The sequence below is a fragment of the Cryptomeria japonica genome, chromosome 5, assembly GCF_030272615.1.
Source record: "Cryptomeria japonica chromosome 5, Sugi_1.0, whole genome shotgun sequence".
Lineage (NCBI taxonomy): Eukaryota > Viridiplantae > Streptophyta > Pinopsida > Cupressales > Cupressaceae > Cryptomeria > Cryptomeria japonica.
Window position 1 is genome coordinate 587,416,593 of NC_081409.1, and position 72,089 is coordinate 587,488,681.

The following is a 72,089-nucleotide window of genomic DNA, read 5'->3' on the forward strand; positions in this document are numbered from 1 at the left end:
TTCCTTTTCCTTGTAGGATATTTTTCTAGAGAGATCATGGTTCTCTTCCTCTAACTAAGAGGCATAGTGTCCTCTTCTTCTTCAATATCCTCTTCCTTAACTACTGGCTTTGTGGACCTCTTTTTTATCATAAACTTTTTTCTTTCTACCTCTTCATTTGTGTTTCTACTGTCTACTTTCTCAATGTCAAGCTTTGGACTAGATTTCTCTATTTTTGCATTTTGTTTAGGTATTTGACCTTTCTTCTCACTTGAAACTACTCTCACTGGGATTCCAGAGGAACCATTGTTCACCAAAGGAGAGGAAAAAACTAACCTAGTTCTCCTCTATGTCTACTTTCCAAAGGCTTCTTCCTTTACAGGAAAATTTATCTTTTTGTATAAGTTCCCATTCTCTTTGCATGTCTGGTCTAAGCCCTCTTTTGGAGTATCTTGTTCATTAATTCAGCTATAATCTCGAATCTCTTAGCTTGTGGATCCACTGAAAACTACAACAATGTCTAAATATTCTTCTCCACATAAGTTTCTCTAGAAACTCAAAAGCTAACTTAGGTAACCAAACAATCCTTGGCTCTACCCCTTCTATGTAGAAATGGTCCTTGTTGACTAGATAAGTGATCTCATTTTTATATTTCATTACCAATCCAGTTAGAATCCTCTCTCTTTCCTACAACTTGTCTTGAAAATTATTGAACCAACTAGAATAGGCAATATTCTATCCTTTGGTATCATTATTAAAATTTCTAATATGATTGTTTATTTGTGCAGCTATAGGAGAGAATTTATTCCATACTTTACTCTTGACACCTAGGAGCTCATTCAAAAACATTAAAGATAAGAAAATTATTAGGAACCCATACCTGAATGAATACTTTCTTTTCTTTGTCTTGTCTAGATTATGTAGAAGTTATTGTCTCAGAAGCTCACAAAGATCAAACTTATCTCATACAACCACCATTTGATAAACAAAATGTATTGCAATTGTGATGGTATAACCTCACAGTTATAGTAATAAATATTGTATTTCAAAACCTTGGTTACATAGCAGACACTTAGATCAATGATGTCCTCAATAGTCATAGACCTTCTATCAAATTTTACACCAATAAGCTTAGACACAACATCATTCTTCTTCAACTTCAAAATAGGAAGTGTGCTAGAGATGAAAAACCATGTCAAAACCCTAATGACATCCTTTGTAATCTTGTGCGAGTGATCCAAAAACATAACATCTGCATGAATTCAGTACAAGATGATCCAAATTCATGCATGCTCATAGTTGAAATCAGGGAAAATCCTCTTAAATGTTCAAATGTAACTCTAGAATATGCTTATATTACAAATTGAATGTCATGAGGTCATATTCCACTAGTTGCTTCCACAAATCACTAACTTTACAGGACTAACCTTCATTAAGTGTGCATGGATATAAACCCTAATGTTCTTTGTATACATCACATCAAGCGACATTTTGAACGAAGCACCTTCCTTATCTCTCTCTATTGCCACAAAAGGACAGGGTTTGAATTGTAATAATGGATTCAAAGAAAAGTTGACAATAATTGATGTAACCATTTCGATCACACAAACTGAAATTGATAACTTAGAGTTGTAGAGAAACCTTAAATCACACTGTCACGATGGTTTACACTTGAAGTTTATTTTGCACATAGTAGTTCTCGAATTCACAAGATCATAGATGGTAAAATTAAATTCAAAAATCAATTTATACGTTAACTCCACCAACTTAGGTTTTTCCCTTAAATTCAATTTACCATTATACTAAAAAGCCAATACTTTATTTTCCAAAATTCTCAAACATCTCCATAGATCACCACAAATATATGGAATGCTTCAAAAATATCTTCCTAACTTCCTCTATACTAAAAACAATCCAACCTCCAAATCGCAAGGGGGCTCATAAGATTTTCAATTAGCTCTCCCCCTTAGACAATGCTCTTTATCTAGTTTCTAGATGAATCATCTGCACCACTAGTAGGTATAGATCAATTCAATGGCTTTCCATCTACATTCATCAGATTTTTCACCCATATCTTCTATATCTTTTTTATTTCTATCATTAATGTCAAACTTATTTTCCAAAGTAGAGGTTTTCTCTTTCTTTCCTTTGTAGAACCTAACAATGTGTCCCAATTTATTGTAATTATAATATGTTGGACCTTGTTGTAGACCATTTCCATTTCATGTGAGATTAGAGTTGCAATCAACAACCTTGTGCCCATATTTGTTCCATAAATAACAATATCCATTGAATCATTACACAATTTTACCACAATTTGTATTATATATCAATTCCTTACCATCCTACTTCTTCACCTAGTTTCCTTATGTCCAAATTTATTAAAAGTGTAGCATTGACTATTAAATGGTTGAGATCTAATCTAAGTTCTACAATCAATATCTCTATATCCAAACTTATTGTATTAAAAATAATTACATCCATTAAAGGATGATGAATACCTGGTTTGATTAGGAGGAGGCTTCCTACAATTCTTCTTGTACTAGACATGAATGAAACCCTTTTGATATTAACTTGTCTTCTTAGATTCATCCTTGACCTTTTCATTTCCTTTGTCATCTTACTAGGAGTCTTAGAACATTATCCTTTGTCAAATCTAAGTCCACCTTTATCTTTAGATGGTTTCTAAGCACTTAGATTTTCATTAAGCATATCATTGTTGCTTTTAAGCTTCAAGATCTTATTAATTTTTTATTTTTCTTCTTTAACTCTTTCCTTAATATAATCACATCTTTTTCAAGCTTGATACATTCTCCCAATTTGTTATGTAGCTTTATTTCAAGAACATCAATGGTCTTTTTCCCTTTAGCAATTTTTATTTTTAGTTAGCCAACATGTTCTTCTAATTTCTTGGATCTTTTATGATAAACTCCAGAATAAATAAAGAACATCTTAATTCCCCTTTAAGATCTACAATCACATAAATATCCCACTCACATTGTTCCATAGCATCCAACTATTTATTAAAAGATAGTGTTCAAATCTAGGAGCTACCTCAATTATTAGACTAATTCTTCAAGAACCTTGATTTGATACTGATTGTTGAATAACTTTGGATGTTGAGAGTAAGGGGGTGAATCAATTTTTAGAATCAAGGAACACTAAGAGGGGGGGGTGTGAATTAGTGTTTTGTAATTTTTAACTTTATCAAGCTGATCCTTCAAGTACTTAATGCAATTCAACAAAAGAGAAATGCAGACACATAAAGTAAATATCCACAACACCATAACACCAAGATTTTATATGTGGAAAACCCGGTCAAGGGAAAAACCATGATGGGAACCTACCCACAATATAATGATACCCTCTTAGAAGTATATGAAATATTATAATGGGGAATGTACATGCATTCAGGCGCACTGCCTAGAGCTCACTACTCAAAAACAATAACAATAAGGGCTACAACCCTAGGGAAGGCTCACCACCTTACAAAAGGAATTACAAATGATTACAAGAGAATTTGAACCACTAAATAGCATCTAAAAATTCTTGGGTATAGTTCTTGTTAAGAACAATGTCCACTGATTACACACTCTATTTGATACTGCTTTGTTTAACTATTTTACAATATTCTGGAGCACAAATCCTTCACTCGTGCATGTGAAAGTGTGCACAAACATTTTTCATACAACCACTGATATCTAAAATGATCATATCCATCGGTCTTTTATATCCGCAACAAGAAATTAGGTCTTCTACATGTCAGCTTCAAGAATACTTTTTAAATAATAAAACATGTATACCAAGTTGGTTCAATTCAAACTCCAATGAATATGCATACCACAAATAATTGTCCACATGCCACAAAAATTGTCTAACAACACACCACAATCACATAACTGAGCACCAAAATCAATCCACGTAATCCACACAATGATTATTTACATAATATTGTTAAACTGCTCTATCAAACCAAAAACCAACACACTAGATCATCTAACTCAACCAAGAGTCAACACTAGAGGCCACAAACCTAGAATATGGTAGATAACACATCCATAATGATTCCCTGAGATCTACAACACAAGATATAAAATTATATTGTAAGTACAGATCGATCACCTTGTTCTCTCAAATACTCTATTTTCCAGTCTATCGGACTTAAACCAAAATCAATCACTCTTTTGGTATGAAAAAAATGAGCTATGTAGATGGGTGCATTAGCATTAGCTTCCATTAATAACAACATTTGTTCATCAATGCAGTGCCTTTTGCCAAGAATCTTCGCCTTTGACATTGATGGCAAAACTTAGTGAAAAATGACTATTGGAACCAAAACCAAAACATTATACACTGCAACCAAAAATCTAACAACTAAACTCCAAAAGTCAAAAAATCCCACTAAGATCAACATTTTTCACTATCATACACTCCCCCTTTAACATCAATGGAAAAGATGGGGTTCCAAAAATCAAAGGTCTCATCAAAAGTCTATGTACAATCCTAGATATATACACACAGACTATGTATATTTATATGAACTTAAACAAATCACCAAAAGTATTCTTCAACAAGGCATAGTTATTGTCCTAATTCTTCTTCATTCCTTCCAAAATGGATACATGACCACTAAATTACAAATCTTGTACCTCAACTATTTGTAGATCTATTGGATCAGATGTGCTGCATCATTAGCTTCACTCAAGGTACTCATTGTCTCCATTTTAGGTACAATAAGACAACTAAGTTCACTTACTCTGCTAATCGTCTTGTCCTTCCCATGTATCAGATTCTTGATTTTGGTAAGTATTGGAATCACTTGACTCTCCTGAGTACTCATTGATGCTACTGATAGAGGATCAAAGGATTGTGATATGGTCGCCAATTTGTCTTCATTGTCCTTGATCTCCTTATAAAAAATTGTCAACAAACTTAGATAATGACAAGCATGACTTATACACATTTTTGGCTTCAGTCAAAATTTCCTTAATAGTCTTAATGCATGTAATCAACAATTTTCTATCACTTACAATTACATTTTTAAGCATATCAAACCTTTTGATGCCAAACTCCTTTAGGACTAAGGCTTCTACTAATTTTTCAAGTTCTTCAAAATGTGTATTTACAACGCTAATCAAGGATTTCAATTGTCCAAATGTAGACTTAGATAGATCCTTTACAAAGGACGGCACCAATTTCTCCAAAATTCTAGATGTCTATCTCAATAGTTCATTGTTCTCAAGGTGAGATTTCAAAATCTCCTCTCTTACCTTAGCCTATGCAAAAGATTCAAACTTCAACTTTTAGATTCAAGAGAGAGAGGCCAAATTTACTGGCCCCTATGAGAGTTCAGGATCATCCAACACCTCTTTATCCTTTTTTAATAACTTCTTTACTACACCAATGGTGTCTCTTGCCTTAGTGACTTTAGTCTCTTTAGCATCATTATCCTTAGATGAAATGTTGGTCATCAGAGGCTGTATGGGAGGATTTTGTGTATCCTCAACTTTTCTTTCCTTAACTGCATCACCTTCTTCCTTATCCTTCTCATCTTGCAATCTTTTATTTGAATTATTTTCTTCTAGAACAGAGGAATCATTTACATTAGTCTATGTGTCCTATGCTTGATCTTTTTGCACTTCCAGAACTAATGACGCAACATCATAATTATTTTTTTGCAAAATTGGTTTAAGGACTTTCTCTATATCCTTTATTACCTCATCAGTTAGACCTATCACAAGCTTATTGACTCTAGCTTTGCTTCTAAAGAGTGGCTTAGCTTCTTAAAGTATTGTATTCATTTCCACAACAACTATTACCTCAAATAAATTCACAATTAGAGACTCTCTTAACCTTTCATCTTCTTTATTTGTAGTTTGTCTTCTCATTTCTAAAATGTCATACAAACGTTTGGGAATTTCTAACATTATTTTAATTAAAGCCTTACTATACACATTCAATTACTTAATAGTAGCTTCCTCTAAAGTCCTTTTTCCCTTATCATCAAAGTTGTCATACCATTTAGACATTGGCTTGAAATTTTCATGCTTAACAACCTCATCCACAATTTCATCTAATGACATAGGGGCTTAACTGTGAATCTTACTTGCTTAATTACTTTGTCTATTCTAGAGGCTTTTGGTTTCATGCTAGGCTTGACTCCACCAGATGGATTCTCCTTATAAAATTTAGTAGCCTTAGCTGCTTTGACCTTTACCTCCTTACTTGCATCATTGGATTTTGTCTCCTCATCATCCTCCACATTGATTTGCTCCTTAGCCACCTGTATTTTTTGCCTTTTGGCTGGCTTGTTGGATGGCTCCCCTACTGGCTTGTTTGTGCTCACTGGTTTTGGACCAAATGGAGGTGCTACTCTTTTGGGTTGCATTGGCTTGGAAAAAGTTCCTAGACCACTTTTCTTGGTTTCTTCAACATGTGCAGTCCTTTCCCTTGCCTTTTGGACCTCTTCTTTGGTGCTCCCAATTCTTTCAGCATATGCTTCAACTTCTTTCTAGACCTTTCTTACGATCTCTAGCTTCTTGAATTGTGATTGGAGCTACATGTATTTCTCTGCAAAGGTTCCAAACCTTTCTTCAGATGGATCTATAGGAGTGCTTAGAAGATGTTGAACATATAGATCAAGGATATCACCTTCTACCTCATACCCCATCGACATTATCCATATAGTTCTTGGTTCCATCGCTTCCTTCAGGCATTGATCAATATCAACCATAAAGTATATGGCATCCTTATACTTCTCAACAATATCATTAGGGATCCTTTCCCTTGATTGCATAATGCCTTGGAAGTTCTTGAAATATCCCCAAAATACTTTCTTCTATTTTTTCATGTCTCCTAGACTCATAATATAGTTTTGGGTTTGGGCACCCATTGAAGCGTCTGATGACCATTGTACATTGCTAATCCCTGGAACTTCATTCATGAAGTAGAAAAATAGGCATAGAATGAGTGTACTATATTTGAAAGAATTATTCTTTTGCTTCTTGATCTTTGCTAAGTTCTCCATCAACTTTAATCAAAGTAACTCACATAGGTCAAATTCCTTGTTCTCCCGGACCATTTGGTAAGCAGCATAGATAGTCATTTTAGATACATAATTGTCTCTACTAGAGTGATATATTTAATATCCAATCACCATCAATGCAAATATTACATCATGTTCCAATATGTCACTAATAGTCATGGCTCTTTTGTTAAACTGCGAATTGGTTGCATTTGTCACCATTTGGTTCTTCACTATCTTCAGTGTAGGTAATTTACCAATTGAGCCAAATCCTGTCACAACCTAGATAGCTTCTTTGGTAATCTTATGTGGGCAATTTTTCCACATGAATTCATCATGGATTCTTCTTAGCACATACCAAACCTAATCATTCTCATCAAATATTGGAAACCTAACCACCTGAATGAACTTCTTCTCCTTTAGCACTGTGAATTCTATTTTCAATTTGAAATTCTCATCAAGCAATTGGTTTTTATAAAAATTCAGGATCTGTGATCCACAAAGTTCATCAATGTTTGAGTGAATGTATTCTCTAATGTCCTCTACATGCAATACACCATGCATAATATATGAAAAGCACTAAGGGGATCTATTTCTATTGATTTAAAAGGGCACCTCTTGGATTTTGGGTGGGATCTCTTTATAATATTTAAAACCAAAGGTGTAGCCATTGTTCATAAATTTTAGGGTTTCAAGCTTCTCAGATAAATACCTTATTCACCAGATTGAGGTTCCTTGTTGATTCACCTTCTCACTTTGAACTCATTGTAATATTCTCTTAGAGTTCACTCAAACACCGTCGCTTCAAATACAAAGTGACAAATGACTAAATACAATTGCCTTATATCATTCACAAACCTAAATTATTAGTGTAATTAATGTACATGTCCTTAGATTCTCCAAATACACTGTATGATGTATCACAAAATTTCTCCACAAAAATATTCTATGGACCTTCAACATTACTCAAGCACTTCCAAAAATCCTTTCAATAGACCAGTAATCATTAAATACAACTTTTGAAACCTATCAAAATTAGGCACAAATCTCAAATAAGGGGTTTATAAGATTTTTATGAAAACTCCCCCAAGGTCAGATACCTTAGCTTAGTTACTAGATGAAGTTCCAACACCAGAATCAGGTGCATACCCACTCCCTTCATCATTATCGCTCTTCTTCACCCATGTCTTCTTTATTTGATCTCTGATTTCTTCAACTTTCACTTTGCCCTTATCATCTTCCTTCACATTCTTATTCTTGTTCGTCGGGCTATTTCTATTCATATTTTTGCTCCTACAAAATCTTGCAATGTGGCCAGATTTGTTGCAATTGTAGCACACAAGTTTTCCTTGTCTAGGCCTAAAGGTTCCTTGATTTCCTCTTGATCTGCACTGGTTAGCAACATGTTCAAACCTACCACATGCATAACATTTGATATTCCTTCTATTTGGAAAGTTATTCATCACACTTCTGCATTCATTTGCCTTATGCCCATACTTGCTACATTTAAAACATCGATTAGAGAAATATGGACCATTTCGATTCATTTTATTTCAGCATTGACTAGCCATAAGACCAAATTTATTGCAAACAAAACAATTACCATTGAACTTATGAGTATTAGGCTGCCTTACTAGAGACATTTTAGCTTTTTTCTTCTAATGTTGAGACTTAGGATTGCCTTGACCATATCTGGAGCTTTAACCTTTCTCAAATTCAAGTCCTCACTTGTCATCTTCACTCTTCCGAATTTCAAGCATCTCATTAAGTCTGGCTGAACTGATCATGAACTTCTCCTTGTACTCATTTTTAACTTCAAGATTATATCTAAGAAGAAGGATTTTCTTTTCGAGATGTTCCTCATGTTGTCTGGATTCTTGTAGGTCAAGCTTTAGTTGGCCATTCTCACAATCAAGTCTGCAACATTCATCAAATTTGTCTTTCAATAATTGAGTAAGATTATCCTCATTCTTCTTCCTTTCCTCAATCTCCTTTGTCAATTTTATCACAATAGACTCCACCTCATTCTTCAAAACTGCATTGTCTCTGGCAAGTTTCTCACATTCTTTTGTCTTCTCTTTTAAGGCTTGGTCATCTATGCTTTGGATTTCTTTCCTTTTTAGCTTATCAAAAATTTCCTTTCTCTTCTTCCTAGACTTATTCAACTGATCTTTTAATGACTAAATAAAATTCTCAGTATCTTTAAGATTCACTTTCATTTATCAGACCTCAGCTTGGGCTTGATCAAGATCCTCAAGTATAACAATAAGCTACCATTGAAGACTAATAGAATTCATTGAATCACCTTCCTAGATCCTCCTCAAGCTGTTAATCTTCTTTTGAGGGACTTAGATTTGATACCAATTGTTAGAATCAAGGAACACTAAAAGGGGGGGTTAATCAGTGTTTTGCAATTTTTAATCTTATTAAGCTAAGCCTTCAAGTACTTAATGCAATTCAACAAAATAGAAATGCAAACACATTTAGTAAATATCCACAACACCATAACACGAAGATTTTATATGTGAAAACCTAGTCAAGGGAAAAACCACAATGAGAATCTACCCACAATATGATGATTCCATGTTAGAAGTATATGAAATATTACAATGGGGAATGCACATACACTCAGGGACACTGCCTAGAACTCACTCCTCAAAAACAATAACAATAAGGGCTACAACCCTAGGAAAGGCTCATTACGTTACAAAAGGAATTGCAAATGATTACAAGAGAATTTAAACTACTAAATATCATCTACAAATTCTTGGGTATAGTTTTGGTTAAGCACAATGTCCACTAATTTCACACTCTATCTGAAACTGCTTTGTTTCACCGTTCTGTAATATTCTGGAGAAAAAATCCTTCACTTGCACACATGAAACTGTGCAAAAACATTTTTCACACAACCACCAATATCCAAAATGATCTTTGTGTGCATGTAAAATTCATCTTCTATTAACAAAGTAATTAGTTAGAAACAAGGGAAATCACAAATCCCTCCTAACCAAAGAATTTAACAAACTAACAATGAAATGATACAACCAAGCAAAATAGGAATTATAAATGAAATCGATAAAAACTCCATATTCCGTGACTGTGTAGAACTTCCATTTCTCTTCTCCTCTTCATGGTATGATGGCTCTTAGATATTGCACTGGTAACCTGCAAGTGACACAAATATTCAAAGTTTGTGATTGTTGAAAATGGAGATTGGATGCTCAATTTATAGAAAATTGGAGAAGATTGATTGAAAGGTGGAACAGATTGATCAAGAGGTGGAACTCAGGTGAGCTCAAATGAAAATTGATAGTTGAACTGCTGATTGTAGGAGTGAAACTCAAAAGATTGAATAGATTAATTGAGTGAACTGAATGAGAAAAAGCCGACTGAAGGAAGAAAAAGGATGATTGGAGGAAATAAAGAAGATGACACTGAGAGCTTAATTTAGAAAAAGCTAATTGAAAGAGGGAAATAGAGATTGGAGAGATAAATGATTTAATTAATCAATCAATTGAATTAATTACTTTATCATGTGCTTGCATTTAGATTTATATTATTAATTTAATCTTTGCATGAGATTTTAATTCAAATAATTGAATTTATTAATTCAATTTAGCATTTGGATATATTTAGAACTTGACTTTGATTTTCAATTTGGTTTTTGAGAGCATGCACATGTATTTGAATTTGGGGATTTGGAAATGGAAGAATTAATTAGTTAATTAAATAATTTAAAGAAACTATTTAATTATTTAGAAATGGAATTTAATTAAATAATAAAGATTATTTAAATTAAAAGAATTAAATCACAATTAATTAAATAATAAATATTTAATTAATATTTAGAAAATGGTTAATGATTAGATGATTAGAGATAGAAATTGAGAATTAATTTATTTAAATAATAAAGATTATTTAAATTTGGGGAATTAATCAGAATTAATTAAATAATAAATATTTAATTAATATTTAGGAAATGATTAAAATGATTATTAGATGATAGAATAGGAAAATAGAATAATTAGTAAGATTATGAGGAAATATGAAATTAGAAGAATAAGATTAATTAAATCAATTAAATAATAAAGATTATTTAATCAATTAGAGGAATAATTAGTACATGATCAATGAGACATTTTTAGGTGTCTACATTTGCCCCTCTTTGAGACAAAGTCAAAACGGCATTAATTTTGCCCCAGTATGCCCTAGTGATACTTAGGGTGTAATGCCCCCTTGAGAGATTGTTTGTGCATTAAAGACATGACTGATCACTCGAAAAAAGAAGAATGTGAGATGAAAGATAGAAGAATGGTTAGCTGATTAGAGATAAAGATAGGTGATGTGAAGATGATAATGGAATAGAATATGAGAGAATAAAATAGAAAGAAATAGAATAATGTTAGAAAGAATATGATTTTATAAAGAAGATGGGAATTCAACAGACTATCAAGAAACATATGAGATGAGAATGAATTTGAATGAATCACGAACCCGTGTCACATATTTTATTGCGTCAATATATATTCATCACTGAGCCTTATTATTGAACAATGAAGCTTAGCACATCAGGGTATAAGGAACCAAGATGTAAAGATATCTCATTGTAGAAACAAACACGTAGTAGACAAGCAACAAACAAAGAAAAAAGATAATGCCCATCATGGCTCCTCTAGTCACTTGTGGACATCCTTGAGTAGCATAGGAACAATATCTGCCACCAAATGATAAAAAGATAAAGACTGACCTAGACAAAATTCAACAGCTATATTGACCTTGTGCCTTCGTTCTCAGTTGTTTGATGTGATGGTTGATAATGTCTGATCTCAGGAAGTTGCGGACCCTGTTTAAGACTGACCTGTCTGATTTCGAGTGTATCCTTTTCTGTTTAAGACAAGATAATGATCACGTTGATATGGATATGATACGATTGATAAGATAGTTTGATCTATTGATTGCAGATGTTTGACTGGATAGTCGTATCCTTTGTTAACTTCATGCGAAGTGTTTGTTGGATATCTGCTAGGGTATTTGTTTCTCACGAGACATTTTATTGCAAGTTTTTCTGATTGATTGATTTTCAATTTTTAGTTCTTTTCCAAAAGCCTTTTTGATTTTTTGGATTATGTGGATCGATATTTGAATTTTTTTTTTTTTTTTTTCAGGACTTTATATGGATGTTTTATTTTTATTTTTGAAGGATCGTATATGGATGTTTTTGATTGATTTTGTTTTCCATATTTGAATGTTTTTGGATGATTTTTTTCAGGACTTTATATGGATGTTTTTGGTATTTTTAGTTTTCCAATGTTTTTTGGATTTTGTGTTTTTCAATGTTTTTGAATTTTTTCAGGACTTTATATCATTTTTTGGATTTTTTTAGTTGTGCCCCCAATGTGCAGACCTGTATGACATGATGATCTACAGAATGTATGTGGAGACAAATGAATTTTTGACATGACCTATGTGAATGCAATATACAGGATGAAGATGCATTTCCTATTTGAACAAGGTTGAATTTGTTTGTTGTAGCATTTGTAATACATCAATTGAAACGGAGGTGCAAAACATTTCATAGATAAGCAGTCAATCGATCTCTAAGACCATTCGGAACATTCATCTTAACACACTTAGTGATTAGGATTTACAAATGGAGATGCGGAAAACTTCCCCACTGGTTCTTGAAACTTTGATCTTCTTTTGCCCATGTGTGCAGATGCGTTAATTCCCGCTCTTGTGTTCACTAAAGATCCTTAGCATCCTATATGACTAGCTACATGATTTTTCTAACTTCAAAAGCATCCCAGATAGAGCCTTGCTGCCAGCAAGCCTTGAGAGCTCCGACGAGGTTACAGACTGTAATTTCTCAAATATTGCTCCATTGCCAATAGGCTTTCATAGCCCTGATGGAGTTACTTGCATGTTCCCATAGTCAAGCTTTTTATCGCATTTGTATGCATGATATTTTAGTTATATATCATTGTTTTTTTCCTTAAGATGGATATTTGGCATAGCTATTTTTCTTTTTATTTTCTTGCCTTGACTTGTAAGTAATGAAACCTACTTGGGTGTGACAATTACAGTGACGCTCTTCACTAGTCATATGATCAACTAGGTGTCTATAATGAATTAGAGATCTTATTAATATGTGAGATATAGAAATTGATAGATTTTAGGTTAACAAGTCTCAAATAGTGAAATCACTACCCAACCATAAGTAAAGCATCGTCATAGGGTAATGTTGAGAATGAATGACCTTAGAACCTCAAGGACTTCATGTCTGAATATCTAAGAAAGGAAATGACCCTTGTTTTCCTTAGATGCAAATGAATGATAAACTTGAACAGTTGCCTTGTTTTATTGATGCTGCTATATGTAATTGCCGAAACTTGGAAAATGCGATGCATTTAAAAAATAAACTATATGTAATGCAGTGTTTTAAATGATATGATATGCAATGCGGAAAATAAAACCTAAACTAAACAACCCTTAGGTATAATATCGCTTAAGGTGCATGCTGTTCATAGGGTTAGAGATTGGATCTCCCTCCATGGTAGCCAAATTATAGGCTCCATTGCCTATGACCCTTGTTATAATGAAAGGACCTAGCCAGTTAGGTTTGAATTTCCCTGGCCTTTCTCGTTCTCCTAGGTTTCTTTGATTCTCTTTAAGTACTAGATCTCCCATTTTAAAAGTTTGTGGGCGGACCCATTTATTATAACTTCATCTCAGTCTATTTTGATATTCTTGTAGATGGTTAAACACTATTTGTCTTTTTTCATCAAGGGTTTTGAGTTCTTGTAACCTTGCTACCTTATAGTCTTCCTCTGATATGATGTTCTGTAAGGAGACTCTTAGAGATGGTATTTCTATTTCAATGGGGAGTATCGCTTCTATCCCATAGACCAAGGAATATGGTGTTGCTCCTGTAGGTGTACGTACTCCTGTTCTGTAAGCCCAAAGAGCGGGATTTAACTGGAGATGCCAGTCTCATCCTGTGTCAGTGACTACTTTCTTAAGAATTTTCAATATTGTTTTATATGTAGCCTCTGCTTTCCCATTACTTTGTGGATAATATGGCGTGGCAAATCTTTGTTGTATGTGGAACTTGTCTCACAACTCTTTCACTTCTTGGTTTTTAAATGGACGCCCGTTATTTGTAACAAAGCACATTGGAATTCTGTATCTACATATAATGTAGTTGAGCATCAATTTTGCTATCTGCTTTCCAGTGGTGTATGTTAAAGGAATCGCCTCAACCCACTTAGTAAAGTATTCAGTGGCTATCAAGATGCAAAAGAATGATAAACTCGAACAGTTGCCTTGTTTTATTGATGCTGCTATATGTAATTGCCGAAACTTTGAGAATGCGATGCATTTAAAAAAGAAACTATATGTAATGCAGTGTTTTAAATGATATGATATGCAATGCGGAAAGTAAAACCTAAACTAACCCAGCCCTTAGGTATAATATTTGTGTAGGTAGTTCATTGGTCTTTGTTTGAAAAGTCCGATAAAGATGTCTTTTCCAATAGGATATAAGGACTCAGCTGGGTGTACATGTTCAAAATCTCCAATGTTGATTTTATTAGTTTTTTGATTTTGTGGATCATTGTAAGGAAATCTAGCTCTGGAACCCATGAATTCAGCTATAGCCTTATTAGTTTCAAAGAAATCCAACTGTGGTAGATTATCTTGCCCCCAATCTATCAAGTGTGGGTGTATGAGACAAATTGGTTTCGAAGTTATGACATGAGCGGGTGTTATGTCTATTTTTATTGATGCACTTAAAGAGGATGATGAAGTCAACTGCGTGTTGATCTCACTAACTGGTGTTAGGACTATGCTTGAACAAGATGATAAAACAATTATTAACAAGTTGTTCTATGTAGTATGATCTGGATTGGTGATTTCATTGATAAGGGGTTCATGAACAACTTGTGTAGAGGAATCATGAGAGAGACTAGGAGAAATGACAAGTTTGTTTGAGGGGGAATCTTGTGAGGAACATGGAGGACAATGACATGGAGATGAAGGGATGGAGGGACCTTGATCAAGATTTGGAAAAATAATGGGATCTTGTTTAGGACATGAAGGTAAAGGTATGCTTTGATCTTGTCTTGGAAAGGGATTATCAGGAAGGATGGAAGGGATGTCTTGATCTTGCTTAGGAGGTGGATATTGGATGAGACTTGAAAGGAAACTTTGTTCTTGAGATGGAAGGGTTTGATTATGAATGGAATAGAAAAGAGCGAGGGGATCATCATAAGATTCTTGGTCGGTGGGATATTGATCAAAAATTGGGTAGGATGGAAGTGGTTGTTCTTGATCTTTATTTTTTTCAGGACTCATTTCTTCTGATTTTGGATCATCATCTTGACATAGGGAAGGAGTTTGGATATTCATGGGAGATTCTTTGAATGTTTCAACCTTTTGACTTGGTGAGAAAGGATTTTGAATGAGACTCTCTAAATCATGACTTGGATTAGATTTGTTTTGTGCTATGGATACCCCTTGGGAGGTTGTGTTATTAGATAGAGATGATATGGATTGGTCTTGCATGACTTTAGGGGATGATGAAATGGTGGATAGATATGGTTGATTTGGGATTTGGTTGAAAAGAGTATGATTTTGGGTGAAAGATGTTTGATTTTGGTTGAATGAATTTTGATTTGGACTTTGGTTGAATGAATTGTGATTTGGAATATGGTTGAATGGGGTTTGATTTTGGTTGAAAGATGTTTGAATGTTGGGTTGGTGTGAATTTTGATTTGGACTTTGGTTGAATAGGATTTGATTATGGTTGAAAGGGGTTTGAATGTTAGGTTGGTATGAATTGTGATTTGGACTTTGGTTGAATGGGGTTTGATTTTGATTGAAAGGGGTTTGAATGTTGGGTTGGTATGAATTTTGATTTGGAATTTGGTTGAATGTGGTTTGATTTTGGTTGAATGAGGTTTGAATGTTGGGTTGGTATGAATTTTGTTTTGGAATTTGGTTGAATGTGGTTTGATTTTGGTTGAACGAGGTTTGAATGATTTTGTTGAAGAATGAAGGTTGACATGTTTGATTTTGGTTGAATGAGGTTTGAACGATTTTGTTGAAGAATGAAGGTTGATATGTTTGAATGGTCTCACAAGAAGAAGAAGGTTGGTCTGATACTGATCCCCTCGTGGTCATCACTTCTCTCATCATGTTTTCTAACCAGGCCCTATGGTTGTCAGGACTAGCCATGTCTGTCACTTGTTGTTGCAAAGTTTTGATTTGTTGAGCTAATATTTCTATGGATGGCGATGGAATAGGAATGGAAGGGATGAATCCTCCACCTTCCCTAAGAAATGTATAATTCCAATCCATGATGTTTACTTGTTTGGTTTGGACCTAGGATCACAACATGTAAGATATTTTCTCCATTTCTCTGAATGTGACAATGTTTGATTGAACTTGACCAACTTGTTTGAGTTGAGGTCGAGTTTGATTGATCCTCTGATTGTGTTTTGGATGTTTGGGGTATGACTTTCTAGGATGATTATGCAAATGATGATGAACTAAGACAGACGTATATGAGGTCTAGATGAGGACGTATATGAGGATGATAATGCAGACTCAAACTTAGGACTATGCAACAACTATGGATGATAATGCAAAAAGACTTAGGATGATAATGAGGATGTAAGTGGGACTGTGCAAAAGACACAAGATGATAATGAGGACATAAGTGGGACTATGCAAAAGACATAGGATGATAATGAGGATGTAAGTGGGACTATGCAAAAGACTTAGGATGATAATGAGGACATGATTGAGATTATGCAAAAGATGTAGGACAATAATGATGACGTAAGTGGGACTATGCAAAAGACGTAGGGCGATAATGAGGATGTGATTGGGACTATGCAAAAGACTATGTAAAAGACTATGTAAAAGACTGTGTAAAAGACTGCCCAGGGTCACAAGTATGTAAGGACTTTTGAGAATCGGTTTCAAAATGGACTTTGTTTTCTGTAACTTCGTGTGTAGGACAATGTTTTGTAGTTTTCCAAATATGAGAACAATTGCTGGCAGGTATGTATAGTTGACTGACTCAATTTTTATACAATCTTGGAAAATTCAAAGATACGTGGGATAGGGCCTGAAATAGCGCAAGGGACTAACTCAATACTAGTCTATCACAATGATACATAAAAAAACATGGAATACAATCTTAGGCTGGATAGTGGACACCATTCAGTGAGGCCCTTACGAAATACCGAGACAAAGTGAACAGATAGAGAGTTTGGCAGCACTAGCTCCACTCCACGACACACACTTCTCAGGCATGCCAATCTCTCTTACCTCGAAGATCCGAGGATCTCTTAGCCAAGGGATTCCTGTATCATAGTGTAAGGTACATGAAGGGTATCTATGGGGTACGATCCGCACTCCTGGAACCACTGAATGTAGGATTTTTGGCAACTAAATTAGTTCTTAGTATTAGGTTTCGAGGGGTCCCGATCCAATGATGGATTCTCAGAGCAAGCCACTTAAGGCTTTAGTTGAGCTTATCGGTGCAGGGAAGGCCCCCACATACATCGGATTCACTCAACACTCTAGCCGCCTGACCAGTATATTTATATAGCGGCTCAAAAAACCCACTCGAGAGTATGCTGGGAGAGATGATACCCCCAACACATCCCAATTCGAAGTACCTCTGTGGGGTGATGAAATCCCCAGTCAAAGATACCCCTCACTACATAGAACAAAAGAAATTTTGGATGTCGTTGTCACCTTCCTTCTTTCTCCCAAGAGCCCGATGGTAGGTAGAAAGTCAGTTAGTGCAACTGTAGGTCCACCCCAGACACAATGAAAAGTTCTTTACCTTAAAAAATAGAAAATGATTTAATCTAATGCAACCTGATTCACGTTCATTTTATAGCCCAAATTTAGGTGTTAGATCCGCATGTGCATGTCAATTTTAAACACCAAATCCAAGAATGAAGGCATACATGTCAATTTTAACCATTTATTTGATTTTTAAGCACTAAAAACCAAGTGTGAGATACACGCATGTCAATTTTAGCCCATGTTCATTTTAAACACCAACAACGAAGTGTGAGATTATCCATGCATGTCCTTTTTAACTATTGTTGATTTTAAGCACTAAAAAAATTGAAGTGTGAGATTATCCATGCATGTCCTTTTTAAATCCAAAATCCAAAAGTGATTTAACCCTAAAGGATCCTGCAATCAAATTGTTAATGGTGTCCAAAATAATCTGGAATGATCAAGCCTTCTCTGTAATTTCACCACTCGCTGCAAACAAACAATTAGTAAGAGAAATCAAAATAACAACACTAAAAAAAAAAAAAGCTTTTTTTTTATTTTTTATTTTTTATTTTATTTATTTATTTATTTTTATTTTTTATTTATTTATTTATTTTTTTTAACCCCAAAATAAAATTACAAAGAAGATACCCCTGATGAATTTTAGAGAGCTTTCCAAAAATGTAAGAATTTTAGAAAAGGACATTAATTTGCACCTTGGAGAGCAGATTTATGGAAAAAAAAAAAGAATTTTTAAAGATATAGCTTTACGTTAATTATTTGACATAAAAAATAAAAAATGTAAAGAAGATACCCCCTGTGAAATTTCAAGAGCTTTCCAATAATGTAAGAATTTTAGAAAAATTCTCTGATTTGTTCCCAAAATTCAAAATTTATTAAAAACATTAAAATGATCATATCTCGGTCAAAATAGATCATAAAGACCCAAAATTTTTACTGTAGACGTATTGTAAGATCTTTAACTTGCTGTAAACAAAGCTCACAAAAATTCATTTATTTGCGCAAAAAATCAAAGCTTTATGAAAATAATTGAACCTACCATGTCTCACTCAAAAATGATGATCTAAAGCTGATTTTTTTACTATAGAGCCATGAGATGATAGTTAACCTACAGTAAAAATTTCATGAAGATATTCGTAATAATTTGGAATATATGATAAAATCTTTGAACAACCTGCAATCTTGCCTAGAGCCTGATCTGCACAATGTTAGTCTTGAATTTTTTTTTTAATAAAACACCAAAAACATCAGTTAAGATCAGAAAACCTCTTAGAATATGAATTTAAAAGATAGGTGTAGCTTGCAAGATCCAATACCTATACCTGCAGGCATATACAAAATTCCCAATCAGAGTGTTGTTGATTCACGTCGGGTTCACCAAAATGTGCACATGTAAAATTCATCTTCTATTAACAAAGTAATCAATTAGAAACAAGGGAAATCAAAAATCCCTCCTAACCAAAGAATTTAACAAACTAACAATGAAATGATACAACCAAGCAAAATAGGAATTATAAATGAAATTAATAAAAACTCCCTATTCCGTGACTACGTAGAACTTCCATTGCTCTTCTCCTCTTCATGGTATGATGGCTCTCAGATATTGTGTTGGTAACCTACAAGTGACACAAAGATTCAAAGTTCATGATTGTTGAAAATGGAGATTGGATGCTCAATTTATAGAAAATTGGAGAAGATTGATTGAAAGGTGGAACGGATTGATCAAGGGGTGGAACTCAGGTGAGCTCAAATGAAAATTGATAGTTGAATTGTTGATTGTAGGAGTGAAACTCAAAAGATTGAATAAATTAATTGAGTGAACTGATTGAGAAAAAATTGACTGAAGGAAGAAAAAGGATGATTGGAGGAAATAAAGAAGATGACACAGAGAGCTTAATTTAGAAAAAGCTAACCGAAAGAGGGAAATAGAGATTGGAGAGATAAATGATTTAATTAATCAATCGATTGAATTAATTAATTTATCATGTGCTTGCATTTAGATTTAGATTATTAATTTAATCTTTGCATGAGATTTTAATTCAAATAATTGAATTTATTAATTCAATTTAGCATTTGAATATATTTAGAACTTGACTTTGATTTTCAATTTGGTTTTTGAAATCATGCACACGTATTTGAATTTGGAAGAAATTAGAAGAAATGAGAAATTAAATGAAATTAGAATTTGGGGATTTGGAAATGGAAGAATTAATTAGTTAATTAAATAATTTAAAGAAACTATTTAATTATTTAGAAATGGAATTTAATTAAATAATAAAGATTATTTAAATTAAAGGAATTAAATCACAATTAATTAAATAATAAATATTTAATTAATATTTAGAAAAGGGTTAATGATTAGATGATTAGAGATAGAAATTGAGAATTCATTTATTTAAATAATAAAGATTATTTAAATTGGGGAATTAATCAGAATTAATTAAATAATAAATATTTAATTAATATTTAGGAAATGATTAAAATGATTAAATGATGATAGAATAGGAAAATAGAATAATTAGTAAGATTATGAGGAAATATGAAATTAGAAGAATAAGATTAATTAAATTAATTAAATAATAAAGATTATTTAATCAATTAGAGGAATAATTAGTACATGATCAATGAGATATTTTTAGGTGTCTACAATCATATCCATCTATCTTTTATATCCACAATAAGAAATTAAGTCTTCTACATGTCAGCTTCAAGAATACTTTGTAAATAATGAAACGTGTATACCAAGTCAGCTCAATTCAAACTCCAATGCATATGCAGACCAAAAAGAATTGTTCACACACTATCAAAATTATCTAACAACATACCATGATCACATAACTAAGCACCAAAATCAATCCACATAATCTTCACAATGATTATTTACATAATACTACTAAACTACTCTTTCAAACTGAAAACCAACACACCAAATCCTCTAACTCAACCAAGAGTCAACACTGAATGCCACAAACCTAGAAAATTCTAGATAACACATCCATAATGCTTCCCTGAGATCCACAACACAAGATATAAACTTGTATTGAAGTACGGATCGATCAACCTGTTCTTTATCAAATACTCTATTTTCTAGTTTGCTGGACTTAACTAAAATCAATCACTCTTTTGGTATGAACAAATTGAGCTATGTGGATGGGTGCATTAGCATTAGTTTCCATCAATGAAAACTTTTGTTCTTTACTGAAGTGTCTCTTGCTAACAAGTATATACTAAAACTAAACCACCTTTAATAATTCATTTACTATTTATTATAATTACCATATATGCAAAAGAAAAGGACTGAAAAACACAAAGATAAATCACACATGAACACCAAGATTTTATGTAGAAAACCCAATCCAGGAAAAACCATAGTGAGAACTATCCCAAAAATAGGCTACAAAGTCTTAGGATCAAGGCCAAGGAAGCTCATTGCTCTTGATATCAACTTGCAAGACTAAGGTGCACAAGATCAGGACAAGATACAATGGACTTGCAAACACTAAAGATCACTTCTCTAGGGCAAGATACAATATATCTGAATACAATGAATCCATACTATTGAACTACAAAAAAATGTATCCTTTTAAATGTTGATTATAGTTCATTGTCATTACACATCTAAAATTGAATTCATTACTACTCAATTGCACTTGCAAACCTGTGGCCTTACAAGATACACCATACGCTAGTTTTCATCTCAAATATACCACACGTATCATTCTCCAAATGGATTTTATCTTTATGTACCCTTTGCAACCAAAGAAACATCAATTATGTCTGCCTAATTAGATGTAACATATTGGATATAAAAATTCAACCAAAAAATAATCTTCAGAGAAATACAAAAGGTAGAGTGAAACATGTGAAGCAATACACCATGTCAGCACAACTTCCTATCCATCCTAGATCAACGCTTACTAGTTTATACACTACCCACAAACGGCACATGTCGACTCTAAAGGATATAATTATTAAAGAATACCAACCAAACTTACTTAAAACCTAATGTAAACCACCAATAATCTTATAGATGCACCACATAGAATCACCTAACAACAGTATAGCTAGATCATTGAACCACACCAAGAAAACAACTAAAGATGAAGGAATGCAATGCATTCCTAAAAACTGTAACACTATCACTATAAAAGAATATAATCAGACCATCACCGAAAAAAAGACATAATGAGGGTTTTGGACTAGGAAGAATGAGGAATACCTCAAGGATGAAGGATTTACTCTCTATATTATGGATGGGGGAAGCCCTGCCAAAATACAAGGTGATCCCACTAAAAGATAATGCAATTTTATTGAATGGTGAATTGGCTAAGGCTAAAAAAACTATCAAAAGGTAAGATGAACTTGTTGAAGGATGAATTTCCATAGATTAGGCAAACCCACCAAAAGATAGAGAAAATACATCAAAGGATGGAATGAAAAATACTAGGCAAACTAGTCAAAGTGTCGATGGTGATCCCACCAAAAGATAGGGAAATCCTTTTGAAAGATATGGGGTCCTTCTAGAAGGTTAGAGTAACTATGGAAGGTGATCCCACCAAACGAACAACTCATCCATTGAATTAACAACACATTTTCTAAAACATAGGGCAATCTCATCGAACCAAGGGGATCATTAACTAAATTGATTAAGATGGAAAAAGGACCAAATTCAAAAAAGAAGAAGACAATAGATGACTTAGATTGGATTTGAATTGAGATATAAATTGGATATGCACAAGAAAACATGCTATAAATTCTCACATGCATTTTTCTAATCAAGTAGGAATGCCTACTAATATGGGCCCACAATGCAAGCACTAATACTTCTAGGGGAAGATAGATAGAGTTTCAAGCCTATAAAATATTTCCCTTCACTCTCTCTCAAGGAGGCTAGAAAATCTCACTAACACATTTGGGGTCGTTTTCTGATGAATTATCATCGTAATTTCGACATATTATTGTCATAGATTCGACAAAATGGTAAAAATATTTTCATTGCTCAAATTTTGTTGGGTTATTTGATAGACAGATGTTCATCGGAATTTCGATGCCTTCTTTGTCAGAAGTTGAAACATAATGTGGCGGTCTAATTCATTGGAATTCCGATGAAGTCGCCAATCTTCCAATGAATTATGCACTGGATTTTTCATCAAAATTCTAACAAAAAAGGGCATTATGCTCTGACGAGAATGGTGCACCTGCAACAAATGTTTTTGTTGTAGGTACAACACTCCTATTAGAGCATAATGCCCTTTTTGTCATAATTCCAACAACAAATGCAAGGAAGCTCCAATGGGAATGGTGCACTTGCAACAAAATGTTTCATCGCAAGTACAACATTCCTTTCGAAACATAGTGTCCTTTTTTGTTGGAATTCTGACAATAAATGCAAGGAAGCTCCGATGAGAGTGTTGTGCTTGTGACGAAATATTTCATCATAGATACAACATTCTCGGCGAGGCCTATGTTGGGCATGTCGGAATTCCGATGAACAAGCTATATTAAACAAAAAACAAAAAAACAATTGCCATGAGGGAATCTAATGCATTGCAAATACGGAATGTGATTTGATAAGCTTTCTCAAATATTGAACTACCCCTAAATAACTCCTTACCTCAATGACTAACTAACTATGGTAAACTATATATTCTAACAATATACAAAATCAACAATCCCATATATTCTAACAATATACAAACACAGCCAAGAGGGACTATTTGGGTAATGAAGACCTTGATAAAGCATGGATATGAGAGTGAGGAAAATGACAGAAGTAACATGCAAAGCCCTGATGAAGATAGGTATCCATTATGCATTCTACTACAATACAATGACTAGTTTTAGGTTAGAGATGACGTACAAGGTCATGAAGGGTTAAAGGATGCAAAAATTACAATCATAGCAACACACTAAGATCATAAAGATCTCAAACCACAAATTGACCTCTAACAGTCCATAAGAAAAGATGTTCATATAGAAGGATATGATCAGAAAAAAATGTAGAAAGTTAATGACAAAGGGTAGAAGCAGTTAACAACTTTACCCAAGTACGGATTTGATCCAATGCCAAAAGGGCCAAAGGCAGTTACAATGATTTAGGGTTAAAGGGGTATAAGGTTTAGATGAGTGAGAACATGATAGTATCATAGCAACAATATGAATAAAAGTCATTAGGGACAGATTTCAATATCAATGAAGAAAATGCCTTATAAAGGGACAATGATATTCATAAGATTGAAAGTAGTCACTAGGATGAAAAGGTGACTCATGGAGTTACCAACTGAGTTGAACATCTAGTGAACGTGATGGAACCAGTTCCTAAATAAGATAGACTGAAACCTAAGATTGAACCTAACATCACCTTTACCCAAAGTGGTAACTCAAAGCATACACCTAATGGGCCAATATACATTAATTCTATAACTAATGAAAAACGCACATGTAGGGTTCTTATTGATCCACTGCGTATGGTTAATATGAACACAAAAGAATATCTTTTCACATATGCATTGTATCGAGATAATTATGATAAACCTGAAATCTTGATTAAGGTGCATGATGGTTTTGTTGGTATTATGGATGTGTTGCATTATTTTTATCATTGATGTCAACACTTATCTTTCTGGAGATATTTGGTTATGTTGAATAAGCACATTATGTTCACCAGCAAGTTCAGTGACTTATGCACAATCACCGGTATATTGTTCACCAACATGTTATATTGTTCACTAACACTCAGGATGACTTGTTATCATCTGGAGATCACTTGGTTATGTCGAAGACATGGTTTGGATACTTGGTTTTGGTGTTTTGGTTATTGGTCTAATCAGGTTGACATATTTGTTGTTATTGACAAATTGGTCTAGGTTATGGACTAGCATGCATTATCTATTCTAGATCAGCATGACACGTTATGGAAATGATTTATTGATTGGCTGTTATTGTAAATGTATTGAGCCGACATGATGCATCACATCTTGACTTATTTGTAATTGATTTAATTGTAATATTCTTAGTGAGCCCACCTACACATTTGGTCTTAGGTTTTAGTATATATGTAGGATCTCAATTGATGAGATAGAGGTAGTAGAAGAGAATGTAATGGTACATGGTATATGGTATTATAACATGGTATGTGCAAATATTAAAGATCATATGAGCAGACCATAGAGAAGGTTCAAGGATGGTTTGAAGGTGATTATCAGAGCTTAACCGATACTAAATCCAACATTGAAGATGCTACTTTGTGCAGTACATTATCATTGGATTTAACCATCCAATTGTAGTCAGTATGACTCCTAGTTTGTGATTGAGCAGTGAGTTCTAGGCAGTTGGCCTTTCTGCATGTGCATACCCCATTTGTATACACATACTATTTGCAGTAGTATCATTTGATTGTGGGTAAGGTTTCCCATTGTGGTTTTTCCCCTTACAGGGTTTCCACATACAAATCTTTGTGTTATGTGTTGTGGATGTTGTTTCTCTTTTTGTTTCCTGCATTAAGTTTCACCGGTATTGATATTAACTATTAATCTGTTAACCGACATTAAGTTTGGTTTACTGGTATAATGTATTAAGTTTGATTAAGTTGTATTTGGGTTGAAATTCATAGTCAACTGATTCACCCCCCCCTCTCAGTTGCCTCCTGGGTCCTAACAGGTTTCACTTGTCCCACCATTGGTTCCATCACCCTCAAGTTAAAGTTGAATTTAAAAGCTTAGATGCTCCTTTTACCATAATTTCTACCTTAGACCAATTTCATGTGAAGTCGACTCATTTTTTAAGGCAGTGCCCTATGTAGTCTATTAAAATGTTGAACTTTTCAGTTCAAGGACAAGTGTAAACTATATTTCATAGTGGGTTCTAGCCCTTGTTTAGACAACTATTTGGTTTATTTGGTGACCCCTAATTTCTAATCTTTGATCTCAAACTTAGACAACTATTTGATGTATTTGGTGACTGCCCTTTTAAAAAGTTAAATGAATATTTGCCCATGTAATCAGCAATATGAATATAAACAAAAAAATCTTAATCAAGGACCTTACCTTTGATGGTCTCCACTAAGTAACTTCTTGTGTTGTTGTTCGTGTTGGCTCTGTTGGACCCTACAATTAAGATTCAATACATATTATTCAATAAGATTAACAGTGGAGCATAATGAAATATTGAAAAGTGTGTTACCTTATTGAGCTTCTCTTTGTTTCAAGAATAGTTTAATATTCTCTACTTAACAGTGCCAACCACGTGAAGGTGCAAGATCATTTGGCCCTCCCCCCTAACATCACTCTAAATTCCCCATTAACATATAACATTCATTCATTCTTTCATCCATTAATAAAATATAGCATTCATTCATTATCACATAATATTCATTAGCAAATAACATTCATTAAAATTCACTAACACGTAACATTCAGTAAAACTTAATAGTCATTAACACATATCATTCATTAACATTCACTAACACATAATTACATTCATTAAGACATAAAATTCATTCATTAACAAATAATACAATTACAATCATTTATTTATTTATGTATTTTGAAGCTAAGTAAAGACTAAGTGGATAATCATTTTCTTCATCATTTTTTCCCTCTTTAGTTGTTGTTCCCTCTGCTCGTGATCTTAATATATGCCTAGTCATGTACTCACGACAAGGATGCCTAGGCAAAGGGGGGTCCGCTGCAATAACAAAGAAATGGGTTAAATTTATAAGATTTTTTATTATTGTTACAAGTATTTCATTAATTAAAATAAAATTACAGGGGTTCTCTTTACCTGATGGGGCCACATCATCTTCATCAGCATCGGAATTAGGAATCATCAAAGCAATATATAAAAGGACATATTATTCATTATTAGCTCAAGCACACATTGCAATGATCTAATCCTAAGCACACTCAATAGAGACATAAAAACAAAGCATTCAAAAGCAAATATTCATGCAAACCAGATGACGATTTGGATGCTTCTTCCATGCGGCTCCATTGTTCTTCTTTCCTCTTCAATGGATTTGTGGATCTCACCTACAAGTGCACATACAATTGAAAGCAAGATTGATGAAAAGCTCAAGAGTACTAGAAGCGTAAGTTTGATAGTTTGATTAAGGATTCGGATTCAAGGATTCGGGATCAAGGATCAAGGGATTTGATTGAAGAAAATCATCCAATTTATAGAAGAATTGGAGAGATGACAAGATTAGCATGATAGTGATTCGAATGGAAATTCAAATCAAGAATAGCAAAATTATGACATGTCTATGACAAATTGCTATGCAAGGATTTATGACAATTTATGACAAATTGCTATGTAAGGATTTATGACATGAATTTGAAATAGAAATAGACATTTAGGAATTTAGGAGAAATTAGAAAATGAGGTTAGAAATGATGACTTGGAAATTAGGAATTGATGCAAATTAGGTAAATTAATTAATAATTTCTCATTCATTAATTAATTTACAAAAATAGGAGGAATTAATTAGCCAATTAAATAAACATTTAATTGTGACAAGAAGACTTAGGATAAATAAATAAATTATTTAACCTAGAGGGAAAAAGCCAAACAAGATTAAATGAATAAATCATAAAACCTTGGAAGATGAATTAGAAATGCAAGGATGACAATTAGGTCTTGATGATAGATAATTAATGTCGATTCGATCATGATTTTGAATTGATAAATGACCAGTGTTGATAAATGATTTGATTGAGATTGGTTGACAAAAATCAATGACAAATTGACCAAATTGACATGATTGAAAAAGGACAAGGATCGATGACGAATCGATCGCAATATGACAAGATTGACAAAAGGACAAAGATTGACCAAAATCATGATTAAAGATTGTTGTCGACAAGACCAAATTCGAAGACGAGATGAATGAAGAATATAGAAGAATGACTCGATGCTCGCAAATGATAAAGATCAAGTGCGAATCATAGGAGAAATGTTAATGCAAAAACCTAAAATGAGGTAATGCGCAAATGTTAAAGTATGATTCCGCAAGCGTTGACCATTTTTAGGTGTCTACATTTTGCCCCTCTTTGAGACAATGCGATTTTAAGCATTGTTTCAAAGAACGATGATGAAAATGCCCCAGACGATAATAATGACATATGCATGCCCCCTCGAGGAATTGGCCGGAAACATCCAGAAAAGAGGCCAATTGATCGATAAGAATGACAGAAAATGATAGGTTCGAACAGATCGCCAAGACTGACGGAAGAAATGTTAGTAAGAAGAAATTAGGCAGAGGACAGTTAGAGATGAAGATAAACTTGCTTTCACATATGCACATAAGTAGGTGAGAACCTTTATTTGATATGGCAAAATGGATGCGGTGCAACATGGCAATGAAGGCCAGAGCGATAATGCAATCCCTTTGCGTAAGACAGACACATCGCAGACAAATAGCAATCACAACAAAAAAAGAAAAGGACCATGATCCATCCCGGTCACTCTAAATCACTCAGTGACATCATCGAGCAACATAGGAACATGATTGAAGATAAATCAATAAAAAGATAAGATGCACAAATTCCAACAAGTCAAAAAAACATCTTGATCTTCATTGTCAAAAGTTGAACGTGCTGATAGGACGATCATGATGTCTGGTTTCAGGATATGCGGTACCCCATCTAAGACAGGACACAGTCTGGTTTCGAGTATACCACACCCTGTATAAGACCCATGATAGCAGTAACAAGGACAAATGATTTTGATGTTGATATTTGATTGATAAGACAATTCGGATCAGTTTGAATGTCTGGTTTGAGTGAAAAAGTTCATTTGGTTAAAGCATGATTTCATTAAAGCATAGCGTTGGATTGATTGTCGTTGGATGTATGCTCAGCGATTTGTCTTATGCATAAAAGGAATAATGTTATTGCAAAATGTTTGTTTTTTTGGATTTTAATGTTTTGAAATGTTTTTGTTCATTTTTTTAGGACTTTATTTGATTTTTTTTTTTTGGTTTTATTTCAGTACATTTTTCAATTTTTATGATTTTTATATTTTTTTCAGGACATTTTTCAATTTTTTTGAATTATTTCAGGACATTTTTCAATTTTTTTGGATTATTTCAGGACATTTTTCAATTTTTATGATTTTGCCCCAGTGTCTAGCAAGGCAAGGAATATGACAGGTGAATAAATAAGCTTGCTGAAATGATGGTGGATAGAGGGAAGACAAAGGCCTTTTATTATGGAGACAATACAGATGCAATTTTCAAGGGCTATTGCGTGATGGGACAAGTGACTGGATATGACAATGTAAAGAAAGAACATGGCATGAGGGACATGTCAAAAGGTTTTTGAAACCATGTTTTACATTTCGCGTCCTTATGTCAGATCAAGATCAAGGAATGAAAAAGAGTGTATGGATAGTGATAAGATATGGATGGGATAAGAAAGACCAAGAATGGATAAAGGACATGGACTGAAGGTCGGGGTAGGCTAAGGGATAGTGGCAGAAAGTTGCAATAAGACAGGGAATATGGATGAAAAGTTATAATAAGCAAATGGATAAATGACCAAAAGCTATGATGGACTAAAAGCTGCAAATAAGATGTGTGATGCTCATGATGATCGTTAGCCTTGTCAAGATCAAAGATGGAAAGGGAAAATGGACATGAGGGATGATAGGATATGAAGGGTAATGATAGGGGTTCGATAGGATAATGAAGGGCAATAGGATATGAAGGAGGAAACCTGCCCCCAAGTGTGGTGTGCAAGAAGTTCATAGATTATGCATGACGCCTGTTTGCCAGGTTTTCATCATGGTACTTGCCCAAGGCGCCTGTTTGCCAGGTTTTCACTAGTGGACGAATTATTTTTCTTTACTTTTTGTTTCTTTTGTCTTTTCTTTTTTTTTTTTTCACTTTTTTGATTTTTTTGTATTTTGACTTTTCAATAGAAGATGGACATGTGATAGGGGATGGAAGAAGGACTCAAGCGTCTTTTTGTTTGGATAGTAGCCTTGAAATAAATGGACCATGACCTTTAAAAGTATGCTCAAAGACGTTGGTAGGATAAGGACATGGAAAATAAGATGAAACTAAGGTGAGGATTTATGCAAAGGATTGGACCAAAGGGATGGAAGGATGGAAAATATGCATTGGATAATGGATAGGGTATTGGAAGAATTGGGCTTGAGCAGATGGAAATGAAGGCAAGATCGACATTGGCACACACCTTGAGGGGTGATGGACTGATGGAGGAAAGACGTATTTTGGATATTGAGATTTTGAGGAAGGAAAGGCTATGGATTTTGGGACATAAGGGCCCAAAATGGATGAAGAAGGTGGTGGAGAAATAGACTTGGAAGGTTTAGATGGAGGAATAGCAATTTTGGATGCCAAGTTGGATGTTTCTTTAGGCTTTTGTGCTTCAAGGAGCTGCTTAGGGATCCACATGGTTTTTGATTTTTCATGCTTTTGTGGTTCCTTGGAGTGCATTGCTTGCACAAGGGATTTAGGAACCCATATAGATTTTGACTTTGCTTTATTTTTCTCAGTGGGCCTTTGTGGCCTTTTGGATTTTTCTTTTTCTTTATAGATCATTTTGTTCTTTGTTTTGACATGTCGATTGTATTGGACATGTTGATCCTTGAATACATGCGGATTGCTAGACTTATGACTTTTATACTTGGCATCCAAATTGATTGGAGGGGGAAAGGAATGCATGGATGGATATGAATGAAATGGAGTTCTTTTGGATGGATGGAATTTACTCAAGGATGTGTGCCTTTGGTGATGTTGCATAGGAGATGGAGGGATATAGGGACCTAGAATGGATGGAAGGGATGATGGGGAAGGTGGACATTTGGATTTTGACTTTGAAGGGACCAATGCCTTGAGTGTGAGCTCTGTAGCCATGACCATTAGTATATTCTTTGATATGAAGGGGTTCTTGCTCATGGAGGTCTACTCCTTTTCCTTTATGAATATCTTGACTTGTAGGAGACTCTTTTCTTTGGGACGAAGACGCGCGTCCATTATGAGGTGGATATGATATGCGAGAAATAATGAGATCTTGAAGTGGATCGGTTTGGACCAAAGTGGGAGAACCCATTATGCATGTCGAGGGTTCATGAACATCTTGCACTGACACATTAGAATCATGAAGGGTATCAGGATCACTAGGGGGATCAGGATTGTGTAGTGGACATGGTTCAATGACAGGCTCTTCAAGAGATGGAATGGGAGAAATAATGGGATCATCAAAAGAAATGTGATCTTGGAGTGGATATGCTGGATTAAGACAAGGAGATGGAGGAACAAAAGGATCTTGTGGGGGATCTGAAGGAATGATAGGGTCTTGTGTTGGAAATGAATTTGGAAGGATACTTTGATCTTGACAAGGAGGAAGGTCATCAGATTCCTCTTTAAAGTTGCTTTGCTCTGGACTTTTAATGGGATCATTGGAAAGGATGGAAGGGATATCTTGATCTTTCTTAAAAAGTGGAATGTCAATGGGATTTGAGAGGACATTTTTTTCATGAAATGGAAGGGGATCGTTTGGGATTGGATGGACTAGGATATCTTGATCTTGCTCAGGGAATGGAGTGTCAGTAGGACTTTGGATAGGATGGACAAGAATAGGGGAATCATTGTGAGTGTCTGGGGAAATGGGATCCTGGTCAACAATTGGATGGGATGATAAGGTTTCAGGATCTTGATCTTGATCTATTTCAACACACGTTTCTCCATGCTCTAAATTATCCTCTTGACATGGGGTTGGACTTTGGATATGCATGGAGGATTCTGACAAGGAATCAATGTTTTGGCATGAAGGAAATACACTTTGAACAATTGTGATGGATTCTGGCAAGGAATCAATGCTTGAACATGAGGAAGAGGGACTTCGAATGGGGTCCTCTAAAATAGGTAATGGCAGTAAAGTGCATGGTGGCATTGGGTCTTGTATTTCTGAAACATGACAAGGATGTGCATCATGAATTGGATTATTGATTATGGATAGCTCTTGGATAATTTCATCCTTGGGTGTATTGTTTGATGAGGACAATATAGATGGTTCTTGTGAAACTTCTAAAGGTGTAGGGATAGATGCCACTGGAGAGTCAACTTGCTTGTGAGGGGATGAGGCATTGCTAGACATAAGTGTATTATCTTGATCTTCCTCAAAGAACTCACTTGGTAGTTTCCTTAAGAGCATTGCAATAAAGCCACCTTTCTTTTTAGGTTTTGACATGATTGGATCTGGAATTTGAACTTGTTTTTGGTTTGATGTCATGTTTTGATATTGAACTAGATGTTGATCATTTTGGTTTGACATGTTCAAAATTTGGCTTGGTGTGTGTTGCAACCTTTGTTTTTGAATGTTTGGCTGTAGTTGTTGACATTGATATGTTGATTGAACTTGTTGATATTCCACCATTGGTTGAACTATTTGTTGACATTGTATTGTTGGTTGGACACATTGGTCAAATTGGACCATTGGTTGTATTGGTTGTATATGTTGAACAATTGGTTGAACCATTGGATGTATTGGTTGTATATGTTGGACCGTTGGTTGTGTCTTTTGGAAATGTTGGACCATGGGTTGTGTCATTGGTTGTGATGGTTGAAAATGTGATTGATAGTAAACACCTTCTTGTTCTGGTTGTGGAGGCACATAATGTTGAAATTGATGTTGTCTCTTTTCTTGAAATTGTTTCATCATCTCTATTTGGGAGAGGAGAGCTGGTATGTCTGATCGTTCAAGAAGAGATCTTACATCAATTGGCTCAATCTTTGGATTTTGACCTGGAAATTTTCGAAACACTTTGGACATTTGTGATCTATTCTTCGCAATGTTTTTCACTCTTTGTTCCAAAATCTCTTGTTCTTGAGCTAGTTTCTCCTCTAGTTTTTGTATTTGGAGACTTGTTTCATCATAAAAAGTTTGATCGATATTGCTTTGTTGTTGGGTTTGATATAATTGTGATTGCATTGTTGGTTGATATGTCAAACTTTGTTGCATCATTGGTGCTTGGAACCTTGTTTCAATAGACATGTCACTATGCAAATGCAATATTTTTGTAATTTTTCAAGGATAATATATGATATGCAACTAAATGCAAACTAAATGAATGAAAATGCAATCTTTGGCAAGAGTGCAACCTATGTTTTTGGTTGTTTGAAGATTTTGACAAACTTTTGAAATGCAAATCTAAAAAGAGACCCTTAGGAAATTGAAATGATGTCTAGACCTCAAAGGACAAAAGGACTTAATGGACAAAGGACAAGATGACAATGTCTCCCCTATATGCTTGGATACTAAGCTAGGTTTGACGAAATGATATTGATGACAAAAGGACAAAAAGTTGACAAGGTCTAGACTTCTTAACAATGACTTAGGGTTGCATCAAAGATTTGGCTTACCCAAGTATGACAAAACCTAGTTTTGACACTATATGCTAAGGGACAATTAATATGAAAGTGACCTTAATATGATATGATAATGACCTAAGCTTAATGAAGAAACCTAGGGTATGCAAATATGAATGTATGACAATGGTATAACTTTAATGCAAGAGGACACATGCAAATGGATGACTCTTATTGATATGCAAAGGAGTATGACTTAGGTGAAAACCTAACCTTGGTACTTGACAATGACTTTGCAAAATGCAAACCTAGGATGAACCTAAATGTAAGTGACATGCTTGTTGAGATAAGATTTTGAACAATGTTTGCTAACCATGTTTGAAGATGAGTTTTGAAGTTTGTTGGACCTTTGTTGGATGAATGTCTCTTGTGTTTAATCTTATGTTGGATCAATTTGTTTTTTATTTTGAAAGGGGATGCAATTCAACTTTTGACAATCAAAGAATACAAGATATTGCAACTTAGACTCAAGACAGTCATGCTCATTTCCACATTCCTTATGGTAGGCAAAGACATTAGGTACTTGAGAGGTAGACTCATTATGAGATTCAAGGAGAATACATAGATGCTTGACCCCACGGGCTCCCCTCCACGGCACTCACTTCTCAGGGCAGCCAAGCATCAGTCCCCATGGAAATCTCCCCATGGCGAACTTAGTATCTCTTCCAAGTATCCGAACTTGTCCTTCTCAAGCAACTAGAAGGGTTTTTGGCCTCTAAAAACAAGGTATGTAGTAAGGATTTCTGTTAAGCATTACTCATTGATGTCACGCAAGCGTGATTGAGACATTAAGCCCATCAAGATACCAAACAAATGTAGTCGCGCAAGCACGATTTAGACCAAAAGGCCCTACTTAGATGTTGATATGAGAAAGAGTTCAAGGGTCATCACTTCCCAAGTAATTGCAATTCCCATGTAACACTTCCTTCAAAGCTTTCGCTCATCAGGTATTTTTTTATAGTGAGTTAGAATGCCAAGGAATTCTAGTCGTACTCACTTTGGGTCATTCCCTTCTCATGATTATCACTTGCTTGTAAAAGCAAAGTGGTCGGGAAGGCAGGCCCTCTAAAGGAGACACTCAATCAAAGACATGAGCATGGTATCAAAGATCTGGATTTCTGATCACCCTAAGAAGGATGAGAGCATACTCTCCTACTCCAATATCATACTTAATAATCAAAGCAAACAAATGTTCATTCCCACCTATTTATAAATCACTAAGTGCCTAATTAAAAATCTCAAACACAGAGTTTGGTTGTTTCTCCAAGGCAACCTGCAAAACCCAAGTTAGAGGTTTGATTTGTTGTCTTTGACCATCAATTCTGCATAACACATGTTAGTAGTTTGATTTGTAGTCTTTTCCATGCGTATGCCAAGATTCTGCACAAATAATTAGTACCAAAATCCAAAGCACAGAAAACAGAATGCAAAAACACCAAAAATTTCAAGTAAAAACTGCATTTTTCACCTCTGTTCTGGACTTTACACAAGCGCAAGATGCATGACATAGGTGCAAGATGTATGACACAAGCGCAAGATGTCACCTACACAAGCGCAAGATGCATGACATAGGTGCAAGATGTCTGACACAAGCGCGGAAGTGTCCAGAATACCCTGCACGGCCTTGTTTTTGGTTTTTTTGACCTGCAAAACAACTTGAAAGCACTCAAAAACACAGTAAAGGGGTTAGAAGGTTAGTTTTCACGTCGGGTTCACCAATTAATGTAGCATCAGAATTAGGAACCATCAAAGCAATATATAAAAGGACATATTATTCATTATTAGCTCAATCACACATTGCAATGATCTAATCCTAAGCACACTCAATAGAGACATAAAAACAAAGCATTCAAAAGCAAATATTCATGCAAACTAGATGACGATTTGGATGCTTCTTCCATGCGGCTCCATTGTTCTTCTTTCCTCTTCAATGGATTTGTGGATCTCACCTACAAGTGCACATACAATTGAAAGCAAGATTGATGAAAAGCTCAAGAGTACTAGAAGCATAAGTTCGATAGTTTGATTAAGGATTCGGATTCAAGGATTCGGGATCAAGGATCAAGGGATTTGATTGAAGAAAATCATCCAATTTATAGAAGAATTGGAGAGATGACAAGATTAGCATGATAGTGATTCGAATGGAAATTCAAATCAAGAATAGCAAAATTAAGACATGTCTATGACAAATTGCTATGCAAGGATTTATGACAATTTATGACAAATTGCTATGTAAGGATTTATGACATGAATTTGAAATAGAAATAGACATTTAGGAATTTAGGAGAAATTAGAAAATGAGGTTAGAAATGATGACTTGGAAATTAGGAATTGATGCAAATTAGGTAAATTAATAATAATTTCTCGTTCATTAATTAATTTACAAAAATAGGAGGAATTAATTAGCCAATTAAATAAACATTTAATTGTGACAAGAAGACTTAGGATAAATAAATAAATTATTTAACCTAGAGGGAAAAAGCCAAACAAGATTAAATGAATAAATCATAAAACCTTGGAAGATGAATTAGAAATGCAAGGATGACAATTAGGTCTTGATGATAGATAATTAATGTCGATTCGATCATGATTTTGAATTGATAAATGACCAGTGTTGATAAATGATTTGATTGAGATTGGTTGACAAAAATCAATGACAAATTGACCAAATTGACATGATTGAAAAAGGACAAGGATCGATGACGAATCGATCGCAATATGACAAGATTGACAAAAGGACAAAGATCGACCAAAATCATGATTAAAGATTGTTGTCGACAAGACCAAATTCGAAGACGAGATGAATGAAGAATATACAAGAATGACTCGATGCTCGAAAATGATAAAGATCAAGTGCGAATCATAGGAGAAATGTTAATGCGATGCAAAAACCTAAAATGAGGCAATGCGCAAATGTTAAAGTATGATTCCGCAAGCGTTGACCATTTTTAGGTGTCTACAATGTCATCTTCTGTGGGTGCTCTATTGAATTCAGATCCCTGCATTTTTGTTTAATATACTAGATTTTTCTTCTATTGTTTGATTAATTTTTTTTTTTGCAATTTATTATTTCAATGCGATATTTCATTTATTGATACTTACAATTCGTGTGGCAACTTTCATATAACCACCAGAGCCAAGTTTGTGTTGCCCGTGCTTTTATAGTTTTGCCTTAGTTGCCTTCAATGTGTCGGGAAGCGTATGAAAAGTTTGAAACATGTTAGATTATGTAAATATAAAGAGTAATTAGTACATAATTGCATTGTTAATAGTATCACATGCCTTCCTTCGCCCGATGGTGTATGTCCTTTTCTCTTTTCAACTTTCTCCTTTCAGTTCAAAACCAGGTCTTTCCACTCCCTCTTTGGAAACATGGGAGGACAGTTGTACTTTCTATTCTTCTCTATATGTTTCCTATATTGGTCCCTCACATACTTTAGATATGTGCTATCTTTTTGAAGGACCTTGGTTTTTTTGAATGTGTCATTTGCGAACAACATAGCCAAATAGTTTATGAGTTCATCTTTTAATTGTTGATTTTGGGCATTCCACCATGTACATATGGTGGGGCCGAAGATATCCAATGTAATATCATTTAAATGTTTATAAAAAACATAATTTCTTGCAAAAAAATCATGGGATCATTAGTCCAAAATGAGTGATCAATAAGTAAATTACAATTGGACTATGTATAATAATTATTTTAAAGTACATGGAACCTTCTCTATCTTTATGGGAACAAGATCATCAGTCACCACAAATGTGACCGACAATGTTCCCATACTAGTAATACAGGAAGATCCAGGAAATGCTACTAAAATATCACCACTAGTGGCCTCTCCATCCCTAGGTGCATGTCTTGTTGCACAAGTTAGTGCAGTACCCAATGACTGCATGTTGCATGTTGCTGACATTGTAGTTGGCAATATAGGTGCCGATGATGAGGTGGTGAATGAAGAGGAACATGGACAACACCTAAATATTAATACATTAAATATAAGAGCAATAACACATTAACAGAAGGATAGGAACATGTAAAAATATGAGCTGGTGTATGAACAAAACATGGTCATCACCTGAACTACTTGGAGTACCCTAATCATGGCCACCAACTTCATGAGGATGCAAAAATTCTTGTAAAAACAACACCTACATATTTTAGTTCATGACATAAAAGAGTATAAAATATAAACCATGAATGAACTTATGTTCTAATTAAAGATTTCATGACTGCTTACTTGCAAGTTTTGTGCTCTCTCTATCAATTGTTATACCCTCTCTTATATCTCATAAGTTTGAGGGACTATAGATACCAATTTAAGAATTTCTTTATTAATTTTTTTTTGCGTCTTTCTTATCATTTTAGCAAGGTTTGTGGAATATGCGATTTCATCATCACATAATAGTGAGTCCACCTTTGTATTGATGTTCTCAGCTACTGCAGGTGCCTTTCCCCGAACATCTGTTTGTGACAAGAATATTAGTAAAATTATCAAAATTAATCCAAAACCCTAAAGAAAAGAACATAATAATATAACATTTTGCTTGTATCTGATTTGTATAATTACAATAAGGTTTACCTGCTCGGTAGAAGTGCCCAGAGCTACATCGTGGTCTATGCTATGTATCGGATCAATGTTGCGCTGTGACATAAAATAAATATAAAAAAATATTATTGAAATGAAACCAATAGACTTACCAAAAAAACTTAATAATAGAATGGTATATTGGAGTCACTAATTGGAGGTTGGTTTAAATGGTATATATAAGTACGCACCACCCCCATGATAGTAACTTTGTTTGTATCTATTTGATTCAAATTGTAATCTATTAGTAGCTCTTCCCCTGTGCTTATTGATTTTATTGCACATACAAATACATGGTTTCCCTCATGCGCCTTGAATATGCAATTGGGTTGCCTATAAGTTGACCCAGGTCATGTACTGTTTATAAAACCTACAATATTTTCTATTGCTTTTGGCCTTCCGTCAATGTACATAGCCACTCTTTTACTTTGATCATTATCTTTTAGCTGTATATAATTTGTTGACAGTGCATATCTATGCATACTTTGTGTATATTGAACCAATTGCATCCAATTTTTGTAATTGTAACAGGGTCTGACATACTTCATCAATTCAGCAACTTTGTTGTAATATACCTTTATATCATCCATGGAAAATAGGCCCAAACCATGTAATGACGATGGTGATATGAGATATATCCTCCTGTTAACACAAAAATTAGTGTTTATTGGAGGAAGTTCCTTGGGTACCCATTATTTCTGTAGATGTTTGTACCTCAAGGGCACCTCGATGTCGCCTATTCTATTGTCATCATAAGAACATGCCCCCCCTTGAGCAAGAAACCATTCCATGCATTTATGTAATTTTCTTCTAATCTTTTGACCTCTAGTTGATCTCCCTCTTTTAGACCTACTACACGTATTTCTTTCCTCCTCTTCCTGAATTTACCTTGCTTGAGGAAGACACATCTGACAAATACCTATTTGGCGGTACCTGCACTCCATGAAATGAGAGAGATAGTTGGGAGAGGGTCAATTGTTATTGTGAGAGGAAATAAATTATAGGATTCCATGGAGAGAGATGACAAGTAGTTGTAATAGATGGTTCACCATATCTTGTTGAGTTTTTGCAAATGCTATAAATAGATTTGAGGGTAGGTTGTCAAAGGTCCATTGCATGGATTGATAAGAATGACTGATGCTTTTTCCCCAAATTCATCATAGAGGGTAATGTTGATGAAGAAGTCATCCCTAAAGTTGATGTTGAGATTTAAATTCGAATAAGGTGAACTAGGGCCTCAAGTGCTGATAATTGTATTAGAGTTGCTACTAATGTGGAGGTTTCAAAAACTTAGCAAGTTTGTTTTCTTGGTAATTTTGGAGTTTCAAAAACTCAGAAAAATAGTCTTCCTTTTCATTTAAAGCATATAGGAGGGCCAATAAAGTGGAATGAGCTATACCATGTGGATGTCAAGGTGGTTTAGGTGAGAAAAAAATCAAAGTTTTGACAAAATATAGTTGCTAAAACCTGGCTTACTATTAAACCACTCCAAGATGGGTGTAAAGAGAAAACAAGAAAATAATAAATGGTTTCTATAGGGTGTATTGACTTATACCTACCGATCCATGAGAAGAATTGCCACCTTGCCTTTATGTAGATTATGCAGGATCCTCGTCAAAGGGTTTCAAGTTCTTGCATATGTAATTCATTTACCTTATATTATCTTACATCTTATATGAAGGTCAATCAAATGGTTCACTACCTTGCATAGACAAGGCAGCGAACTGTTTGAAAAAATGTCTCAAAGAAATGTGTTCTCATGGTGATGGAATGCCATGACAATCCATAGTAATTTGAATGTCATGGCATTCCATCACCATCATTGCATTCCATCACCATGAGACCACAATTATTTAAGGCATTTTTTCTAATAGTTCACTGCCTTGTCTATGTTACCACATTTTTCATACATTGCTTATATTGGTCAAATAGTGCAAAACATATATTCAACATAGCTAGGCAATTTTCATTCGGATCACAAATTCTCTAATTACATATAGAAAAGTTTAATATCCCATAAGTCAATTTTGATATTTACATATAATTACATATATAAATGTATAATATCCCATTTAATATCCCATACCTTGGCAATGTTTACTTATAATTTCATATAAAAATGCTTAATATAAGATAGGTCAATTTTAATTTTTACATATAATTATAATATCCCATATAATATCCCATTTAATATCCCATTTAATTATGTAATTGAAATATCCCATTTACATATAATTATAATATCCCATGGGTCAATTTCAATTTCAAATTACTCTGTAAAGCAAAAGACTTTGAAAAAATTCATTCCTGCAAGGCAAAGCAGAAGACCATTGGTGCACGTAGGAGAGGAGATTCGCGGGGTTAGAGATGGTGGTGAATGAAGACTTCATTCGTGTGCACAGGAGGAGGAAATCAGTTTATAGGTGAGCAATCACTTAGCTTCATCTTATGTGCATTTTATAATATATATATATATATGGGGTATTATATGGGATATTATATGGGATATTATAATTATAAATAAATGAGATATTATATAATCAAATCTAACAGTTTTATTAATTTGTTGTGTTTGATCCATAAGAGATTTGGTAGAGTCGACTCATTTAGTCTAGCAAGTAACTAATCGAGTCTATATTGGCTTTGTTTGTTTCAACACCTAACCCTTGCTTTGGAACAATCTTATAGGCCCATATATGCCTTTGCCTAGCATCATCTATAGCTACTATATTGCTAGAGGAATTAGAAAATGTGTAGAGAAGGGTTTGAACTCTATATTGATAGAAGGATATGAATAGATACTTATCAATGCTATTAAGAATGGTGCCACACCAAATTGAAAAATACAGAGGAGTCTGAGGGACTTTATAGATTCTCTAAATAAAGTTCCTGACTACAAGGTTAGACATATTTTCAAGGAGGCAAACATGGCTACAGATTATATGGAAAACATGAGAATAAATTTAAAGACAAAGGATGACCAAGTTTTCGAGGAAATCCTGAGTGAGGATTTGGAACAGATTCTAGTGGACGACTATGAAGCCTTGTGGAGGCAAAAAAAAAAAAAGGCATTCGATAGGTAGGACTAAGGGAGGGTATTGATATGGATTTCAAACCAAAAATTTGGATCCGGAGTGACATAGGTGATCATGATAGACAAAAATAAGGCCCTGATTACCATGAATGAAGAGATATTGGGAGAAGGTGGCAAGATATTAGGACACTTCAAATCCAAAGATGGATTTAGTTTTCATGGATATCAGATTTATTTCTCTTTTAGAGAGAGCCCAATAGTTGACAAGGACAAGAAATCATAATTAAGGCTAAGGTTAAATAGGAAGGCAGATCAAGAAATGAATGTAGGAGGAGAACTGAGGGGAAATGGTCCATCACTTTGGGTTGAGCTGCCTATGTGTGGAGGAGACATTTCAGCAGTAATGTAGGAGACCTTTTAACTATGATGAGCTCACTTGAGATGCACTGTGGCGTTCGGATAGGTATATTTTGGGTGGGGACATGCACTGGAGTGATGGTTTCATCTATGAGGTGATTCTGTGCCCATTGGTTGACATCCTTGATTCCAAGGAAGCAAGCATATAGATGATTGATGGCTTCGTAAGATCGGTCGATGGACAGGGGGTAGCAAGTGATATTGTGGACTTGGATTCGGGTGGCTGGACTAGTGTTTTGGACATGTACTTCAATTTGGAACATTACATACTCGATCTACTAGAGGAAGAGTTTGAGTTAGAGGACGAGTTTGAGTCGGAGGACAAGGATGCTCGGGAGGCCAGGGCTATGTGAGAAAGGAAGAAGAATTTCATGGAAAAGGCTTGGGAGGTGTTCTGGGTGGGTGTTAGAAACTGTGACTTGGATCCCTTTAGGAGTTTCCTAAACTCAAATGATAACTAGCTTAGTGCGGCCTCGATTGTGTATGTGGTGGAGATTGGTGAAAGGCTTGCTGCAATTTCCCATTATTTAGAATAGTTTTTTTTTTGTTTTTGCTACTATGTAGCCTACATATGGGATGTAAGGGAGCTATCCCCTTTTGATATCACTTAATAATTTTTTTTTAATGTAATTGCAATACATGTCTGAGTTCTGATCATCCTGTATGCTTAAGGTTCCTAGTGACAAGACGCATTGGTCACCTCGCACATCACATATGATGTCTTCCCCTAACATTTAATTTATTGTCCATATACAAAAGAAGTACTTGACACAATCCCAAAATTCAAAGAAAATCCTTCAAAGCCTTCATAAAGCATACAAACGCTTGCAATAACAAGAACAAGTCCCTAGAAAATGCTAGAAGATCATTGAAAAGGGAAACAAATAATTTTGATTATGTTTGAAATGCACATAAGATGAAGCTAAGTGATTTCTCACCTGTAAACTAATTTCCTCCTCCTATGAATCTCCTCTCCTACGCATGAATGAACTCTTCATTCACCACTATCTGTGAATCTGAACCTCTCCTTCTTTGCCTTGCAGGAATGAAGTTTTTCGAAGTCTTTTGTTTTGCCTCGCGGGAATGAAGTTTTTTGAAGTCTTTTGCTTTGCAGAGTAATTTGAAATTCAAATCGACCTATGGGATATTAAACATTTTTATATGAAATTATAAGTAAACATTTCCAAGGTATGGGATATTATACATTTCTATATGTAATTATATGTAAAAATCAAAATTGACCTATGGGATATTAAAATTTTCTATATAAAAACTTATTTATGATATTTTTCAAAGGTCTATTGCTCACAACCTATTAGTACATTGATGCAATATTTTGTACCACATTCTACGTCACTATGTTGTTTTGAGGCTTTTAGTTTGAAAAACAATTAAGGCTAAACATAAAGACAAATCTATTCAAATTTAATAGGGAGTGATCAAGAAGGAAAGTTAAGGTTGACATTATGCTCACTAAGACTAGTTCGTAGTTTGTTCCAGGGTGTTTGAAATAAATGCACTAGAGTATTGTGCTATGCACTATCTAGACAAAGTGTGTGGATGTTCATTGGACCAAGTATAGTTTGGGTTGGGTGACATGTAGTTCATGTTCCCACTCTTGGAGTAATGTGTGGGTTTTAGGACCTGGTTGACTAGACATTGTGATTGATAAACTAACTTATGGATGACTTGTAGATATTATGAATATTCTCTCTCTCTCTCTCTCAGATGTCTCCATCCAATTTTGTCCATTCTCTCCATGTCCTCCCTTTCTCTTTCTCTCTCACATTTCTCTCTCTCGTTGCCTATTGTAGACACCTAAACTTTGTACAATGAATTAAGTGAATTTTATTCATTTAATTATCCCTAATTCTTTCAATTAATTAAATTAAGGTTTAATTAATACCCCTATTCTTCTAATTAATTTATATTTAATTAAATCCACCCACTTGCAAAAATTCAAAAATTCACATTTAAATAAATCGATATTTATTTAAATCTATCAAATGCAAGTTGCAACCAACAATTGAAATAAATTATTATTTTTTTAATTAAATCCTATTTTCCCTCACTCACTTGCAAAATCCTACATCTCCCACTTGCCTCCTTAACCTCTTGTAGAGCCTTCTAGATTCTTCTAAACCTCATAATCCCATCCTAATCATGTCTAATCTCCTAATCATGTCCTTTCCCTATATTTGAGGAGGTCACTTCTCAAATTTGGAAGAAAGTCTTCTAAATGCATTTAAGACTTTATTTCTTCAACAAGCTAACTTGTTGAGTTCCCCAAATTTGGAAGTACTCTTACAAATTTTTCCCCAAAGTCTTCCTAACCATTAATGGTTAACTCAACCTTCCCACATTCTTAGAGACTTTCTATCTAACTTAACCTTCATTTAACCCAAGGGTCTCATCAAGCACTCATGGCTTTGACACTAGTTATCTTATTAACCCTTGCACAAGAGTTTATCCTTTGGGTAAAGGCTTTATCTATTGGTTATTCAATAACCTAACCATAACCTTACCTCCTAGGGTAACCACCATGTCTCCTCAAGCATTTAATGCCTCTTGCCTATCCTCTCAAGCCCTCTCAAGGTGACATTTGTCAACTTGGGATTGGATTGACTTTCAATCCTAGCCCTTGTTGATATTATTCAATCTCAACCATCCATTACCCTATGTTCCCTATAAATAGAGCCCATTCCTTCTTCAAATATCTAATTCTTGTGTGCATCTAATTTATAGTATCATTTCATCAAGATTTTTTAGCCTCTCTTTGATAATATCATTTTTAGATAATTTAGTAGCACCATAGCTTAGATTCATCATGTTTTGCATATCATGTTAGCTTTATTTCCATACTAGCTTAATATCATTTTAATGCCATTTTCATGTTAGTTTTAGCTTCATATCAATATCTTGCACCATATCATCATCTAGTTTCATATCTAAATCATTCATTAGTATCATAGTTGCATCCATTTTTATCCTAAAATCCTCTAAATCTCGTTCTCTAGGTTGTCATCCAAGAGATAAAGTTCTTTTCCAAGTGAGGGCCACCTTGAATCTTGAGGATCTTTAGAGATAAAGGAGCATGGAATAATTTTGAGAGTTTTAGATTCACTGACTTGTTTTGTTGATTTCTAACCTCTAATGCAATGTTTTTGATTAGGGGAAAAATAGGTTTTGAGGGGACCCGAAACCCCATACAATAGGTTTTGGAGGGACCCGAAACCCAATAGATTTTACCAGGATCTAGAACCCAAAAAAGTAGGCTGCTAAAAGAAATAAACAATGAAAAACCGCAGCCAAAATCCAGCAAAGATGCTTAAAACCAGCAACAACCAGCATAGTCACGCCACACCCAACAAAGCTACAACTCCAAACTATAGCATGAAACAATAATAATCGAGGGTATAACAAGCACCCTTAGCCAACTATCAGGGTTTTGAAAGGTATCCCTAACCTTCAATAACAACACCAGATTACAATAGATATTCATACAATTTGAATCTGGCCAGTAGGGGTTTTGAAAGGCTCCTTCAACCTTCAAATTGGGTTTTAAAATGGAACCCAAAACCAACAACCAGGGGTTTTTCCAGGCACCCTCAACCTTAAATGATGAGCTCAGAACTCCAAACACAGGATTTTCCCCAAACCAAAGACAACAGAAAGACATACTAGGCCCTTTAAAACTATTAGCAACCAACTTGCCTATAGGATAAACCAGGAACCCACAACTAGAAAAAAGGGGAACAAAGACCCTGAAAACTAGAAGGAAGGAGGCCAAACCAAGAAACAACAAAAAGAAACCAGTCCATGAGACAAGCTGGGAGTCTGGAAAAAAGAACTTCCAGACCCACCCAAGGAGACTCCCATGAGAGAAGAAATAGGCATCCATAGCCAACAACATGAGGAGCACCAAAAGTCAAAAATCCCCAACATTCCATCTCTCCACCTCAATAGGAAAGAGCTCCACCTCTATAGGACAAAGAATGAAGCAGAAAGACAACAACCAACACTCTCTAGCAGCAAGCAGAAACCAACCCTTTCCCCTCCACCAAATGTCCACCTACATAGGAAATATGGTCACCTCTAACAGACAAGGAGGGGAAAAGATCAAGAGCCAAGAAACCCCTCTCAAAGGTTCACACCAAAGACAACTCTCTGGCTCCATAAGAGAGTAGCCTAACAAAGAAGAACTGAAAAAAGAAGCTCCTTCGAAGAACCAGAGCACCAAAGGCTAGAGTAGCAACAAATCCTCAGCACAAAGGAAAGGAGAGAACACATAGAGCCTCTCCACAAGAGATCCGCTAGGGTCCCAGATCTGCCCAGACACAGGTAGGAGAACACCACCCACCAAAGAAAGAGCAGAAAAAAGGCCATTGACAGGAACCACCGCACACCCCTGATGACCAAAAATAGAGGCCACAAAAAACCCATGCCAAAACACCTCCATTGTTGCCACAACCTCCACTCCTTCCTCTGTACCAAACTCCTCCACCCACTAATCCAGCAAAGAAGAGCCACGAAGAGCCCCATCAGATGACATGGAAGGTGAAATGAGGAGAGGAGGAAATCATCCTCATCCGCAACACCATCTTCCCCATCTTCTACAACTCCTTCATAGGAAGCCCCTCCCACTCCCACTCCCACTCTCTTGCTCTCCATTGGTATACCTATAATGCAATGTTTCTTGTGTATGTTTGAGATGTTTTCCCATCTTGTAGGCAAATACCACATTTCCAGGATACACCTATTACTCTCTTTCTCTCTCAAGTCTCCCTCTCCTTCCCTCTCTCCCTCTCTCCCTCTCTCTTTTCCTCTCTCTCTCTCTCTAGCTTTGATTCATCCATTCATCTTACATGAGTTTAATTTATATACATTTAGTTAATTATATATATTAGGGATCTTGTTCAATTAGGATTCATTCAATTCTTTTGAAAAGGATAGAAAAATGTCCTAGGGATCTGCTTCAATTAGAATTCATTCAATTAGATACTATCCAATTGATTTGGGCAACTAATAGAGTGAACCTTTCAAGGTTGCTAACTCCCTCACTTTAGGCTTTGCATAACCTAGGTAGGTGTACCTACTCACCAATCAGTTCTCCAAATTGGTGCTTGATGATGTTATTTTTTTCTTGAGTACCCTCTAGAGGGGGCATCATCCTCATTTTTCTATCCTACTATTGATACCCCAAAATCTAGTAACAATACCTAATACCCCTAGCATGTCAATCATCACCAAGATTTTTTATTTGGCATAAGTGAATGGTTGAAGCTACAAAAGTTTTCTTTAACTCAATACAAGAAGTAAAAGGATAATTTAAACAATATTATATTTTATCCCAAAGGTATATGCCACTTTGAGATAAACACCAGAAGTAGGAAATAGAGTGCGTTGGATATGGTAAATTTTTTGTTTTATGCAGTGCATGTTACCTAAGAGTTAGAGTTTTAGGGTTCCTAGGGGTTCTATGTCTTAGGTTCTTCTTTTAGTTATCTCGAGCTATGTTATTTCTTGTTGTTGACTTATGATAGAAAGTTTTCTATATCTTAAGTGATGATTTAAGGGGTTCTTTGTTGTTTTATTACCGACCCCTTGCATTAAGAATTACCATTCATAAAGGTTATTTTAATATTCAAAATACTCCTAAGTATTGTTAAAACCTCGGGTCTTGAGTCATTTATTTCCCTAGGAAGGCCTTGCACAAAATAACTTAACCCATAAGATTTTCCACATATTTTAAATGATCACATTAAATGTCGACCCCAAGAGATTTGGTCGCATGGGATAATATTTACAAAGAAATATGCCCTTGTTCGTTATCTCGCTGGGTGTTTCAATGCAATTTTTAACCTTGAGGGATAAGGAAATGATAGTTTCCAAAGAGTGCATCTTATCCCACAACACATTTGTTGGCATATGGACACTCCAATGAGACATTGTGTGTGATTGAAGGTTTCGTCATTGATGGCAACCTTGCAATCCTATGGCACCGACAAGACATTATACCAGCATCAGCAAGATCACTCTACACTGGCACTGGCACAGATGATGTATTCCGGCATAGAAAAGAACATGTATACCGGCATAGAGGCTGACAATATTTTTGATATGTAATATTTTGTTTATTATTGTAAGCCGACTTGGCAAATTGTAAAATGACTCTTGTATATAAAAGAGATCATTGTAGACATTTGTAGGATAGGGATAGGAAGCATAAATAAATTATAAGGCAGACCTAATGTGCGAATTGTAGGTCAAGGGTATATGTAAAGAACAGAGCAAGAACCGGTACTGAATCTGGCATTGAAGATGCTATTGTAAAGCAGTACAGAATATTGGATTTGTGTAAATCCTCATTGTAAGTCAGTGTGACTTCTTATTGAGTAGTGTGCTCTAGGCAGTTGGCCTTCCTGCATGTGCAGGTCCCCATTGTAAGTAATATTCTCTTATTGGCCAGTAAGTGAATATTGTGGGTCACAAATCCCACCAAGGTTTTTCCCACATCGGGTTTCCTCGTTAAACATCTTGTGTTATGGTGTTCTTTTCATGTGGATGTTTTTGATTCTGTTATTTACATTGATTCTTGCATACTGGTATACTATTACTTTATGTTCTGCATATTCAGTTTTAAGAAAATATCATTACTGGTCAGATACTGATTCACCCCCCCCTCTCAGTATCTATGGGAACCTTAACAATTGGTATCAAAGCCTAGTCCTCTATTTTCAGAAGCCTAACAGCTTGAGGAAGATCTTGACACCGGTAAAGATGGAAAATTTGATGAAGCAACTTGAAGGAGCTCTTACTGACTATGATGCAGAGAAGTTGAAAAATATCAAATTAGAAGATGATTTAAAAGCAACTCAGGACATCATTCAGGCACTTCAAGAAAATCTTACTGTTACAAGAAATAAGAGAAGAGAACTTTGTGAAAAATTGCAAAATGAGAATGATGAAAAGGAATCACTAAATGATATGATAAGAAAATTGAAACAAGAGATCATGACAACAAAAAATGAAATGCAAGATATGACTATGAGATTTTGCAAAGAGATTGAGGATAGAAAGAAGAATGAAGAAGAATTGACCAGAAGACTAAGTGATGTAGCAAATGAGAACACAAGACTTAGCTATGAAAATGACATGTTGAAAACAGATCTGATGCATACTCAGAATGACTCGAATGAACTAATGAGACAAAAAGAAATCTTGGAAAGGGAATTGGAAACTACAAATCAACACAAAGAAAAATTCAAGAAAAGCTTAGAAGAACTTGGTACCTTATTGAAGAATCAAAAACCCAAAGGTGACACTCCTGGAATTGGATTTGAAGTTGGAGAAAGCTCCGGTATTGCAAATACCCAGGATCATAGCAAACCAGTAAGACCTTCTAATACTTACAAATTCAATGGAAAATGCTTTAACTGTAATAAATATGGTCATAGGGAAAATGAATGTAGATCTAGGAATTATCAGAACATCAATCCTCCCACCGGTCAATGCACCAAATGCAACAAAATTGGTCATAACTTTGAAAATTGCAGAATGAATGTAGGATGTTATGTTTGTGGAAGATTTGGTCATTTATCAAATAAATGTAGAACACAAACTGGCATAGGTTATGGGAAAGCTATTCAGAAAAATAATGTAACTTGTTATGCATGTAACAAGATTGGCCATATTGCTAAATTTTGTAGAAGTAAAGGTACACCGGTAGATAACAAAAGTACTAGTTTGAAAGGTAAAGAAAAGGTTGAAGAGGTTAAGCAAGAATTCTCAAAAAAATGGATTAGAAAAGGTGATCTAAATATTGGGGATACTCCTCCACCAGTAGAACCAACAAATGCTCCATTGGCAGGACAATATGATGCTCCACCGGTAAGACAGAGCAATGCTCCACCTGCAGGACAAAGCAATGCTCCACCGGGAGGATTCTCTTCATCAAATTGAAGAAAATTATCTTGAGGGTTTGGCAATCTAATGACACATGTGCTATTATTCCCTCAGTTAGAGAAAAGAAGTTGAAAATCATTCATTACCGGCAAATAAAGTTAAGCTAATACATTACCGGAAAACAATTAATGTGGTAGGTAGCAGAAAAGACTTTATAAAATAAGGTTTTTGGCTCCATTTCATTTCACCATGAATTCAAACTTTCAGAGAGCGTGAAGATTTTGGAGCTAAGGCATTCCAAGCAAAGAGGCAAAGCATTTTAGCAATCAATCCATCCAAAAGTAGAAAAAGGTATTTATCATCATGGCATCCTCCTCTGCACCTGAATTCATAGCAAACCCCACAGTAGTCGAAGTTATAAAATGACCTAGGCCCGTGTTTCAGCTAGTTCCCGAGGTAGCTAAGAAAGATGACAACACAGGTTCTTTTTCAAAAATTCCAAAAGGTGTTGTTTACGTAGAAGACCCTAGAATGTATATTAATTGCAACATAGAGTAGGTGATGAAGAAATAAAAAACATGTATAAGTCTGTTATATGTGACAACTTCGGGAATGTGAAACCTGAACATAAAATTGTTGAAACCCTAGGATTCACTGAAATCCTCTGCATTCCTGAATTTCCCAAGGAAGTGGTTAGGATAGTTTTATGTAGGGTACATGGTTCATTCTTTTGGCTTGACTCAGTGCATAAAATCACAAAGGAAGCTGTGAAAGCAGTAACAGGGTTACTTTCCACCAGTAACAGACCTGACAAAACCAAGAAGGTCTCCAATGACTTGGTAACAAACTTAACTGGTGCAACATCCGACAAGAGATCATTGAGGGTTAATGATGTGACCGATACAAATGTTAGATTTGTTAGCATGATTCTAGGTTACAAAGCAACTCATGCTAATAGGCTTAACTCAGTTTCCAGTTTATGCATAAAGAGTGCTTATGACATGGTTAAGTACAATGTAAAAATTGATATCTGTGAATGGTTAAAGGATGAGTTAATTGACAATTTAGCAAAAATCAAGAAGGATAAGAAAGGAACCTTTAGATTTGGAAATTTACTTGTATGCCTAATGCTACATATAACCAAATAGGCTCTCAGTATAGGCAACATGGATTTTGGATTCAACATACCGGTAGGAAAACAATTATCTGACTTATTCAACAACATGGGTGAAAACAGAGAAAAGAATATCAATTAGTATTTTCAAGCACTAAAAGTTAGAATGAATAAAAGAATCAGACTATCATAGGAAATTGTCAACAAATACAAGGATGATATATGTTTTGTAATAAAAAAGGATGAGATCTAGATGGAAGCAGTCATCCCAAGGATAGTCTGGGTAACAGAGATGGGGTATGAAACAGATGACCACATAGTGGAAACTTATGCCAAAGCACTTCTGGAAGCCCCCAATGAACCAAAGGAAGAAGTATTTGGTAGTGCTGAGACCATCGAAAGTCAAATTCAATCTAAAAAGAGAGTGAAAAAGGTTGAGGCATTTGTGAGAAAAGGAACCAGACAAGCAAAAGCCATAAAGGAAGATGTATTAAAGAAAACCGACATAACAGAAGATGAGTTGGAAGCCCAAAAACCTGAAACTCATCTATCACCAGTAGATACTTCCTCAGAAGGAGATATGCTAGCAACTTTCAAAAGAGTTGTTAGGAAAAGAGACTCCTCACCGGTAACCACTCCTTCACCTAGAAGGACAAGATAGAAGTAACAAGCCATGAGATATTTAGTCAAGAAGGTCACACCTAAGAAGAAGTTGACCCCCAAAAAGAAGAAGAAGACAAACACTGACTTGGCCCCTCTTGACATATTACTGAATGAGATAACAGAGGAAGGTAAATTGAAAAACATAGGGAAAATCTATGACACCCTATCAGATGATGAGAAAGGACAAGTTGAGGAGAGTGTTATATTACACATGGACATGTATAAAAAGTTTTTGTTACAAGTCTTAAATGAAATTCCTGATGAACTATATAAAAGACTTGAGGCCAGAAGGAAAGGAATAATTGAGTTGGATAAGAAAATAAAAATAGAAAAATTACTTGCAGTATGCTTGGTTAACTCACCTAAGGAAATTGATGATCTGATAGCTCAGGCCAACCGGACAGTTTTTTCCACTGCACACTGGCAAATTTCACTAATGGCAAGTAGAGTTACTGAATTTTCAAAGGAAACAAAAAATGGTTGGGATACATTCTTGGTTGAAAAATAAAAACAAAAAGAATATAGGAATCCCAAGCCTAATCTGGTATATCAGAAGGACAAGGATAAAGGGAAAGGTAAAGTTGGTGGACCACCAAGTATCAAGATTAGAGACAACTTACCCCCACCTCCTTTAAATACTCCACCGGTAAAAACAACAACCACTGAAGATCAACCGACAGCTGAGAGTATGGACAAGGAGGATAATAATCCTAATCCTAAAGTCCTATATACTGTGAATGTTGATACTCAAAAAATCAACATAGTGGTAGACAAGGATACAACAGATAAATCAGGAAACAAAGAGCAACTGACAGCAGATTCAGAGAAAAAGATGGAATCTGGAACACAAACAGAGAAACCAACAGAGCTAAAGGCTCCAAAACAGATGCCACTTGTAAGAAATGATGCAGGAAAACCAGTGCTTAAAGAGATGGAGACACAAACAAACCTACCAGAGGTCAATACTAGCATGGTCACTTCCACCGGCACTCAGTTTGTTGGGTCACCATCAAATGTAACAAAGGTATTGCTTGAATCTATCAAGAAAATAACTGATTATAGCTCACAAGCTTATAAAGCAATAGATGATTCAATTCCATTTTTGAAATCAATAGCTCCTAATTGTAATATAGACAATAAAGATTCTTTAGGCTAGTTGGATACACTTTGTAAATATATTTCTGGAAATTTTGAGCAAACAAAGGTAGAAACTGTAAAGGAAAGTATAGAAAAAGAGAAACAGAAATTCTTTGAGGAAGGAATAAAGAAGTGTAACAGGGAATTTGACACACTTCTACCAGAACTATGCAATTTATTGAAATAATACAAAACTTTTTGACCATAGATGTAGACAAAAAGATGAGCAAGGTACAGGAAGAGATCAATAAACTTGCAGATAATTTTGTTAACTCACCCGATACATTATCAGTTTTTGAGGAAAAGATAACAAATTTTGAGGAAGAATTTCTCAAATTAGAAAGAGAGAAAGAGAAAATAATAAACAAGGCAAAATTCTTGAGATATAAACTAAGTCCAAGATTGGACTATTTAGCATCTCTGCAGAAGGAAATCTCAGAGGCATTAATATAGGGAAGCAAAACATCGACAGAACACTTGCAGCATCTCACCAGTACAGTATATAGAACTGAGACAATAATAAAAGACAACAAGAATTTTATTGATGGTATAAACTTAATTTTGGGAGATATTCTTCAGATAATAACCACCCAAATACAAGGTTGAGGTTATGGATTGGTACAACTACAAAATCTACTAACCTTTGTCATTGATGCCAAAGGGGGAGTAGTAGGATGAGAAAATTCAAAACACAGGAATCACATGCTCAGGGGGAGCTCTCACATTTTTGGTAACATTTTTGGTCTACACATTTTTGGATATCTTTTTGAAATTTCTCATGAGTGTTTCCATCAATGCCAAAGGGGGAGATTGTTGGCATATGGACACTCCAATGAGACATTGTGTGTGATTGAAGGTTTTGTCATTGATGGCAACCTTGCAATCCTATGGCACCGGCAAGACATTATACCGGCATCAGCAAGATCACTCTACACTGGCACCGGAACAGATGATGTATACTAGCACAAAAAAGAACATGTATACTGGCACAAAGGCCGACAGGATTTTTGATATGTAATATTTTGTTTATTATTGTAAGCTGACTTGGTAAATTGTAAAATGACTCTTGTATATAAAAGAGATCATTGTAGACATTTGTAGGATAGGGATAGGAAGCATAAATAAATTATAAGGCAGACCTAATGTGCAAATTGTAGGTCAAGGGTATATGTAAAGAACAGAGCAAGAACCGGTACTGAATCTGGCATTGAAGATGCTATTGTAAAGCAATACAGAATATTGGATTTGTGTAAATCCTCATTGTAAGTCAGTGTGACTTCTTATTGAGCAGTGTGCTTTAGGCAGTTGGCCTTCCTGCATGTGTAGGTCTCCATTGTAAGAAATATTCTCTTATTGGCCAGTAAGTGAATATTATGGGTCACAAATCCCACCAAGGTTTTTCCCGCACCGGGTTTCCTCGTTAAACATCTTGTGTTATGGTGTTTTTTTCATGTGGATGTCTTTGATTCTGTTATTTACATTAATTCTTGCATACCGGTATACTATTACTTTATGTTCTGCATATTCAGTTTTAAGAAAACATCATTACCGGTTAGATACTAATTCACCCCCCCTCTCAGTATTTGTGGGAACCCTAACAACATTTTCATTAGTGATTTGGCATCGCAAGATAAGAAGAAGGAAATAATTACAAAGGAATCCTTATCCCGCGACAACTAGAAGGTGAGCAAAGAAGCAATGTGGGATAAAGAGCAGCTAAAAGAAACAAGAAGTAGAGGCCTATCTTGCAATGATCTAGGAGCACTATGAGAGGCCCGTGGGATAAGGGTTGTCTTAGGGACAAAGGGAAAATCTTATCCCGTAGGGTTTCCAAGTTACCATAATAGCATTACAGGGAAACACGAGACAAGTCAACAAAGAAGGATGCTATGCTTTTCTTATCTCGCATGTTCCCGCAGGGATATGAAAAGAGTTACAGGAAAAAAAAATAACTAACAAAAGGGTCGAAGGGCTTATCCTGCAGGGAGCAGAGATCCATTACAAAGGTGAATGAAATATAAACATGTAAGGTATATGCCACATTGAGTCATTTATTTCCCTAGGAAGGCCCCGCGCATGATAACATAACCCATAAGGTTTTCCACGTGTTCTAAATGATCACCTAAGTGCCAACTCCAAGTGACTGTATCGAGTGGGATAATATTTACAAAGAAAGCACCCCTTGTCCCTTATCCCTTTGGGTGTTTCAATGTGATTTTCAACCTCACGAGATAAGGAAATGATAGTTTCCAAAGAGTGCATCTTATCCCATGACACATTTTCATTAATGATCTGGCACTGCGGGATAAGAAGAAGAAAAGAATTACAAATGAATCCTTATCTCACAAAAAATGCAAGGTGAGAAAAGAAGCAACGTGGGATAAGGAGCGGCTAAAAGAAAAAAGCAGTAGAGGCCTATCCCGCAATGATCCAAGAGCACTATGAGAGTCTCGTAAGATAAGGGTTGTCTTAGGCACAAAGGGGAAATCTTATCCCACAAGGTCTCCAAGTTACCATAATAGCATTATAGGGCAACGCGGGACAACTCAACAAAGAAGGATTCTATTCTTTTCTTATCCCGCACATTCCCATAGGGATAAGAAAAGAGCCACCAGATAAGAAAATAACTAAGAAGAAAGAAATAATTACAAAGGATTACTTATCCTGCGACAACTACAAAGCGAGCAAGGAGAAATGCAGGATAAGGAGTGGTCGAAGAAAACAAGTGGTAAAAGCTTATCCCGCAATGAACTAGGTGAACACTATGAAATGGCCTTGGGATAAGGGCTGACTTAAATATAAAGGGAGTCTTATCCCGGAAGATTTCCATGCCACTAGAATAGTATTACAAGGCAACATGGGATAAGTCAACAATGAAGGATGTAATACTTTTCTTATCCCATGCATCCCCACATGGATAAGAAAAGAGTCCCGAGATAACAAAATACTTAAGCAAAAGGTAAAAGGGCTTATCCCACGGGGTGAAAAAGATATAGAACAATGGTGAAACTCAAAGGTACACCATGGGATAAGAATGTTGAAAGATCATAAAGGAAATCTTATCTTGCGATGTGTGTTCCTCTTTCTCAATGATGGCCGCGCGATAAGAATTGTAAATGGGAAATAAGAGAAAGCCTTATCCCGCACGTTCCTACGGAGATAAGAGAAATGCTCCAGGATAAGAGAAGGCTAGTTCAAAAGCTTTTCCCGCAGATGATAAAAACACAAAGAAAAGGGCTGGCAGGCGAAAGGTGAAAGAAAGGGCTAGGAGCAATGTGGGATAAGATTTCCAAAGTAAGCACATAAAAGATTATCCCACAAAGGTAGAAGAAAGGGTGAATGATACCACGAGATAAGTAAAATAAGGAAAATTATAATAGAAGCTTATCCCACAGAGAAAGCAAAGATGGCTAAATAAAATCCAGAGAGTATGAATTTCTAAGGTGATAGAAGGGACTTTATGAGGATGCCACATCACTATTCGGGGAAGGCCAATGAGCAATCCTGACTATCTATTAACATATCAATGGATGGAATTCAAAATTGGTGCCAACTACTACCTCTATCCAACATGAATGAATTAATGGCATCATAATAAAATGAGAATTTTGTGGAATTCTTTCATACCTTGCATACAAAAAGAATTAAGAGCATTACAGAGCTAGAAGAAAAGCGAATTCTAGCATTCTAGCGCGCTTTCTAGCAATTTTAGTTGAAGAGCAAACCAGTGAGTGATTTTTCTTGCTTGTGCGTATTATCAAACTGTTGCTATGATATTTTGATTTGTTTGTGTGTGTGCCCTAGAAGTCGGTAGGTTTTAATCTTGCATTTGCTTTCCAAGTTTTTTCTCAGTCTCAAGTGTTAAGATGACTTCCTCTGTTGAGAAATTTGCTATTCGTGCTGCCAAGAAATCCTGCACAACTAAGGTAAGCTCATCAATTCCCATCACTAAGGCTACACCTATAGATATCATTCCCCCCATGCAAGAAATTGCGAGTGCCCTTTCTGTACAACCAAATCCTAGAACCATCCCACAACTATTTGAGGAGGCTAAAGCTAGCTTCCCTTTGAAGGAAAAGGTCATGAAGAGAAAGAGAAAAATAGTCCGAAAAACCGTCACTATCATTTTTGACAGCGAGTCTTTAGATGAGACCTCTCACGCTCCTAAGACAAAGAAACCCACTCCAAAGAGGAGGAAGAGCACCAAGAAGGCTTCAACTGAAACCCCATCCCCTGCACATGATACCCCAATTCCTCAAAAGCAAACCCCACAAGGAGAAAACCCTTAGGAGCCAGGCAAGGAGGCTTCTGAAACCAAAGATAAGACCCCTAAGCCTGAAAGCACTCAAGGAATCCATCCAAAGGGGATTCATCAGCTCAGGTAGAGCAACCACTAGCACAACCTACTACTCCTCTTACTCCTGCCATGATCCATGAAGGGTTGCAACATGAAGTTGAACAAAGATTGGAAGAAATTGCACGAAGGCCAACTAGATAGACCAGGAGCCTATACCAAGACCTGCTGGAATTGTATGAGGGAACCACAATGTAGGATCATTTGAGGACTATTTTCAATGACAAAGAGGTAGGGTGTAGGGATACATTCATCAAGGAAAGGGGCTGGGACATTTTCCATTCATTTTATGGCAACAAAGACAAGGCCATCCTAGTATGCAACCCCTGGATACTAAATCTTGGCAAATTGGTGGTGTAGACCCCTAAAAATGTCTCATTGATTATGTACTAATTATTCGTCTAATTGATTAAATAATTTTTTAATTTTTTAATTAAGTTAATTAATCTTATTCTTCTAATTTCATATTTCCTCATCATCTTACTAATTATTCTATTTTCAATTCTATCTTTATTTAATCATTTAAACCATTTTCTAATGTTAGTTTAAATATTTATTATTTAATTAATTATGATTTTTAATCCTTCAATTTAAATAATCTTTATTATTTAAATAAATTCTTATTCTACTTCAATTCTATCTTCATTTAATCATTTAAACAATTTCTAATATTAATTAAATATTTATTATTTAATTAATTATGATATTAATCCCTCAATTTAAATAATATTTATTATTTAAATAAATTCTTGTTCAATTTCTATCTCTATTCAATTAATCATTCAACCCTGTTTTAAATATTAATTAAATATTTGTTATTTAATTAATTGTGATTTAATTCCTTTAATTTAAATAGTCTTTATTATTTAATTAAAATTCAATTTCTAAATAATTAAATAGTTTCTTTAAATTATTTAACTAGCTAATTAATTCTTCGATTTCAAATTCTTCTAATCTCTTCTAATTTAATTTAATCGCTAATTTCTCCTAATTTCGAATACATGTGCATGATTTAAAAAATCACTTTGAAAATCAAAGTCAAGTTCTAAATATATTCAAATAATAAATTGAATTTAAAATAAATTCAATATTTGAATTAAATATCATGCAAAGATTAAATTGAAAATCCAAGTCAAAGTTTAGGCACATGCTAAATAAATTAATTCAATTATCTCTTCAATTCCTATTTCTATCTTTTAGTTAGGTTTTTCTAAATAAATCTCTCAATCAGATTTCAATCAGTTAACTATCTCCTCCTCTTTATTTCCTCTAATCATTCTTTTTCATCTTTCAGTCAACTTTTTTCTCAATCAATTAACTCATTTTATCTATTCAATCTATTCAGTTCCACCTCCAAATTTGTAGTTCAACTGTCAGTCAATATGTGAGCTCACCTGAGTTCCACCTCTTGATCAATTTGTTCCACCTCTCAATCAATCCTTTACAATTATCTATAAATTGAGCATTCAATTCCTCACAATCACGATCAATCATGAACTTTGGATCTTTGTGTCACTTGCATGTTGCCAGCATGATATCTGAGAGACACCATACCACAAAGAAGAGAAGAACAATGGAAGCCATGATGCACAATAGGAAGTTTTAAATTGTTTAGAATTATTCTATATGCATCTATTTTCATTGGTTTTGTTTAAATTCTTTAATTAAATAGGGATTCATGATTTCCCTTATTTTTGATTGAATTACATGATGAATTTTAGAATACGACATTTTGGTGAACTCGACATGAACTAACAACAATTTAATCTTCTTTGTTTTCTATGTGATTTTGCATATCGTATGAAATTTTTAATTTTTTTTGCAGGCTTGTATGGATTGCATAACAAATTCTGAATCACACAACTGTTTTTACACAATCACGCAATCAAATAGACAAGCTCATGCAATCAATCACATAGGGTCACACATTCATGCGGACCCCATCACGCAAAAGCCTTTACTCTGTCACGCATTCACTCATTTATTGTCACGCATTCGTCAGGGTTATTTCTGTGTCTGTTTATCTACTATTTCTTGTTTCCTGCTCTTTGTTATGTTAAATTCTGTATGAAATTGGGTAAATTTGAATACGGTTTACATTTATTACTTTCTTTAATTATGACATATTATGACACATAAGGTACAATTCAGGATTTCAGGTGCCAGGAGGATGAAGGAGCAAAGAAGACAAGCCAGACGCTATCAACAAATCTTAAACGCAGAAAAGAAGATATGAGATCTAGAGGACCAACCAACCATTGAAAGATATAACAGTCTAGTTCTCTCGTATAGAGTAGGATACAATTTTCTTAACATAGAGTGGATGATGAGAGATCTTGCTAGGACCTCACAATCTGTTTTGCAGGTTCCAAATCAGAATCAACTTTCTTTTTTTTTGTTTGGTTTGTCTGTGTATCATGCATTTGCCTAAATAAGATCACATAATCTCTCTGTCAGAATTAGGCAATCACTCTGTCAGAATTATGCAATTGCTCTGATAGGATCACACAATTGGTCATACAAGATCACATAATCGATCAGGTATCATCACAGATTCATTTTTTTAATTGTTAATCTTCTGTTTTCTATAGATTTTCTTGGGTTACTGATTATCTGTTTGCAGCATGTGGCAAATTTACAGAGAGGATCGAATTATTACTGAATCATAAACACTCATGCTATTACCCTTTAGTTTTGGGCTTAAAATAAACCTGGTTAAAATTGACATGCATGCTTTCACATTTCAGTTTGGTGTTTTAAAATCGACATGCCCATGCATCTCACACCTAAATCTGGGTTTTAAAATGAACTTGAATTAGGCTTCTCAATAGAATAACTCACATTTCATTTTTTCTTAAGGGAATGAAATTTTTTATTGTGTTTGGGGTGGACCTACTGTTGCATTAACTACCTTTCAACCCACCTTCGGGGTCTTGGGAGAAATGGAGAAGGTGATAACAACACCCAAATTTTTCATTTTAGTAATGAGGGGTATCTTGGACTGGGGATTTCATCACCCCACAGAGGTACTTTGAATTGGGATGCATTGGGGATATCTTCTCTCCTAGCGTACTCTCAAGTGGGTTTTTTGAGCCGCTATATAAATATACTAGTTAGGCGGCTAGAGTGTTGAGTGAATTTGACATATGTGGGGGCCTTCCCTATATCGGTTAGCTTAGCTAAAGTATTAAGTGGCATGCTCTGAGAATCCATCATTGGATCAGGATCCCTTGAAATTTATAATAAGAACCAACTTAGTAGCCCAAATCCCACATTCAATGATTTTGGGAGTGTGGATTGTACCTCATAGATACCCTTCATGTACCTTGCATTATGATACAAAAATCCCTCGGTGATAAGATCTTCGGATCTTCAGGGTAAGAGAGACTAGAATGCTCGAGAAGTGTGTGTCGTGGAGTGGAGCCAGTGCCGCCATACTCTATATCTATTTGTTTTGTTTCGGTATTTTATTGTAAGGGCCTCATTTGAATGGTGTCCACTTTCTAGCCTAAGATTGTATTCTGTGCTTTTATGTGTATCATTGTACCAAACCAATATTGAGTCAATATTTGAGCTATTTCAGACCCTATCTTACGTATCTCTGAATTCTCAGAGTTGGCTAGAACACAGTTCAGTCAGCTATACCTATCTTCAAATAACTGTTCTTAGATTTGGAAAACAATAAAGTTCATCTTGAAACATCAGACAGTCCTGCAAAATCAAAATTTAACATACTTGTGACCATAGGCAGTCCTTGCATAGTCCTCATAGTCCTCATTAATGTCCTTATTATCATCCTTATAAATCACATAGTCCTCATTTGCATCCTTAGAAGTTGCATAGTCCTCATTTATGTCCTTATTATCATCCTTATATATGTCCTTAGATTTAGTCCCTGTCTAGACCTCATATACATTTGTCTTAGTCTGTCATTATTTGCATAATCATCCTAGAAAGTCATAGCATTCATCTTAATGGGTCTCCTAGGTGATGGTTTGATCCCCTTCGAGAAACCTAATCTAGTGCCAAATAGAGGTCAACGAGAAATCATTGACGGTTTAGGTAACTTGGCCTAGCAATTAAAGAGAAACACACCTCATTATATAGGAGTCGAGTATGACCTAAATAGAGAATATTAAATTGATCGTAGAATTGATAGAGAAATTGCTACAGAACTTCTAAGAGCTTGAAAAAATTGCATTGCAAAAATATCGTCAATAGAAAGTCTGGTCTAGTGTTGCATATTCCATATTTAGGTCTAGAGTCTTACATTATTCTCATCTTGCATTAGGTTCTAAACCATCCTCATATAGAAGTCTTAAATGCCTGTCACAAGGTCACAAAAGGCAAAAAGTAAGATGGACCCAAACAACGACCTATCAGCAAATCCAACTTGGAACATGGACATATCAAGTAGTCAATAGTCAAATCCTCAAGCAATGCCCACAATACATGAACTAAAACAAAATTTAACAGGCGAAGAGATTGAGTTAGCTCAATAGGACCCACATGTCCTTATGATCTTAGATGCTCCTATACATAATAATAGGGACAAATATCTTTCGTTGTTACTACAAAATGGGGCCAAATTACCCGAAGATTTTTATATCACAAAATCTTACCACTGGGAAATACTTTAGGTCCAAATAGTAGTCAAATACCACATATGACACAAACACAAGCATTGACCTCAAGTTTTCCTCAGAATGTACCAACATCATCTATACAAAAAAATGTCATTTCAAATGTGACTTCTCAATCAAGTCCATCATCCTCAACAATAAACATTAGTACACCAACACAGGCTATCCTAGCCTCTCATACGATACCGATAATGTCAAGTATCTCAACACCTATTCAAACACAAGTTCCTCATGCAACAAGTGTGATTCAACCTCTGGTTTCCTATTCCGTAGTATCTACATAAAGTCGTCAGAATACAAACCTAGGTTTTGCTAATACAATGAGTACAACCCAATCAAACATAGGTTCACATGTCACTTATTTCACAGTACCTAGTGGAACCCATAACACAGAATTATAATTATGGTACCTTTCAACAACCTCCTAGTTATACTACCACGAATCCTTTTGTGGGAAATATATTGTTAGTCCCAATCGGTGCTGAGAGGGGAGGGGTGAATCAACACTATACCGGTTTTAACTAAATTAAAAATTTTACTTTAAGTTTGCACTAACTTAACATTCATCAATATAAATAATTACTACAGAAGAATATGCATGCATGAAAAGATACACAATGACACCAAGATTTATCTTGTGGAAACCCAAATTGGAGAAAACTACGGTGTGAGTGGGGACTCACAAAGTTTGTACTTTTATGGAGTATGTCTAGTGAGGAGCCATCCTTGTTAGGAGATTATAAAAACACTATTAGGTGCCACCCAATTAAGGGATTTTGATTAAGGCATGTCAGTGCCTTTACCCTATTAAAGGTAGCCTTGTTAAAGGTCTTAGGATCATCAATTAAGATGACACCTAGTTAAGGGATTTTTACAATGGGACCTATTAAAGTCTGCCCTATTAAGGGATTTTAATTACAATGGTTAGAAAGCCACATAAAGATGATATGCTAGAGTGGCTACTGATAGCTTGATCAGACCACACTAAAAATCATACTATATCTACATCAATTGTGTCTGCTCTGTACAACACCAGTTTCCTAAATATACCTTCAGTTCTACACTCTACCAATTTACTAATCCTCGGCTCTCCACTCTGCCAGTCCTCTGTCACTTGGCTCTGCACTTTATTCTACTCCCCCTGTGTTCACTTTCACATTTTCACTTTTCACATGAACAACAACCTCATCAAAATGAGTTATGTGAATTTATTACCCTTTCGATTTGTCGCCAACTTTCCCTCCAAAACACTAGATTCAAAATTCTATTACTACACCATAAATCACTCTCTAGAAATCATCGCAGGAATCTCTGTCAAAACAGTCGTTCATGCCAATAAGTCCGCCGGTTGAGTGGAGAAGACTGCCAGTTTAACTAGATGTTAACTGAATGTTACCAAGTCTATCGGTTATAGAATCTACCCATGTACCGATCAAAATCTACCTAGATGATTACCTTTTGTATACCAATTTGTTCACTACTTATTTGATTGACCTCTTTTGTGCCGATCTACTCACTGCTTAGCCTGTCTACACATTGCTTAGCCGATTTCACTGCCCAACCCGTCTACACATTTCTTAGTCGGTTAACCTCTATATATCGGTCTACTTACTGTCAATAGACTGTGAAAACTTGGGAGATGATGTTGCCAACAATGACAACCATATCATTCACCGGTGATACAAAATGCATCAAAAGGCCAACAAAATCCCCCTTTGGCATTGGTGGGAAATCCTACAAAACTATGCTAGTTCTGGCCCCTATTTCTGACCCCTGTAACTCACAATGTACAAGTCTCCAAAATTCCCCCTTTTTCCATCAATGGCAAAGAATATACAAAATAATTTGTCAAAGTAAAACAAAAAGGTCCTTGAAATTTTCTTGAGCTACTTTCAATGAGGATTCCCATGAAGCTTTTACTTGTTTCATGGTGGTGAAGTGTCCATGCATAATTGCCATAAAAACCTCCATATCATCAACTTTCTTGCAGTCAAGTTCACTTATGAGGTGGTCTGCTTCTTTAATGTTCATTTGCATGAAGTCAATAATTGGCACCAAATAGCACTGTAGCTCTAACAAACTATGACCTCGTTTGTCCTCTTCATCTTTCAACCTTTTGATTTCATGATTGAGATGTTTGACCATGTCAATAAAAGTTGATGCTGAATTGGTAAGAGGATCAAAAGAACTTATCAGATCTTGAATTTGTTTTTGTGTCTGATTTCTTTTGTCTTCTAGATCTCTAATGAAATCGGTAAAACTTGAAGATTTGACCAATAATTGAACAACTTCCTAAAGTATATTTTTTACTTCTTCTATTAGGGTGGAGATGGCAACTTTTCCAACTGATATTTGTTCCATTAAAATTTCTCCTCTCTTTGATTCATATTGCCTTATTGCAACCTTCTTTAGATCGGTTGCCTCTAAACTGATTGTTGTAACAAGATTAATTAACTGATCAATGATGGGGGCAATATTATCAACAACAATGTCAGGAATTAGGTCAGAGAGAATTGTCTTGGTAGAATTGAGAATTCTTGCCTTCTTTTTCTTTGCTCTTAACTTAGCCTTTTCAGCTTGAATTTTCAATTTTTATGAAACCTTCATCAACTGCTTGGGAGTCATTTTCTTTATATCAATGACTGATTCTCCCTCTTCTTCCTCCTCTATTTCATCTTCCTTTTCTACAATCTCAACTTCTAAACTAGCTGCTATGATGATTTTTACCTTTTTCTTTTCACTTTCACTTTCTAAGTCTAACTTCCTCTTTCCCGGAGGAGTATCCATCATTGCTTTCTTATCCTTTACTTTATTCTCTTCCTCTTTTCCTTCTTCTAACAGAATAGGATTTGGTGTCAATGAAGTTTTGTGAGGTGTATCCTCATAAGGAATGTCTTCAACTATCACTTCATCTTGATCGGGAGGCTTAGTTTGATCAGCTTCCTTCACCTGTGTAGTGTGAACCAGTTACTTGACATCCTTTATTAGATTGGGAATGTCTGACATGAAATTTCCTATAATCTCATTAACTGAAAAGACATCAAAACCTTCAGTAGAGTCTTTTTCCTTACCTTTTTCTTTATCAAGGATAGCTGCACCTTGGTCCTATTTTGTTTCCTTTTCTATTTCTACTTTAGCTTCCTTTTGTTGATTCGTGATTTTCTTCCACAAGGCAACAACTTCTTCATGCACTTCTTCAACTTCACCTACTACCACTCTCCCAGTTCTATTTCTTATCTTGGAATTTTGAATGCATGCTTCAGCCACTAGTGAAGCTTGATCAAGGTCTAAATCATGTTGCACTTCCATGAGTGCTTTTATTCTATGTTCTTTCTCAACAACCAGAGTTGTTTTCCATCTCCCTTCAATCTAATCTTGCAAATCTGATGGGATTAATTCATATAATTCTCTGAGAGTCCTACAAAACTTGTGCAAGTTCTAGATCAAGGCTTCTTCAATTTTCTTTTTGTCTTCTTCATTACTGAGGGAATATGTTTCCCAACATCAAAAAAACCTCCAAATTCTTTGATCCCATGGACCAGTTCATCAACTGTTGGAGCTTTGTTTCTTCCACTCCTTTTAACCTCTTTAATTTCTACATCTGATTGGGTGTTAGTGATATCACCCTCTTTCTCATCCTTTTTGAGCTTTGTATCAAATTTTCCTTCACTCTTCTTCTTTTTGGTATAAGTCACTCCTACCAATCTATCTTTACTTGGGGAAGATATAGGAGTACCTATATCCTTTTCTTTTATATATGTTGCAGGCTTGGTTGCTGCAGTCCCCTTAGGTTTTGTCTTTGACACTTTCTTCTTTTCACCTATTAATTCTTCATCTTTATTAGGATTGACCACTGATTGTACACTAGCATTGATGGAGGTAGTGGCACCAGATGCTTCACCTCCATATTTCTTGTCAAGAGTATCAATCATTCTTCTTACTTTTCTTTTCATGATTGGCACCTGAAGTTCTTGTTTTATTTTGGAGCTTGCCTCCTCACAGGTTCCAAATCTCTTTGCCTTCAAGTCTACTGGTTTGGATAGTAGCATATTGACATGAATTTTAACAATATCTGTTGCAACCTCATATCCCATAGGTGGAAACCAAAAGGTTCTAGGTTGAACTGCTTGAATGATACAACAATCTATGTCTACAATAAAGTAAATGTTGTCTTTGTATTTTTGTACTATACCAGTTGGAATTCTTTCCCTCTTATGCATCCTAATTTGAAATTCCTTAAAGTATCCCCACATTGTTTCACCAAACCTATCTCCTAGGTCCCTAATCATTTCACCTATCTGAACCATGATAGGTTTCTCTTCAGACCATACTACATTACCCTTACTAGGGAAAAAGTTTTGCACATAGAAAAATATACATACCAGTAGTGAGCCATATTTGAAAGATTTCTTCTTGTCCTTCTTAATTCTTTCCATGTTCACCATAAATTGTCTTTTAATCTTCTCACAAATATCATAGGTTGCATCTTCTTTGATAATTTGATAGGCAACATGTATGGCACCGCTTGGCACACTATTCATCCGACTTGATTGATAAAACCTGTAACCCAGCATTGTTGAAGCAAATCTTACTTTAGCATCCTCAATATGGGTGATTGTCATTTCTCTACTATCACATTGGGATTTGGTTAACCAAATGACTTCAAAAGATGAAATCGTTCTTAGGGTTAATGCTTCACCAGTTGCACTAAACCCTATAACTCTTCAAATAACATCATTTGTGATTTTGATCGGTGCTTGAGTTTCCAACTACAAGAATTGATCATGAACTCTGCTTAGTACATACCTAACCCAGTCATCATGAAACTGATCAGGAAAATCAACAATATTAGACAAACCCTTGGTCTTCAGAAGTAGATATTCTACCTTCAATTGATCATTAACATAAAACCCTTTAAACTTATTCCAAATGAATTTCTCTCCAATTTCTTTGAGCTTGTAGTGAATGTAGGAACAAATGTCTTCAACCAATAATACACCAGAGGGCACAAATGATAAGGCACCGGTCATGTCCATCTCATCATCTTTCATCGGATGCAGCTTGAACTCGGGTTGGGGTTCTTTGATAGCTTCAACCAACACATGAGTTGATATTTGCGCTACCATGATGACCTTCAAACAAACTTTTCTCAAACGGGGTTTGAATACCTTTTTCTCAGAAATACCAACCACCACTATCACTCTCCATGAACTTTCCACACAAAAATTACTAACAAGATCTCAATCACCTTTGATCGCACAAGAGCTCAAGAATGTTCACAAGAAATCAATGTAAATGAAAATGTGTAGACATTTCCTTATTTATTCGTTGATATTTATCGGTGTAATGATACAACGGTTATTTTTTCAACTTACAACTTAAAGTATACTGATTTTTCTTTTACTGGTTGTTTGTTACCGATACCGATACACAAAGAATTAACTCACAAGGCATTTCTCAAACAAGAACTTTAGTCTAACTTTTATGCATTTCAACTATGCAGATAGACATAACTTTATATTGGTAAAGGGGATACAAAAAAATAAAATCTTACCATATGTGCTCCCCTTGGGCAATGGTATGCCTAGTTAGAAGAGGAAATGTCATCACTAATGGATAATGGCTTGGTTTCAGAATGACCTTCTCCTTCTTTTCTTTCTTCCTTCTTGATCCATGTTTTTTTCATTTCATTTCTCACTTCTTCAATTGTCTGCTTTCCTTTCAAGTCATTGTTCTCTTTCTTCTTGCTAAACCGATTCTTGTCTTCAGACTGGTTATAGGATCCATTCCCACACTCTTTGGCTAAGTGATTGATCTTATGGCAATTAAAACATTCTGTACCAGTTGTCCTCCATGGTCCTAAATTATTTCTCTGGCCCATTCTCATTCTGCAATTTTTTGTAACATGACCAAAATTACCACATGTGAAATAGGTGACATTGAACTGATTACTCCTTTTATTAGGACTGACCGGTTTGAATGGTGATCTTGATACATTTGACTTGAACCTGCATTCTTAAGATTTGTGTCCAAACTTATTGCATGTGAAGCAATGTCCATTAAATTTTCTTCTATTTGACATACTTCTAGATTGGGATCTACACTCATAAGCAGTGTGGCCATACTTATGACAATTATGGCAATAACCATCGAGGTGAAAATCTTCTTTTGACTAACTGGTTTATTTCTACAGTCATTAGCATTATGACATGATTTACCACAATGATTACAAGAGGATTTAGAAAACTTCATACCTTTCACTTTTGAATGGTTCCTTTTATCATCCTTCATCTTTTTGGATTTAGATGATTCTCCAGTTTCTATAGGACCTATATCGGGGTAACCAAGACCAATTGTTTCCTTTGTTCTTCTCTAAGCCTTCAACTGTTTATCTACCTTCTTAGAGCTTTCATTGAATTTCCTCAGCTTCTCATTTCTCTCATTTTTAGTTTTCAACTCACTCTTGAGTTGTTTAATCTCTTTCATCATCTTCTTCCTTTCTTCTATGTTGTCATGCAAATGCTTATGTATGTATTCATTCTCCTGAGTGAGAATTTGGATTTCTTCATATTTCTCAATCATGATTGCATCATTTTCTCTTAGGGAATCTTCGGCAAGCCTCCTGGCTCTTTTAGCTTTTGACAAATCTTCTTCTGCCTCCCTTTTTCTTTCATCAACACTTCTGCTGGCTTCGAGTATCTTAGTCATTCTTAGGGCCTGACCTTCATGTTCTCTTTTGAGATGTGTGATTTCTTCGGTCAACTTCTTGTTCTTTTCCATGAGTTCTGAGATTGCTTCTTCAACTTCTTCAGATCCACTCTATTTAGAGAGTTGATCTATGATGTCCTAACTCTCATTTAGCTGTTGAGCTAATTCCTTTTTTTTTGCAAGAGATTTTATCAGTCTCTCTTTCAGTTGAGCAATAATTTCATTTTCTTCATGAATCTTCTTTTGATACGGGTATTCTTTCATGATCTTTATCCTCAAGCTATCAAGCTTCACTTCATAGGGATTGAGCTCTGATACCAATTATTAGTCCCAATCGGTGTTGATAGGGGAGGGGTGAATCAACACTATACTAGTTTTAACTCAATTAAAACTTTATTTTAAGTTTGAACTAACTTAACATTCATCAATATAAATAATTATTACAGAAGAATATGCATGCATGAAAAGATACACAATGACACCAAGATTTATCTCGTGGAAACCCAAATGGGAGAAAACCATGGTGTGAGTGGGAACACACAAAATTTGTACTTTTTTGGAGTATGCTTGATGAGGAGCCATCCCTGTTAGGAGATTACAAAGACACTATTAGGTGCCACCCAATTAAGGGATTTTGATTAAGGCTTGTCAATGCCTTTACCCTGTTAAAGGTAGCCTTGTTAAAGGTCTTAGGATCATCAATTAAGATGACACCCATTTAAGGGATTTTTATAGTGGGACCTGTTAAAGTCCATCCTATTAAGGGATTTTAGTTGCAATGGTTAGAAAGAAACATAAAGTTGATTTGCTGGAGTGGCTACTGATAGCTTGATCAGATCACACTAAAAATCATACTATATCTACATCGGTTGTGTCTACTCTGCACAACACCAGTTTCCTAAATATACCTTCAACTTTGCACTCTGCCGATTTACTGATCCTCATCTCTCCACTCTGTCGGTCCTCTGTCACTGATCTCTATACTTTGTTCTACTCCCCTTGTGTTCACTTTCACATTTTCGCTTTTTACATGAACAACAACCTCATCAAAATGAGTTATGTGAATTTATTACCCTTTCGATCTGTTGCCAAATTTCCCTCCAAAACATAAGATTCAAAATTTTGTTACTACACCATAAATCACTCTCTAGAAATCATTGCAGGAATCTCTATCAAAACAGTCATTCATGCCGATAAGTCCGCTGGTTGACTGGAGAAGACTGCCGGTTTAACTAGATGTTAACTGAACGTTACCAAGTCTGTTGGTTACAAACTCTACCGATGTACATCAAAATATACCTATCTGATTACCTTTTGTATATCGATATGTTCATTGCTTATTCAGTTGACCTCTTATGTGCCAGTCTACTCATTGCTTAGCTTGTCTACACATTGCTTAGCCAGTTTCACTGCTCAGCTTGTCTACACATTTCTTAGCCGGTTAACCATGATATACCAGTCTACTTACTATTGATAGACTGTGAAAACTTGGGAGATGATGTTGCCATCAATGATAACCATATCATTCACCAGTCATACAAAATGCACCAGAATGCCAACATATACATGTGAAAAGTGTAACCTTGACTGAAACAGATATTCTGTCCCAACAAGTACAAAATCTACAACAACAGATGGCAGCTATGCAAACCGGTAATGATAAAAAGAGATGCACAATGTAGGACTTACGTCCTTATCATTTTGACCACACATTATACATGTCGCCTTTTCCACCACATTTTGAAACACCAAAATTTGATAGATACCGAGGGAAAGGTGATCCTAGAGATCACATCAGAGAGTTTTTTATGGCATGTATAGAGGTTGCAACTGAAGGCACTTATCTAATGAGGTTGTTTCCTAAAAGTCTGGGAGGTTTAGCCTTGGAGTGGTTTTCACATCTACCACCAACTATCACATCATGGGGGTGAATTGACTAAAAATTTCATTGCTAAATTCTCACATAACATTGAAACCCTAGTCACCTTGATGGACTTATGTGCAGCAAAAAAAAATGAGAATGAAACATTTGCGTCCTTCATACAAAGATGGAGAGCTTTCTATAGGAGATGCAAGACTATTATTCCCAAAATGGAGAAAGTTGACATGTTCACAGAAAACTTAATCCCTAAAATCAAGTACCTGATACAAATGTAATGTTTGACCACATTTAAGCAAATCACTGAAAAAATCCCTAAAGTGCGAGAAAGGACTAGTAAAACAAGGTCTCATTAAATATGGCAATAAAAACAACAATGATAAATCCAAATTTTGGTCAAAAAACCAAAATGTGACCAATGATGGTGTTGTAGACGCCCGTACAGTGAACAAAACTCAACCAATTTTGTCTTTACAAGGCCCAAGTCAATCATTTAGTCCACATACAGAGAATAACACTGTATTGACCAATATAAATGCTGCACAAACTATGAACACAAAACTCCCAAGGGTAAATGCCCCAAAAAGGAATTACACACCTCTAGGGGAACCTATTGAATCGGCATTAAAAAAAGTTGATACAAACAAACATGATCACTTTTCTAGAATTAAGATTATATGAACTAGGTCCTTTCAAACCTACATGGTGAAATGATAGTGATTTCTGTGAATATCATCGTACTAAAGGTCACAAAATGACAAGTTGCTATAAATTGAAAAAATTAATCTAGGATATGATTGATCAAGGTGACATCACAATTGAAACCAACAAAACTTCAACAAACGCAAATCATACCATCTTTAAGGATCCATTTGTCAAACATGATAAAGGGAAGACATCTACATCGGGAACACAAGACAACACAACTAACTACACAAAAGTGTCATATGACTATACTATTCATGCTATTAGCGCAAAAGATGTAGTAAATGATGATTCATAAGAAGAACCTGATAATGATGAGCAATATCAAAAGACTTACAACTATGATAACCAAATTTGCATGCTGACAGAAGCACCAAAATTTGATGAAGACAAAAATATCTGTCTTATGGATTGGGGGCATGAAGAATTGTTTCATTCAAGATGGTTTGAAGATGAACTTATAACACATATCATGGATGTCAGACTTGCACATGATGACTATGGAAAAGGATATGAAATAAACCTTGATAATACAACATATGTTACAAATAGTTCCCTCACAAGAGATGATACCGTGGCTACAATCACGATAACTCCTAGAGATAGAGATTGTGCAGTAGTTACTCCAAGAATCTAAAGTAACTTTACAAGGAGTACCATCAAACCCACCACCAGCAGTGGGGACCTATAATTCTATTGTGCAACTCAAGAAAACACCAGCACAAATATCACTCTTTCAACTATTGCGTATATCACCAACTCATAAAGCTATCTTGGACAAAACACTTCAAGATTCAGTAGTTGACAAAGATATAGATGAAAATGCCTTCCAATCCATGGTGGGGAATTTGGCAAATGGTACCCTATTGCGTTCATAGAACAAGATGTTCCTAGCGAAACAGGATGTTCCCAGTGATAGACTTCTCCATAATGACCCTCTACATCTAGAAGCTTAAATACATAAGAGAAGAATGAAAAGAGTACGTATAGATGGAGGAGCCAGTCTCAACATCTGTACGTAAAAGTTGGTTAAGGCATTGGGATATTCTGAGCTTCACATTGATCCTTCAAAAATAATAAACATCAAAGCATATGATGATGAAGAGTGACCTTCAAAAGGTATAGTTACGCCACCAGTGCAAGTAGGACCTATAACAATAGAGGTTACTTTCTTAGTGTTGGACAAAGAACTAGGGTACAACATGTTATTGGTCTGCCCATGGATTCATACCATGCAAGATGTACCATCAGCATTTCATCAAAGTGTTAAATTCCCATATAATAGCATTAAAATCACCATAAAGGGTGATCCAAATCCATTCCAACATTGTAGTCACTTAAAGGCAAGTGTAGATAACCAGGTACCCATTAATCAAGCAAAAACCCTCACTACACAAATGGAGTCATTAACAATCACACAAATACATAAGAACGTGCCTACAACATATTATTTGTAGATGAAGGATGTTGGTTGTGGGGAATACTCTATTTCAAGTACCTCAAATGGAAAACAATTATCTCTTTCTCCTGGGTATTTTGGGAAGCCTCAAAACACAATAATGAAACAAGACAAAGGAAAAGAAATAGTAAGATACTCAGATTCATTCTCTTTCATTAGGTGGGGAGATTTACAAGAAGAATCTCTGAATGAAGATGTCAATCACTGGATATATAGAGAAGAAGATGGCATGACAATAGCCACGTTACCATTAGATTAGTATGG